This window comes from Hibiscus syriacus, unplaced genomic scaffold, assembly GCF_006381635.1.
Source record: "Hibiscus syriacus cultivar Baekdansim isolate YM2019G1 unplaced genomic scaffold, ASM638163v2 tig00110429_pilon, whole genome shotgun sequence".
Classification (NCBI taxonomy): domain Eukaryota; kingdom Viridiplantae; phylum Streptophyta; class Magnoliopsida; order Malvales; family Malvaceae; genus Hibiscus; species Hibiscus syriacus.
In genome coordinates, this window is record NW_024062733.1 from 7,417,351 (window position 1) to 7,489,439 (window position 72,089).

Consider the following 72,089-nt stretch of genomic DNA (forward strand, 5'->3'; position numbering starts at 1 on the left):
AAAATGCATGGACTTTTGTATGGATGATATGCACGCACCCTTTCATTAGTCGGACGCCTCACTCTGCCTAAATTAGTTATTGCCTCCATCCCAATATACTTCATGCAAATAGTCATGCTCCCGATTGGTGTCTGCAAGGAAATAGAAAAGCTGATAAGGCACTTCATTTAGGGCTTTTCATCCTGCCAATCCACTATCCCTCTGATAAACTGGTCTGTTATTTGTCAACTACTAATTTGTGGTGGTTTGGGTATTCGCTGAATTCATGAGCAAAATCAAGCATTGCTAATGAAGATCTATTTAGCCATGGTTACTACATCGAATGCTTTATGGATTCAAAATTTGCGCAAAAAATACAAGGTAATTAATATATTTCCCTACCAAATTGATTGATCCTCGTGCTCTCCTCTCTAATGCTAACTCTTCAATATGTGGTGTATGTTCCTCTCTAATATGACTTGGTCAATCCGAAATGGACCATTTATACAAGTGTGGGATGATATTTGGTTTCCCAGCATGGGCCCTCTTCACGACTTCAAACGCGACTCTGTCAACGTCCTCCCTTGCTATAACCTTGCTGATTTAGTAGGACCTGATGGCTAGTGGACTGTCTCTCTATTAAATTCTTTACTTGATACATAGGCATTTAACCACATTGTTGGGCTCTTGCCGTCATAATACTCGGATGGTAATAATGTTTGTATGTGGAAATAGGGGTCAAGAAATAAGTTTTTCGTCACTTCGACTTATGAGGCCATAACATCCTCCTCGTGGTCTAATCGAAACTCCCTTTGGGCATTCATATGGAAGCTCTTTCTCCCACAACGTATACGAATCTTTATAAGTCTCACACTCCATCAGCGAATCATGATTAATCTTGAATGATCAATAAGACACCTTACTTCGGACCCAACCTACCGTGTTTGTGGAGAAACTGAATTGATTTTCTATTTTTTCTTGATTACCGCGAAACTAAACAGCTCTGGCGACATATCGTTCTATTGAATTGGTATGTTTTTTTTCTACCAAGACCTTGAAAAATGGCTGTATAGCAACCTGACACGAACCATTATTTTGGATGATTTGAACTGCTCCTAGCATCATCTCTTCCCCACTATCCTTTGGCATCTTTGGAAAATGAGGAACTCATTTGTTTTTAATCATGATTGGAACTCAATGGATTCCATGTTCCATGCTGCTCTTTTTTGGGCAAGACATTTCGCAGCAGCTTTTACACTGAAACTGTCACGAACCCAAGCTTTTCCCCGACTCATTCAATGGGAGAGAACCCTCAGGTAGAATCTGTGTAAATTGTGATGGGGCAGTAGCTAAAGTAACATGAGATAACATTACCGGTGGGGTGTTGGGCCACAACTATGAATGATGGATCCTAGGCTACACTCGATTCAATGGCCGTTGTACGCCGCTTCAAGCCGAGCTTTGGGGCATTGCAGCTGGTTTGAATCTTGTCTGGAATCACCACTACAGCATGGCTATCATCCAGTCTGACACTCTCGAAGCTATCAAGATTATTGAGCATGCCGATATTAATGCGTTTAATGTCTATCCCTTGGTCCGTATAATTGTTCTCTGAAACTGTCACGAACCCAAGCTTTTCCCCGACTCATTCAATGGGAGAGAACCCTCAGGTAGAATCTGTGTAGTGGTTTGAATCTTGTCTGGAATCACCACTACAGCATGGCTATCATCCAGTCTGACACTCTCGAAGCTATCAAGATTATTGAGCATGCCGATATTAATGCGTTTAATGTCTATCCCTTGGTCCGTATAATTGTTCTTTTCCGACAAAGACAATGGGAAACACAACTCCAATGGATCCCCCGTGAAGCAAACCTAGTTGCGGACACACTCATAAAAGCTGTATATTCACATGTCGATGGCCTCGTTTTACACACAGTTCCTCCATCTTTTCTTAAGGATCAGCTGATTCGCGACTTACACGGTCCGTCATATCTGAGAGCTTAATGTAATTTGCTTCTTTTCAATTCAAAAAAATAATATTTTTATTAAAATAATTTTAAAATATTAAATAAATATTAAAAATAAAATAATATATTTTTTTGAATGTTTATACTCTGAAGTGAAAAGTCAGGAAAATATTTTACGAAAAATCAGATGATAAAACATTTTATAGAAAATACAAAGGAACTAGGAAAATGAATTACATTAGAAAAATCAATTATATCTATCAAACACTATAAAATGTTTTCCGTAAAACCAATTACACTATCAAACACCGAAAAACATTTTTTAAAAAATATTTTTCAGCTATCAAACACAAGAAAATGAGGAAAACATTTTCCAAAAAATGTGTTTCAGCTATCAAACACACCAATGTCACATACTGTTCTTATTTTAGAAATAAATGTCACGTATTAATACTATTAAGATTTCTCTTTATATGCTATTAATTTTATGAAATAAAATTTATAAATAATTACTGATTTATACCATAAATCAACTATTGAAATTTTAAAAATTACATAATAAATATTAATTTTTATTATAAAATAAATATTACACGATTAATTGTCATTAAAAATATCTCGTTTGACACTATTTTTAAAGTATCACACTTAATATTTTCCTCTATTCTCGAACTTATTGACTCTTGGAAAGAGTTAAGTTTCATACACTTTGTCTGTAATGCTTTTAATTATGAAAAAGTGATTTTTCGACGTATAAGCAATCTCGAACATCCAAAAATTAATGTAAATTATGGTTTATTAATTTTATTGTATTTTTTTAGATGAAATTATATTTTTATCGTCAATTATTTAAATTTAATTTACAACATAACATCTAAAATAAACATTTTATCTTTTTAAAATCATTTATAACAACACTCCAAAATAATTAAATTTTAAATTGTATTTTTCAAAATCACTTTTAAAAGTATTTTTTAAAAGGGTAAATTACACCATTCCTCACTAAACTTTACTCTCTCTCATATTTTGCTCATCGTAATTTTAATTTTTCTGTTTTGCTCATTGAACTTTACAGATTGAATCATTTTGCTAAATCTGTTGTTATCACTCTAACGATGTGATGATGTGTCATTTTTATTATCATTTAATATAAAATAATTTAAAATATAAAGATTAAATTATATTGTTCCTTACTAAACTTTACTTTATCTCATATTTTGCTCACCCAACTATAAATTAAAAACAGAAAGTGATTGGATGCCACCGCCGGCCATCACCGACCACCGTAGATGGTGACCATTCGGTCCCAAATCTTATGAGTTACTTCACCTCGACACCTTGAGTCTGAATCTGACATCCATTTTGTAGGAACGCTTCGAAGTCCATGAATCGGAGATTAAAAGTGAGGAAGCTGAAACATTTCAGTCGAGATTAAAGAATTTTAGGACATTTTCCGATGAAACAACCACCATATTCAAACTTAGGGGTCGAGACGAACCGACACATGAATTTTAGAACTGAACAACCACCATTCACGATGGTCGACAATGTGTGGAATAAAAAATGACGTGGTGACCGGCGATAAAAATAGGTGAAAGAAGAAGATTCGAAATGACTAGTGTATATTTGAGTTTTTCAAAACGATGTTGTAATGCCCCAAATCTCGAGTTAGTATTTCGGGTTGACCTGAGACCCATAAATAGAGCTCAAAGGACTTATTAGAATAGTGTGGATCTAATTAAGTTGGAATTGGGCTTGGTTTAGGCCCAAGTGTTAGGATTTGGGGTGAGTTTAATAAGAAATAAAAAGAAAGAGGACCTAGAGTGTAAATTTCCCATTTTTCAAATCAAAAGCTAAAACCCCCTTATTTTCTATGATATCAACATGAACCAATCCCAATTTCCTCACCAAACACTCTTCCCTTTTTCTTCATTTTCTCTCTTTATTTTTCTCTATTTCAAGTGGAATAAAGATTGAAGCTTTAAGGATTTCAACACTTAGTTGGTTTGTAACACCCCAACCCGTATCCGACCCGGATATTAGTCTGAGGTGTCATATTAACTTTTCAAATCATATATTTTTACAAAATAGTTAAAAAAATTAACTTATACTAAATAAAACAACATAAATTACATAATTTTAACCAAAGAATTTACAAACTCAATCAGAGCATGTCCGACTCAAGTCTTTAATTACATACCAACTACAATCAATATAATAAATATATACAATTCAATTCTTTTATTATATGATCTTTGGAAAGGAGAAGCTGACCTGACTTGACTTGTCTATCATTACACATTTTCTCTTAACCTACGTGTGAAACACTCACACGCTAAGTCGTTGACTTAGTGACGCATATAAAATATATAATGGAAACTTAAATACTTAATCATATAAGAACGTTTCATACCATCATATCATACCAAAATCATATAATATTTCACATAACCAAATGCATACATACACATATATCATCATCAACATTCTTATTGTTATCAATGTTTTTTATCATTAATTCCTTTTATCATATAATCTTGTACTTAACATTTATACACATCATATAATACATTTCACACAACAAAACTCATAACATAACATACAATTTATTTATGTTATCTCTTTTATTAGCCCATGATACACTTATTCATTAATTCCTTTTATCATATAATCTTGTACTTAACATTTATACACATCATATAATACATTTCACACAACAAAACTCATAACATACATACAATTTATTTATGTTATCTCTTTTATTAGCCCATGATACACTTATGAGAACTAAAGATATACGAGTACATTGAGGTTGTGTACAAATTCTGTCACCACAGCTCGTATAATTTGCACTGAGTGCCATATAGAATTGTCCCTAAGGACCACATATATATACCGAAGGTGTTTAAGACATGTTCTAAATCCCTTTCTAACACTTTAGATTTCTTATTTCAGCTCATGACAAGTCAAATTTAACTTCAAACTTCATTTACAAACTCTTTCTCAACAATTCACATTAAAACCCCTTATATTCAATCTATCATAATTTGTAATTCCTTTAGTTTCTACTTCTATTTTAGATTCCTTAAGATTTCTTAACACTCTAAGAATCAAAACCAATTCTAAAACTAAAGGAATATTAAATTGAGATCAACTTACCTTATTCATGTAGTCACAGGAAGAGAAGAAGATAGTTGAACCTCATTTCTCCATATTTTTCTCTCTTTTCCTCATTCTCCACATGATTTATATCCCATAAAAGGAAATATAAAAATCCTTCTTATGAAAAGACCATAATACCCTTCCACTAATCCAAATTTGATATCAAATCCTACACAAAATTCCATAATAAATCCCTAAACTTTTCAAGTTATTCCAATCAAACCACTAAGTTTTAAATTCATACATTTTGGTCACTGACCTGATTTTCAGGATGTTACATGGTTTATCTAAGGTAAGAAAGTTATTATCCTTTTTAACGCTTCATTTCAAGCCTCATATGTTAATTTTTAGACTTTGAAGAAAAAATTGGTTTAGAAGGGGTTTAAGGATATATGTGATTCTAACTTGTTTTTGGGGTAAGATGAAACTTATAAAGTGTGTTTAAACTTCTAAATGTCCCATAATAGGCTAGTAATACAATTTTTATGTTATGTTAGTGAAAGAGATTGAAGAAAGCTCCATAGTAAGTGGTAAGGAAAAGTTAACTCTTGGGTGATTTTGGACATTTTCCAACTACCAAGACCTTAAGGTAACACCCTTCTAACCTTCCTAAACCATTTGTAAGCCCTTTTTATGCATTGGTGTAGCTTGCATTATCTTTTGGAGGTTATAAGCATATTTATGGTAAATCATGGATTTATTTGTTTTTAATTGTTATAATGACTCCTTATGACTTTAATAAACTCAAATAAAATACTAATGGTGTTTGGGGAACTCCTTAGGGCCTCTAAGATGGCTTAGAGAGGATTTAATATGCCCAAACATGGCATTTTCGAATGCCAGTATCGACATTGGAGGAATAATATCAATATTGTTCTTATGTAATACATGAAATTAAGGGGTTTTGGGTAATGGTATCGATACTCATGCATAGAGTATCGATACCCAGGGTTTGGTTTTGATACTTGAAGGAGTGGTCTCAATACCAATTTTCCATAATGCCATTTTGGTACCGATACTTATGGGAGTATCGATACTCCACCTAGGGGTATCGATACTACCTCTTCTATAATTATTTTAAGCCGTTTGGTATCGATACTCCAAGGAAGGTATCGACACCCTTGAGCCAGTATCGATACTGATGGGTTCAGTATCGATACCCCTATTTTCTTTAAAATAAGAAATTTAGGGAATTAAAGACAAAGCTAAAGGACCCTAAAACATCCCAAAACTCACAAATAAGACATCAAATGAGAACAAAATAATAATAATATGCAATTTCACTTAGACATCATATAACTTAGGGAATTATAAGACTTGCCTTATATAATGTTCGGGAAACAAGACGGACACCCGAATCACTTTAGATCAGGGACACGATTGTATGTTAAGTATTAACCAACTTTAAAATAATGCTTTAGGCGTTTCTTTGCTAACTGGGCATAGATTCTCCAAGGCTCGATGGAGCAAGTTAGTCGGGGTTCGATGTAAAATTATGTATTCCACCCTAGGTAGGATAGAAGGGTGCGTGAGATATGACATGTAGTCCATCAACCGCATCATAACGCCTACCTTTGTATGTATGATTTAATTAGCATACTCGTATGCTAACCATTACGTTATAAACATGTAAATTAGAGGATGCAGGTCGTATAATTTGGTTATTAGTGTGACACTAAGCTTGTAAGCTCAACATTCAGAAATTTTTTTGTGCGCAGATTAGTAGGAAGAGCCATCGCCTAGACCTTATAGCAGCCAACCGCCAGCTTTTGAGTACGTCTCGGCTTATTATTTTTAGTGGGCATGTATTGTAAATGAAGTCGTGTTGGTGAGTCAAAACAATATGTTTAAATATTTTGTATTTTTAATTTAAAGTCATTTTGGGGGCTTCCGGATTTGTAAACAAGTATTATGTATTTATTTTGTTGTTTATGTCAATATATGGATTTATGTAAAAATAATATGTTGTTTTAAAAGAATTTTTTTTATTTAGCCACTCTTGTGGTCTGTGTGATGTCACATTCCGTTGATCTCTGGGTCGTATTGGATTAGGACATTACAGATGACATTTTGATGTTTGTGTTGTGTCATAACACTATTAAAAAGTTAATGTCATAGTAAGCAAAATGATTCAATATGTAAAGTACAGTGAGCAAAATTGAAAAATTGAAAGTACAATGAGCAAAATAGGAGAGAGGTTAAAGTTCATTTGGAACGGTGTAATTTACTCTTAATCATTTTTCCAAAAGAGTTAATTTCTCGTGTTTAAGTGTTTTACTTGCATTTTTAGTTTAATTTATTAATATCTCATAACATTTGATTCAACATCTTAGTTTACACTAAAATTGAATTAATTGTTACTTTAATTACTTATCGCAAAGATTATTATATTTGGTTAGTGTAGATTGGAGTAGATCGAGAAAGAAAGCAAAGGAGGGTGAAAGGGTATTTTTGCTAAAGAATTATAGCTAAAAAAAGTATAAAGCGCCCGGTCAGCACAAGAATATACATGTGAGTGTTAGAAAATGCCCGACCCGGTTAATCTATCTCGTCGATCGAAATATAAGAAAATCGGATAATTCTCTAAAAAAAAATTATCCAATCGGGTCAGGTACCCGACCCCAGATTTTTCCCAAGTGTTGGGCCAAATTTTTTTATAACCGGGTACCGACCTGACCTGATAGTTTTCATATATAGTTTAAATTATATTTTTAATTTATGCTACTTAATATTTTTATCTTGAAATTAAATTTAAATCCTAAACTTTTCTAAGGTTTGTATTATGTACTTTTAAGTTTTGATTTTTTCAAAAAAGTTTTTATTACTTTGTCAACATTAGATTCGAAAGAAAAATTCACGATCGATTTCAATATTTTAATGTTTTCTTTTAGAATTTGTTGGGATTTTCGTAGCTCTATTGATCGTCTGAAAAAGTGCCAAGAGGGAAGAAATTGGCCAAATAATTTTTTTAGGGATTTGGAGAGAAAAGATAGCAAATTGAGGCACAAAGATTTATAGTGGCTCGACTTCTCAACTAAGTCTATATCCACTACCTTAGCTTCACACTAAGGATTTTCTAACAAATTCACTAATTTGCTTTTTCTTTTTTAGGCTCAAAAGTAACATTTACAAATCTCTATCTTTCCAATGGCTAATATAGAACCACTTCCCTTTTACAAAGGATAAACATTGCGTAAACAAGAAATCTCTCAAAGGAAGGTGTTTACAATTTAAGCTCACTAAAACACACTATTTACAAGAGAAAATAAAGAATAAAGAATGAAAACCTTTCTCTTGATGATAAATGCTTGGATAATCGTTGTGTAACATTCTTTAAGTATCTTGAACTTCATTTTATATATTGGAATGTATTTGTGATCGTTTCTAGCCGTTTAGGATTAAATTTCTGCAAAAAACAATCTATTCAGACCAAGGAGTATCGATACTCTCTTTATGAGTATCGGTACTATATCTAAATAAAGTAGTCGTTTATGACCCTTGGACAGTGAGTATCGATACTGATGTCATGGTATCGATACTACTATATCAAGTAGTATCGACACTCTTTTGAGTATCAACACCAAATTTTGCATTCTGAAATATGAACACATTTGAAAACACAAGGCAATTTCGCTATTGCCATGAGAGTATTGATACCTCTCTTACCTTTGGTATTGATACTGCAAGAACAATATCGATATTGTTCATATGGTATCAATACTGTAAGTATAGTAATAGTACTATTTACCCAGAAAATTAATTTTGTGTTCAAATTCAAGTTTTATTGACTTTGAATTATTTTGAAAACTTTGAATAAATTCAATCAAGTCCAAAAACATTTTACCCTTAAATTTATTATATCAAAATAAGTTCAACAGAAATAAACTTTAACACACACACACTCACACTCACACACACATATATATATCCAAATATTTACCCTTAAAACTAACTTCAAATCACTAATTTTTATATATGGATTGTATGTTATGAACTTTTAAATTTTTATGTATATCCTATGTGCTTTTTTTTAAAAAATAAATTAAAAAGTACACACACACATATATATATATATATCCAAATATTTACCCTTAAAACTAACTTCAAATCACTAATTTTTATATATGGATTGTATGTTATGAACTTTTAAATTTTTATGTATATCCTATGTGATTTTTTTTAAAAATAAATTAAAAAGTATATATGAATCGGGTATTGTTGAAAATATTTTTGTGTTTCGATATAACAAATTAAGATTAAATGAATTTTAAGATTTTACAAATGATTTTCTAAGTATATTCGATTCAATTAATCGAATATCAAATTATTACTCCAAGTCTTTTAAGATCAATTTCAAACCTTACTAAATGTGTAAAATTGTGTTTTATACTTAATATATTTTTGAAACAATTTTCACAAAGTATTTTGAACCAAATCAAGCCTAAAATCAATTTTTCAGAGTGATGCACCGATGCACCAATCCATGCATCGATGCACCATGAATTAATTTGAACATCGAATGCATTTCATGCATCGATGCAATCTTAGTGCACCGATGCACTAAGGGTCCAACGGTCAAAATATTTGAATTTTACACTGATGCAACGATGCACCATGGGTATGCAACGATGCACCATGGGTATGCATCGATGCACTGACACTCCCAACTGATTTTATTAATTGTTTTCACACTTAAACGGCTATATTGACTCCACTAAGCATCCCTAACGTTCAGAATCATTTGAAGGTGTATTTAAACAAGCTTATAAGCCATTGATCAAAAATAAGAAACATCAAGCAATTAGAATCAAGAGAGAATCAAAGAGAAAGCATCAAACCTCAAGTTTGAGCATTTCAAGCCTATTTTTCATTCAATATTCATTTTGCTTTCAAGAACACTTATTGTGCTCAATTGTATTTATTCTTGAGTGTTCTTTCTTTGTTCTAGAATTGTGCAAACATATTTGCCTTGTGAGGTTTTTTCTTGTAAGTTTGCAAATTTGTAATCTTCTCTTTGAGAAAAGAGTGTTCTCAAGAATTGGGGTATATTCTTGAGGGAGTTGTAAGGTTATCTCTTTGGCCTCAAAAGAAAGAACAAATTAGTGAATTTATTGGAAAATCCTTAGTGTGGATAGCTAAGGTTGGACGTAGACTTTGGTTGATAAAGTCGAACCACTGTAAATCGCTGTGCAATTACTTTCAATTTTCTGCAAAAGCTTCCACCAAAATTTTTATCGCCAATTCACCCCCTCTTGGCTGATTCCATCGATCGATTAACTCAACAGGTACCCTTGACCCAAAAATACAGGTACTCGGATATTACGGGTACCCGATTACTAGGTGCTCGAATTTAACGGGCTGACAAATATACTACCCGGAGAACCAAATACTCGATACTTCGGGTATCCGAAAATGAGGGTACCCGATTTTGAACACATTTACATGTGATCACTTGGGTGAAGAGGATATCAAAATTTAAAATTATCATATATTTTAAATTTTTAATATTTTTTATGAAAAAACTGTTTTCTTCACCTTCCTAGAATTTTATAAATTAAATTTCATCATCTAAAATTTTATAAGTCCAAATTTACCCATCTAATATAAAAGTTTACATTCATCTCATATGATCTTCTTCTCCCCCTGCTTTCTTTCATCCTTGTATATGTTACTACTACACGCTCTTATTGCACCCCACAATTTTCTACTACTATATTCAACAGTTCCCAACCTAAAATATATAAGGGTAAACTATCGTTCTCTAATTATAACACTAACATAATTAGAAGAAAATTTAACTTTCTTCGCAAGGAAAAAGAAAAAAATAATAAAAATTATAACAAAAAGGTGGATTATATTTTTTAATAAATATAAAGTCATCCAAACATAAAGATTAGAGCGAAATAGAGAACGGTGGGGTTAAAGAGCGATAATCAAGAGATAGCTTTTTGTTTGAAGATTTTGGTTTTTGGGGTTTATAATTCGAATGCTAAAATTTTAAGAGTCAAATTAGAATGTTAACATACCATGTCATTGACATAACAATAATTAATATTTGAGTGATTATTTTATTATTAATCGACAACGTAAGTCAAAATAATATAACTTTCGATAATTGAGTGATTAAAACAATAAAAAAATGAAACAAAAGTGACCAAAGTTGTTATTTAACCATTTTTTTCATATCCTGTTACCTATTGTTTTCAACCAATTTGATGCACATGTACTACATTTATAAAAGTGATAAATTTATATATTAAAGATATAATATTGGATATATATGTATATATATTTATAAATAACAAACTAATTAAAAGAATATAAATATTACATTTATAAAAATTCACAAATTCAAATATAAAATGATATATTAAACCTGGATCTCTTGTACTAAAACGAAAATCAACTACGTAGAGCTGATATGGAAAATTCTAAGGATAAATTATACGTTTAGTATTCTAGTTATTATTTTTGTTTCGTTTTGATCATTTAATTATTTTTTAAAATCATACCCAATATTATATTTTAATTTTATTTTGGTCACATACCGTTAAAAAATTAATGAAATTATTGACGTAACACATTTTTTTATTTTTCGTTGATGATGTGTCACTATCGAATTGCGACATTTCAACATCATCATTGTTTTTTTAACGATGACTGATTAAAATAAAACCAAAACGTTTGGTACGATCTTAAAAAAAATTAATTGGTTAAAACATAACAAAAATGATAATTGATTACGTTTTGAAAAATCAACTAAGGTGACGTTTGTTCGCTGCAATGTTTTTGAGGGAATTAGAATCTGTGATGAAATTGAAATCTGTCAGGAATTGGAATCTGAATCTGAAACCTGTTTAGTTGGTAAGAAATTGAATTGGAATCCAATTCTATATTTTGTTTGGTTCGCAGATATGTTAGATGAATTTGATTTCAGTAATGTAAAATGACAGAATTGTCCTTCTTATTTTTTTGCTTAATTTTAGTTTGTTTTATAACTTACATATATCAATATATTATAAAAATTTTAAAAAATATTAAATTTTCATTTTATTGATTGATTATTCATTTCAATAAATTATAAAAATCATGCTAATAAACATCATAAGTTAAAATCATCCCAATCAAAATATGTTAATAAGTTACCAAAAGATAGAGCAATATTTCGATACATCCCAATCGAAGTATGTCAATTAGTTACCAAAAAATATACCAAAATGACTTATGGTCTGATTTTCCGTAAGTTATTTTCTGAACTTTTCACTTCAAAGAATAAATACTCAAAATAATTTTATTTTATAAATTTAATATTAATAAAATATTTTAATATCATTTTAATCAAAATATTAATTATTAAAATTTTTAAAATATATTTATTAATATTTCTAATAATATAACATAACACTATTACTTTAATAAATAATTAATATAATTTATAATATTTTTATGTCAATAAATTATATAATATTAATATTTTTATTAATGAGGATAGTATGGTCAAATTTCACATTCTCTCCTCAAAAGAATTTTAATTCCCTCGTGTTATGGATGAAATTTACTTTCGCCTTTGATGAAAAGTTGAAGTCATTTAAGATTCTAATTTCCTTTAAAAATTTAAATTAAACATGAAAAAAATGGTGAAATTAAATTCCAATTCTTTTAATTCGGGATTTACGAACGTCACCTCAGAATAGATATGGAGAAAGGACATTTTGGTAATTGGAGGTGGAATTTCTTGTCCGGAGGGAGAAGTAAAACAGTAGCAAAATGGTTGAAGTATGAAAATCTCGAGAGACACTCCACCAAATAGTCAACCGAAATTAAACGCATCTGAAAATCTGGTTCCCCTGTTGTCCCTCGAAGTCTACGATCATGGCTCTTCAAGGCAAGAAGCTCATCAACAATCCTAATGGCACGCTTCTTCCTCCTCCTTCCGCTCACTTTCTGAACAAAAAACCAACAAATATTCATTTACTTATCTTTTTACTCACTTGTATTCACAAAAAAGAAAAAAAATCAGGTTTGTATTCGCTTGCATTTCCTAATTTCATGTTTATTTGTGTTCGTATTGGGTGATTCTGGGAATTTTTAATGTTTTTGTGCTTTCCCCTCTAATTAGCGGTTAGAAAATGCTTTATATATGTAATTTATGTATTTTGTTTCAATAGCAGCTATTGTTTGTTTCTGTACTTTCCTTCATTTGGACTGACTAAATGAAACCTAGTAAAGAAGAAAGGCTATTGCTAAAATTTGGGAAAACAAAGAAGTCACTGTTTCGCTTCCTGGATTTTATGCATCAATTGCACTATGTTGGAGCTGTTTCAAGCTTTATTTCTCTTGTTTCTCGAATGCATTACTATGCTCTTTCCTCCAATGAATTGCCTGTTCTAGTTTTCTGCTTTATGAAAAGCCATTTTGAAGTTCTTTTGTTATGATGGTGGCAGATGTGGTTACTGAATTTGTTGAGGGTCTTGTGGAAACATATCCAGGACTCCAATACTTAGATGGTTTCCCGGAGGTGATTTTGTTTTCTGCTTTGCTGATGTTAAGTTGGTGAAATAGACTTTATAAACATCAATTTCTGACTTGTTCGTTTGCAGGTGAAAGTTGTAATTCGTGCTGATGCTTTAGGCACAACATACGACAAGGTTGCAGTCATATCAGGTTCTAACCCTGCAAATCTGCTAACACTTGATATCTATCTTCATGTGCTCAAATTTGAAATTTAAATTCTATACATTGTTATCTTGACACTCGCTTTAGGTACAACGATTTCTAGACAGCTTTTAAAGCTTCAGTCACCTTTTGACTTTTGTGTTTCTACTGAATTTTACTACCAAATATTTTGATATGCCCTTTGTTAGGCAATTTTGGGTGTCAAAGTTGTTGTTTCCCTTAGCATGCATGCTCAAAATGTTTCTCTTTGATCTTAACAAAATATATTAATTACTACCTTGACTGTCCAGGACCCACTATGGATTAACTTCTTTGCATCATTGGGCATAAACTTTGGGAGCATACATTATTTGTTTTTTTACTGGTCCCTACACTTCTCGTTGAAATTTGTTTTCTCCCATGTAGCCACTGTTGTTTTAGATTTATGGTTTGTGTTTATGTCTATTGGTCTTTATATCTGAACATGTTACATCTTGTTTACTTATAGGTTGTTTTTTTTTTTGATAAAAATATGGAAGGCCTCATTAAAAACCCTCTTCATACCCTTCAAACTACATCAGTAGCTTGACGGACACCGGAAGGAGGAAAAGAGTGCCTCAAATTTAATAATGGAATACTTAAAACAATACCAGTACAACACAACCAATATCCACAACAATACAATACCCGACCAAAACATAAACCACCCATACAACAACCACCATAAAAACAAAGACTACACAAAAATACCCCCCTACATGACAATATCAACCAATCCCAGCCTTAGCCAGCCCATCTGCCTCCCAATAAAAAAGGTCTATTGAGTTTTCTGCCTCAAGAAATGGTGGCCATTTCATATTGGGTCTCTCACTCTTTTGGAACCCTTTTTGGCATAAATAATTGTAACGATACATGGCTAATTTTATTTGATATAATTTGAAACACAGGAGGTGGAAGTGGGCATGAACCTGCACATGGTGGATAACTGGATATGTGGGAGAAGGTATGCTGACAGCTGCCATTTGTGGAGATGTTTTTGCTTCTCCTTCAGTCGATTCAATTTTAGCAGTATGCTTTCTATTTCCTACCTTTTTTTATGGTTTAGGAGGAGATGTACTATTCTGCTTATTATCATTAATGTTTCCTGTTTGTGACTGACATTATTTCATCAGGGCATTCGAGCTGTTACTGGTCCTATGGGATGCCTTCTGATCGTTACGGTATTTGTTTTCCTAATTATTCAAGTTATAGGTTTATATGATATTGATTGCAGTATTGGGGGATTTACTGCTATCATGATGTGTGCTTTAATTTTTTTCCTGCTTCAGAAGATATCTCCTTTTATTGTCCTTAACCCCACCAACCCAACCTAAATAAGAAGGTGAACAAGGGGTGGGTATGGTGGTGATTGAAAGAATAAAAGCAAAAATCCTTTGATAGACTCGTTAATGTAAAGGTTAAGATATGTTTAAGCATGAAGGTGCATATTACTGGTAATATTTCTTTGTTCTAATTCATGGTATAAACCTGGATGTGGACAGAATTATACTGATGATCGATTGAATTTTGGGTTGGCTGCTGAACAAGCAAGGTCTGAAGGTTATAAAATAGAAGTACGTTTTCAGGCTAGAATTTTTTTCAAAGGGACATTTTATCTTTTTGAACGATCAGAACATTTTGAGCGAGAATAAAATTAATATATGAATATGATTCCTTCCCTCTGCAGACCGTAATTGTTGGAGATGATCGTGCATTACCTCCACCTCGAGGCATTGCTGGACGAAGAGGTTTGGCAGGAACTATTCTTGTTAATAAGGTTCACTCTCTTTCTCTCTCTCTCTCTTCTGCCGTTTGATAGAAGGTTAACCATACTCTTATAGATTATTAGCTAAGTGCCTTTTTTGCCCTCTTAAAAATCTTTATTTTGACTAAAATTTTTGCAATTGTTCCTCTTCCCCTTTTCTGAATGCAGGTTGCCGGAGCTGCAGCTGCAGCTGGCCTTTCTCTTGCTGATGTTGCTTCTGAGGCACAACGTGCATCTGAGATGGTTGGAACCATGGGCGTCGAATTATCTGTTTGCTCGCTGCCTAGTCAGGTTACTTCTGACCGCTTGGGCCCAGGAAAGATGGAACTTGGTCTGGGAATTGTGAGTTATTTTATAGTTGTATTTCTGCAGGGCCAAGTCGAATTGGTTCACTTTTTACATTTATTGTTTTTTTTCACTTTTAGACTTTAGTTCTATTCTCTTGGCCTATGACTGATGTCTGGCACTGTGCTTCTCTATGTTATTGGATTTGCTTTCTACTTCGATACTTACGTTGAGCTAAAATTTGTTGTACTTTCAGCATGGGGAACCTGGCGCTGCTGTGGCAGACCTCCAGCCTGTAGATGTGGTGGTTTCTCATGTTCTTAATCAAATATTATCATTGGTATGTTCCAATTGGGGAGAACCAGCTTATCCTTTTTATCCCCTTTCTATCTTTCATTACCTTTGGTCTTTCTTGCACGCTGTTGGTCCAGGTCCTCCTCCACTTGCTGAGCTGAAAGCCATTGAGAAAGGCATTGACTTCTTTCTCTTGTCGGAATGGGCGATGAAAGGAAGGTTAATTATTGAGAGTGATTGTAAGTCAGTGGTGGATTGGATTTTGCTGCCGAAATCATCTCCTCGGTTTCTTAGGTCGTTGGTTCAAAAAATTGCTTCCCTAATCTTGGAGAGGGAGATCATTGTTAGACTTATTCCGGGGAGCAACAATTGTGAGGCTGACACTATAGCTAAACAGGGAATTGGATGAATATTTATAATTGCCTTAGAGGGTTTTCAGTAGGGTCTTGTTTTATAGAGGTTGTTGGAACTGTGATAGTTTTGCTATTGTTTATGAGAGGTCTGGTCGTATAGGGGGTTTGTTTAAGTGTTCTGTAAATTTTATGGTTTTGTTAGTTTGTCTTCTGGTTGTATTTTATGTTCTGTGCCATTGATCAATAAAATCCTAAGGCACTCTATTCCTATCAAAAAAAAAAAATCTTTCATTACCTTTATGGAAAACATAATATATGCTATCTGCTTCTCATTCAACTGATGGCTATGGTATCTGATATTTACTATTTTATTTTGTGAGGAAAATTGCCTTGAATTTTTCTCATTCAAGAGAGAGAGATAGATAGACATAGGTATACATTTAGATATATTCTGCTTCTACTTTGAAGGTCCAGACATACTGTGCCTAATATCACTAGAAACTACTTAAGATTATTTTGGATTGAATTGATATATATTTGCGTGTGTACTTACTTCTATTTGGTCTTATTGAGCCTTTCCCTTCCTAATTTAGCTCAATTAAGTCCAATTATTCGTGATACAAGGCTTACTGCTCAATCATGTTAATATGGTAAGATATAATGGCTTAGATCACCATAGAAGACTGTTAAAGAACTACTCATGACAATTTCTTCCTAATTGAATGGTGTAAATTGTGATGGTAATCCTATATTGAAAATACAATAAAAACCTTATTACGAATTGAAAAGAAAGAAAAACTCCATATTTCTCTCTCTGACCTGATTCTATTCGGTCCTTAGTATAGCAGCAATTCTTAGATTTCAAAAGCTATTCATTTTTGGGATTACATTAGGTTCAGAATGTTGTAATATGCTGCTTTATGAGGACCATTGGGCCGTATCTCATATATTTTGAAGAAAAACCTGTATGTTCTCAGGAGTCAAAGCTGTTGTTATTATTAGTTGTTATTTAAGGTTGGTTTCTGTGGCACATAATCTTTTTGCCTTTTCTATTTTGGTTGGAAATAAAAAGGACATCCCCATCAGCCCAACTTTGATAAAAGAAGCTTAGCAGGCCAAGATATTTCCATTAATGTTTGATCTTCCATGACCACAATCACCTGATGTGGGTAGCTCTTTTCTGCTTTGCTCATTGTATCAATCTAGCACTGCTACCTCTTTTCCCTCTTCAATAAATTATTTCTTCTCACAACTTTATTATCTAGATACATTACATTTTACTTATGTAATCTTTCAGGAGACAAACTATGTTCCAATTAAACGAGGCAATAGAGTGGTTCTTATGATTAATGGGTATGTTTGTGTATTAATTTTATTTTTTGCTGTTGATTTTTTCCTCAGCTTTCCTTTTGAAAGCCAGAGGGTGTTTTGTAATCGGTTTGGTTTTGGGGCTTGAAATCCGAGTCCAGTCTGGTTCTGATATTTCACGTTTCTACCTTCGACTAGGAAATAGACTAGAATATCGTAGCAAATAACTATATTCCTTGGTGTTGATACAAGAAGATGAGACTAAGATGTAGAGGAAAAAGATTAGAATTGAGTATGGCATTAAGCATGTTCACAATATATGTTGCGAATGCAAGTAGGTTTTAACCTTTAGCCTGGTAGGTGTTGCTTGTGCAATTTTCTAACCTTATATTTGGGGTCTTTTTGTTTTACTGGAAACAGTTTCCAGAAAATATTTTCAGCATTTATATGTCTTTGTTTTATAAAAAATGCTTGGTTAATGGAAAATTATTTTTTTTAGGAAAATATTGAAAGCTGAAGAAAAGAAAAAAGATTAATCTCCTACATTTAGGGATCAATCCCTTCTAAGCAAAACATAAAAGGATTGATCCCTACGAATGGAAGCTAAAGCCAAGCAAAGGGGTAGGGATAGACCCTTTGTATATCAATCCAGTTTTTTCAGATACAGCCAAACAATGAAAATATCTGACACACAATCTTCTAAACAAAATAAAATATAAACTTTTCTATAAAATGAGTCCATTTCTTTCAGAGATCATTTTCCAAAATTCATTTTCTGGGAAACATACTGATTCTTATCACATTTATCTTAAAATGCATGTTAGGTCTGAAGAATTAGAATAACAGAATATATGAACTGTTAGATTGGGTACACACTAGAAATGGGTATTTCATATCATAAAACAGTTTTTTCCATGACACAATATTGACATGTTTATTTGATTTTGGGGCTGTATTATTTGGTTAAATGGCATTTAGTTTTGGCTCTAATGACCTAAAGCCATTGGTTTTTTTTTTTTGCTTAATTTTAAATTCAGTTGTGGGGATTGCTTTCAAAGCTTGTAGACTGCAATATGTAGTTGAACCAAATTTTACCTCAGAATATATTGCCATTATCTATTTGACATATAATGACATATATATTGCCAGTATCTTCTTCATTCTTTCCACCACTCTGTTGCTTCAGTTCCTACCAGTCTCTCTCTCTCTCTCTCTCTGCTTTCACTTAGTGTTTGTTCTTCATGTTACCAACTTCCCTCGATATCCTGCAGAGGTTCATCAAAGTTGTAGATTGTACTAGCTGACAATGTTGGATGATCAATGATGTGTGGACTGGTGAGCAATGTTTTTAAAATCGGACCGGACATTGAACCGGTGAAGGTACTGGTTCACTGATTCAACCGCGGTTGAATCGGATTTTATATAATTTTTTTTTAATTTTACATAATATTCAAAGCAATATTAATATATATGTAACACTTTTTTTAAGTTTACAATATTAAAGGTATAAAAATATCACAACTCATAACATATAAATTAAAAACCATAAAATCAAGTGAAACAAAATGATTCAAATAAACTACAACATAATATTTAAGGTAAAAAAAATAATAATATAATTATATAACTATAATCAAAAAAATTAAATTGGGGCTTAAAAAAATCATAACAAATGATGTCATTCGATTTAATTTTAAAAAAAACAATCCCACATGACTAAGGAACATAGAAGAGCATCCCAAAAGTTTAAAGAGTAAAAATATGAGAACAAAACAATCCCACATGGCTAAGAAATATAGAAGAGCATCCCAACTTACTTCTATAAATAATAGAGGTAATTTGACATTCAAAATCATGAAGCCTTTTGGTGAGCACAGTGCGAACTATTATTTCGCTTCAATTGAGCTCAAATTTTAGGCTTCAATCGAACTTCTAATTTTTTTTGAGTTCGAGTCTTTTCGAGTTCAAGTTTTAATATTATATTTCAAGTTCGAGTTGAACTTGATAATTTTTAGCTCGTGAGTTTTTGAGTCGAGTTGAGCTTACTTTTAAAGTTTTCGAGTTCGGGTTGAGCTCAGCAATAATCAAATTTGACTTGGCTCGTTGAACAAACGACGTCGTTTGGTTTAATTTTTTTTTAAAAGAAAAAAGTGAACCGGTGGTTCAAACCGATTTTACCGATTTTCAGCTGGTTCACCTCGGTTTTCAGCCGGTTCATTGCCAGACCGGTTTTGTGAGGTAACCGGACCGGACAGGCCACCGGTTCACGGTTCAACCGGTTGAACCGGCCGGTCCGATTTTGATAACCAGGGAGTTTATATCTGAAATCATTATGGGTTATTTAATCCTATATCCTCACCTTGTATTTCCCAGATCCTTGCCATTCCTGGAGTCGATATATGTGTGGACAGGGGTTGTTGACTTATCCAAACTGATATTGCTGCTCTTCTTTGACTTAATGTTGTTCTCTTTTGTCTTTTTAAATAATATGCATCAACAGTGATTGAGATTGTTCCTTTTTAAGTAAACATTCAACTGTGACTGTCACAACGTTGTAGTTATTACATTTGTAGCATATCATGTACTTTGTGTGCTTTCTGGGAAAGTCAGTTAGAATTTCTAAGCTTCCAAAATCTCCGCTTTGATTGCCTAAGTTAATATCATTAATAATTGTTTATTATTATTTTAAAATCTTTTGAATTATTTTTTTTCCATAAGAAATGGAGGCCTCATTAAAATCCCCTTTCATAATCGCCAAAATACAGAAGTATCTCGACGGACATTGGAAGGAGGAAAAGAGTGCCTCAGAATTTTATTACCAATCCACAAAAATAAACAATACAATAGGTCTTACTCAGGCAAAACACCCTTCAACAGAACACAACCTCCTAAATAACCAAAAAACATAAAACAACCTTATCCAATTCCTGAATTAGCTAACTCATCCACCTCGCAATTCACAACTCTTTTAACATGCCTTACAATAACATTCCTATCTACTATAGTATTCACTATTTCCATCACTAAAGAATTAAATAAAGCAGAACAAGAACCCGAATTCTTAATCTATTCTTAAGCTTCGATGCAATCGCTCTCCAAAATAAGCCTACCCCTTGAGTTCCATGAATCCATAAAGAACACTAAACCCGCTTTAATTACCAAAAACTCCGCCAAAATAGGAGGGCCCTATCATATGCTTTTAGAAAAGGATCCCAACACATTACCGTCTTCATCCCTTAGTAAGCCACCTATTCCCCCTTTAATCCAAAGCTTGTCCATTACCCCATCCATATTCATTTTGAAGAACCCCTTAGGAGGAGGGCACCAAATCAAAGAACCAGAGGGGGATTTCTTATTTTTTGACCAAGAATCAGCCAAAGAAGGATTTCCAACAAGACAATCAAAAGGAATAGGGACATCTAGAAATTTTGCCGAGAACCAAGTAACCAACTTGTATCTTGTTAAGAAAAATATAAGGGTTTGATCTAGTTTCCTACCGTTAAAAATAATCTCATTTCTATATTTCCAAATCGACCATAATATCGCCCCTGGAATAAATAACCAAATTCTCGAACGAGGCACCAAAATTATCCAAACAGAAATGAGAGCTGCCAGATTTTCTGGAACAGCAAAAGAAACGTCCCATAACTTCAAGAAATAAGACCATAACCTCCAAACCACCGAACAAGACAAACAAAAGAGAGATAGTTTCCGGGGACACCACAAAGAGGGAAGAGATTATCCACAATCCCATGAACTCCACGCTTCAACAACTCAACTTTTACTCCCAGCTTCATATGAAAAACCCGCCAAACAAAAGTTTCCACCGGGGGGCATCCCGAGCCAAACAAGTTTGGACCAAGGAAGATCCACATTCTCATTCTCGTTCATTAACTTTAAGCATGACTTGACAGAATACATACCCTCTCCATTTCCTGTCCAAACATAACTATCTTTTATGTTTGAGCCATCGAGAAAGTTACAAAGAATATAATTTAATTCAAGCCAATGCTCCAACTCCCAATCCGCAAGATTTCTCCTCACCTGAATATCCTGAAACCAACTCGATTGACTTTTCTTTCTAAAATATGCGAGTCTCCCCCATTTGTTTACCGAAAGAACATACAACCTTGGAAACCGATCTTTCAAAGCCACACTCCCAACCCAAACATCATACCAAAACAATATAGCCTCTCCATTACCCACTTTTAAACGAATGCGATTCTTATAACAATCCCCAAAATAATCATTTGCCAAACAATTCTTTACCACCCCTTTCCAAATCCAAGAAGCTCTGGGAAAAGTCGAAGTCTCGACTGAAATGGACCTTGGATCAACATCATTCTTGCAACAAATCACCCTTTTCCACCACGAATCATATTCGGTTGCAAATCTCCACGACCATTTGCCCAATATCTCTCTATTCAACAAATTCAGATTTGTGACCCCTAAGCCTCCCAACTCATTCGACTTGCAAACTAACGACAAATTGACCCAATGTATCCCTCTCTTTTCATCCAAACCTCCCCATAAAAATTTTTCCATAATCGAGTTTAGCTTCGATAAAACGCAGGAGGGCAACCTAAAAATAGATAAGAAATAGATAGGCAATGAGCATAAAACCAACTTAACCAATACCACTCTCCCCGCAAGAGAAAGAGAAGCTGCTTTCCACCCCGAAAGCTTCTAATAGAACCTCTGAATTACCGGATCCCAAAGAGCAACTGAATTCTTCCTCGCACCAAGAGGTAACCCTAAGTATTCTGACGGAAAAACACCCACATAACATCCAATTGAGGCAGCCCACTCATTCAAAACAACAACATCAACATTTATGCCAAATATTCTACTTTTGGATAGGTTCAGTTGGAATCCTGACATCAATTCAAATAAGGAAAGAACCCTATAAACATTATGCAATTCCCCATTGGTTGCATTGCAAAAAATAATAAAGTCGTCAGTAAATTGTAAATGAGAAAGCATGAAAGAATTATTCGAGTTACCAATCTCAAATCCTCTAAACAACCCTACATTCACCGCCTTAACTAGCATTTGATTCAGTAACTCCCCACCAAATTAAATAGAAACGGAGACAATGAACAACCCTGATAAAGGCCTCTTGCAGAGACCCATTCACTAAAATAGAGATAGAGGCTGAAGACAAGCATATATATATCCAAGAGCGCTACCTTTGATCGAATCCCATGTATTCTATTATTTTCATCAAAATATTCCAATCCACAAAATTGTAAGCTCTTTTGAAATCAATCTTAAACACGATACCTTTACGACCTTTCTTCCTCCAATAGTCAATTCCCTCGTTAGCAATGAGCGAACAATCCATAATCTGCCTTCCCGGGATAAAAGAAAACTGAGAAGGTCCAATTAATGAGTCAATACACACCCTTAGCCTTTTCGAAAACACCTTGGATAAAATTTTATATAGCCCTCCAACCAAGCTAATAGGCCTGTAATCCTCCAAACTAACCGAGTTTGCCTTCTTAAGTATGAGGGTTATGAAAGAATGGTTAACCCCCTTTTCCCACTATTTCCTCTTGAAAAAGTTTTTAAAAAAGTTTAAGATTCCATCTTTCAGATGTGGCACAAACTTCTTAAAAAAACCCATATTCAGGCCATCGGGACCCAGAGCTTTGTAACTATCCGCAGAGGCAATAGCCTCCCAAATCTCCTCCTCTGTAAATTGACTTTCCAAAAATGAGCTTTGCTCCTCGGACAATTTAGAAAAATTGAAATCCATATTCTCCACTCCAAGCGTATATATCTGATTGTACGCCTCTTTGAAAAAATCCTCAACACTAGATTTTATTCTTCTTGGATCCGAAATCATCTCATCACCAACCTTTAAAGACTTAATATAATTCAGTCTCCCTCTATTCGCCGCACACTAATGTAAAAATCGGGAATTCCTAACACCCTCCAAATTCCACTTAACTCTGGACTTTTGAAACCAAATTTGCTCGTCCTTCCTAGACTACTTCCATAGTTCCTTTCTTTCCTTAGCCACCTCTTCGATGGAAATTATAAAAGTCCCCTACTGAAGAGCCACCTCCATATCGTGAATGAAACGCTCAAGGTTAGATAGCAAACCAGGCAGCTCAAGGTGTATACTTTTACACCACTTTTTTATGGTTGCTTTGGAGCCCTTTAAAACAATGAAAATTCCCAATTTTCTACCACCCTTTTGAAGCTCCTTCAGCTCCTTTTCCATCATTTCTTTGAATCCCTCTTCTTCCATCACATAATTAAATAACCTAAAAGGCTTAGGACCTCAATTCACCCCACTGTTCTCCAATAAAATTGCATTATGATTTGATATGGATCTCAAAAGAAGAGACTGACTAACCTTAGGACAAACTGCAAAAAACCGAGAATCAACCAGGAACCTGTCCAATCTGACAAAGGTTGAGAATTCCCTATTATAGTTCCAAGTAAACCGCCCTCTAGCTAAAGACAAATCATTCAAATTCGTTTGAAGAACAAAATCGCTGATCTGCCCAATTTCTCCTCCTGAGATAGGTACACGTTGAAGTCACCCCTAACAAATCGGACAATCTTGCTATTCTACAAACGAGAGAAGCTCCCTGGAAAAAAATTCCTTCTCAGAATCGACTGAAGGGCCATACACGTTAATAAAACAAACTTGTCCTGAGGAACCCTTTAAATTACCGATAATAGCAATAAACCTTTTGTGCATGTGCTTGGAATAAAGATAAAAAACCTTCTCATGCACCTTCTGCAGGAGACCAGACGCAACCCCTCAAAAAAATTCCCTCATAGTCTTCTAATAAGAGTGGGTTTCATTGATTCCAGTTTCGATTCTTGAATAAATAAGAAATATGGCTTCTTTTCAGAGATCAGATTCCTCACTGCACTTGACTTCTCCTTCCTACCAAGACTGTAACACCCCCAACCCGTATCCGATCCGGATCCGAGTCCGAGATGTCACATTGACTTTTCAAACTTTGACACTTAAAGAAAAACATGAAAATTTTAAACTTTCATTAAAATAAAAGATGTTAATCCACACAAGTTGGACCCAAAATAAACAAAATCAATCAGAGCATTAGTAATTCACAATTTCGTTACATGCCAACACACTATATACAACCAAATATCTACACTTAACTACAATTCTGATCTGATATGTGGAAAGGAGAGTCTGACCTGTCTTGCTCCTCTTCACTTCTCATCTCGCTTTTCAGAACCTACGTGTGAAACACTCACACGCTAAATCGATGACTTAGTGAGACAAATAAACATATAATGTAAACTATAACTTGTAATCATGCATGAATAGTTACTAATATTATATCATACCACTCATATTCTTATTTATGTAACAAATACACTACATACATACATACATACATATATATATATATATATATATATATATATCATTATCATTCATATCTCTTATTCTCTTATTTATATAATCTCTCATGTTCATATCATATCATATATCTTAGCAGGTACTCACTTATATCATATAACATATACAATCAAGTAACTATATTATCATCTTCATTTTTATCACTATCATAGATTCCTTTTATCATATGATCTTATAATTACCATTTGTACAATCATATATCACACATAACATTTCACAAGGAAACAAACACATCATCATATCAAGTTCATTTATATTATCTCTTTATTAGCCCATGTACACATGTGAGAACTAAAGATATGCGAGTATATAGAGGTTGTGCACTATGCTATCACCATAACTCGTATAATTCCCTCAAGGGGCACTGAATATTTGTCCCGAAGGACCACTATGTCCCGAAGGACAACTGATTGTTCCGAAGAACCACTATGTCCCGAAGGACCATTGTTTATCCCTCGACTCTTGGCATGCCAACTATACCCCTAGCTCTCATATTATATAACATGGGCATTATCTTTTATACCGTTACACATCTTCACATAGCCACATAGCTTTTCACATAACATTTCCATTTGCATATGTAATTACTTAACTTATTTTCACATAGCTCATGTTCCATATTCATATCTCATAAGCACGTAGTTCATATTACTTATATTCGCATATACATTTACATTACCAATTCACATAAGCTCATATATTCACATGGATTATTTCTCATAGCATATCACATAGCTTCTATTCTTTCTCATGTAGTCACATAGATCCATGGCATATAACATATATCCAAATTGCATATAATCACGTAGATCATTTCTTAGTTGTTCATGTAAACCTAAATATCATATCTTTTTCACATATAATCCTATATACTTCATATAGTACATAGAAACACCTAGAACACTTCCACGTAGCCTATATAAATTTTCAGAGTCCTTTCATATTACTTGATAACATATATCATATATGTATATAATAACTTATGTCATATCATCTACCTTATGCTTCATTTCTTTGTATTCCCTTAGATTACATAAACTATGTCGTATTTCTAAACATATACCGTTTAATAGTATTTTATTTATATATTAGTTTAATCTATTTACTTAATTCAATTTTATATATTCCTTATAACCTTTTTATATAGCTCCATAAATCTTTAGCATATAACTTATCTTATATATTCGTATCATCATTTTTATATTCAAGTTTCCTAATTGATATACTATTCCCATTTCATTTTATAATTCAATCTTATTTAGTTCCCTTAACACTCATTAAATCAAAAAGCTCTATTATACTAATTCTCATAATGGATCATACCACTATGTACTTGTCCAACTCATGTTTCTATTAAGCATATACTGTTACACATGTTTACCTAGTTCCTATCACTTCTCATGAACTCACTTTCATCATATTTTCCTATTATTACATATTTTATCTCATAACCATGTATTCACATAGTCTTATATTTCATTATCATATGAATTATATTTGTTCTCCTATTACTCTTTAAAGACATCTATTTCCATTTCCATATATTACTCGACTTATCTTCTATATTCCTATAATTTCATAACTTATTTTATATTCTCTCATTAACTCTTAATGGTGTTTTTACGTAAACCACATAGCACATACAAAAACATATCAATTCATATAATCAAACATACATACACTTCATGTTGTTAACATACTTATGATCAAGACTTAATGAGCTATTACTATAGAAAATAAACTTATCACAACTCCAATTTCCATATAATCTTATAAAAATAAAATGCACTCACCTTGGCCTCACTACATTCCAATCCACTTATGATTTCCTCTCTTTCGATCAAATCTTAACTTGATAATCATTCTGGAGCTTATTCATGTTGGATATCTACATAATCACACATTGATACATATCAATATCCAATTGATATACTCTAATCTATCATTTCTTAGACCAAAAGAAAGGTATATTTCTATTTCCCCTTTGAAGTGTATCGATACATTCTACAGTGCATCGATGTATTCTTTAATATGTGCATCAATGCACTACCCATGCATCGATACACAAATCACCTTCGATGTTTTCATTTTAAGGGGTGCATCGATGCACTCCTTATACATCGATGCACTAATTGCGTTCGATGTTCATTTATTTGAGAGTGCATCGATGCACTAATTGCATTCGATGTTCATTTATTTGAGAGTGCATCGATATACATTGAAGATGCATCGATGCAAATTACCCAGAATTACATTTTAAGCACGAACATGTCTTGTTTTGACCCCAAATTCTGCTTATTAATCCTTCCTTATACCTTAAAACTTACCTATACATATTTAAACCTTCTTACAATACTATAACACTTCACCATATCTCACAATTCACCATAATTCTTGAATCAAAGAATTTCATCAAATTTTCCATGTGTTCTAAATTCAATTCTATTACCCATGCATCGATACACAAATCACCTTCGATGTTTTCATTTTAAGGGGTGCATCGATGCACTCCTTATACATCGATGCACTAATTGCGTTCGATGTTCATTTATTTGAGAGTGCATCGATGCACTAATTGCATTCGATGTTCATTTATTTGAGAGTGCATCGATATACATTGAAGATGCATCGATGCAAATTACCCAGAATTACATTTTAAGCACGAACATGTCTTGTTTTGACCCCAAATTCTGCTTATTAATCCTTCCTTATACCTTAAAACTTACCTATACATATTTAAACCTTCTTACAATACTATAACACTTCACCATATCTCACAATTCACCATAATTCTTGAATCAAAGAATTTCATCAAATTTTCCATGTGTTCTAAATTCAATTCTATCACCTCTAACTTCTTAATTAACCCTTTGACAAGTCAAATCCATCTTTAGAACTTCAAAAATCTTTCTATAACAAAAGTTCATTTCTACACCCTTCATATAATTTCCTTTTTAATTCTCTATTCTTGATGTTTAAAGCTTATATAAGCTTTCCTTAAGCTTATATAATACTCAAAGAATCAAAATCAACTTATAAATCCAAGAATTAAACAACTAAAATTAAACTCACCTATAACTGAGACTTACGGGGAGAAGAAGAAGCTGGAGAAGAAGACTCTAGATAGATTTTCCTCATTTCCCACGTTTTTATATTCCTTAAAAAAGAGAATAAAATCTTCTCTTAGAAAAGACCATAATACCCTTATTACTTTCCAACTTTACTATTAAATCCAACATCAAATATCTTCAATTAAATCCATGAACTTTTAACTTATTTCAAAATCAAGCACATAGTTTTCAAAACTTGCAATTTAGTCACTAACCCTGAATTTTGGGATATTACAAAGACCCCTTACATTCCACGAAATAATAGCAAACTTTGACATTATAAATTGTATAAAAAACCTATCCTCTCTGGGACATTAATTCCCATCCCCGTTACACCTAGATTTCACTTTAGCAGAAGCTTTCTTGGTGAAGGCTCTTTTCCCTCCACGAAAAGTGATACCCTACAAATTACTAGTATTCCATATAGCATTCGCCTCTTCCATCTCCTTCGAGATTTGAGGGGAGACATGAGAAGGATCCTAAGATCTATCACCCTCGACACTTTTTCCTATGGATCTACAGTAAACCCTCCTGAAAAGCCTGCTCTCCCTCCTCCCTTATGAAATAGAACTCCCTGCATAACACCTTCAATTCAAGGTGGAAGGAGATTACTGAGAAGAAAACCTCTTTTGAGAACTGGCACGAGTCTCATCCAAAAGCGTATATGCCTCTAAATTTAATTCCAACTCTCTGCGATTTTTCTCATCCCTTCCAAGTGGGTCTAAAGAACTGTCTCCTTCCAAGCCTAGATTGTGAGCATCTTTTCCTAACCCGATCCATATCCTTCCGAACTGGCCCATCATCTAACTTAGGGATATTACCAGGCCCAATATTATTAATGACCTTGTTTCCACCCACCTCACAATCCAATAGTTCATTCCTCGACAGATCCTGTTGCATGGAGACTACGTAATTATTATGCTCTTCCCTCGACTCTCTCACATCCTGCCCCTTGAATCATTAATATCACCGACATTCCCTCCCTTGCCACCTGTCAGGTTCTACTGGAGCCAAGACTACACCTTTTCCCGAGACGACGCTTCTGATTGATGGGCTTCTCGACCTTTCTGTCTAGGGGAGACTTCAGTTTGAAAAGATTCCGTTGAACTTCCTTCCAAATTATCATTTGATTCCTCAATACCGCTCTTGTTTGACTCAGGAAAAAAGTTCACCATTTCAGCCTCAATTTTAATCACATACGATCTCCCTTTCGTATTGATTGTCACAGAAGTTGGAACATTATTTTTGATAAAAAGGAAGGCCTCGTTAAAAACCCCCTTCATAACCGTCAAGCAACAAAGACTCACCGAACATTGGAAGGAGGAAAAGAGTGCCTTAGAAATTTTATTGCATAAGAACCAAGTACAATAAGATCATACTACCACCCAAAAATGGTGGCAGCCCACTCAACCCATTGCTAAACAGCAATACCTATATGAATATGTTTATACCCTTCAAAGAAACTCCATCCAACCATACGACAGAGGTTGGAACATCAAAAGGACTTGCCACTCGAAGAAGTAGCTGAGCCACCCGAAGGTCATTCTTCTGAAGTTTCTCCTCCTTAATCTCCACCACTGATCCCCATCTTGAATCCAAACTGTTGAAGAACACTCCACTCTAGCAATTGAGGGGTACACCCATCAAGGAAACATAACAAAAAGCTAACAGCAGTCCCCCATCCAAAGAAATTGGAGTTAGCCAATCAAACCAAACTTTTAAATCTTTGGCTCTTTCTTCCATTGTTGCCTTTTTTTTCTTCTAATGAAAAAGTAATAATACACGCATTCTTGGAATAACCCCATCTAGCCACTTTTGAATCAAATCCATCGTTTTAAATATCTTCTTGAACTTGATCCACTCTGTAACACCCCCAACTCGTATCCGACCCAGATCCGAGTCCGAAGTGTCACATTGACTTTTCAAAAACCTTTACTTGTATAAAATAGTGAGTAATTTAAAATTTATTATTACATATAACTTATTCAAAACCTTTATCGAACTATTCAGAGCTTATACAATATATTATCTTGAATACATGCCAACTAGAACTTTATGTATTAAAATACATATTATTCACCTTTCTTCTGATCTGACATTTGGTAAGGAGAACTGGCATGTCTTTCTCCACATTGCTCTTTATTCTTTTCACTTCGGTAACCTACGTGTGAAATAATCACACGCTAAGTCGATGACTTAGTGAGGCATTAAACACATTAAAGTAACTCTAACTACTTAATCATGCATGAACATATCATATCATGCTATCTGATCAAAACAATATAACATTTCATGTAATCAAATGTACACATATACACATCATCATATCAATTATATAATACAATTCATATCACAAAAGCATATACTTTACATGTAATATATATGTTTATTATTATCTCTTTGTTAGCCCATGTACATCTGTAAGAACTGTAGATATGTGAGTCTATTGAGGTTGTGCACTATGCTGTCACCACAGCTCGTATAAATGCACCGAAGTGCCACGTAGAATTGCACCGTAGTGCCGCGTAGAAATGCACCGAAGTGCCATATAAGGTTGTCCCTAAGGACCACATATCATTGCTTAAGAATCATATACATATGCCAAGGATCAAGTATGTGTCTCAAAAGACCTCATACATGTTCCAAAGAATACATATGTCCCGAAGGACCGCGTAGACCCTCGACTCTTGGCATGCCAACTATACCCTAGCTCTCATGACACATAACATGGGCATCATCATTTATGTCATTTCACATTTTCACACAAACGCGTAGTTCACTTTCACATAGCACGTAGATTATGTCACATAAGTTGAATCACATATATGTATAAACACGTAAATCACTTTCACATATCACGTAGCTCATATCCATTTTTCATACTATTTCACATTTCTTGTCACATTGCTTATATCTTATTTTTATATCTTATCCTATATATATATAGATAGTCACATGTTCATATAATCCATCATTTCCTCATCTAAATGTGTATTCATATAATTCATCTTCCTATATATATATATATATATATATCATTTTTCCTATACTTGTATTCACATCATTTATATTCTTCTTCTCATAATCTCATATGTCCTGATTAATAGCTTATATCATATATGTATAAAATAACTTATCTCATATCATATAGCTTATACCTCATTCTATGATATTCACCTAGATCATATCACATCTGTCATATTCATAAACATATGTCACTGCTATTATTTCATTTATATACTAATCTAATCTATTTACCTAGTTCAATTCATATAGTACCTATAACTTTCTAATATGACTACGTAGATTTCCATCATACAACCCATATATCATAATTTTATTTAAGCATATGTATCTTTCCCATCTAACTCATCTTATATGTTCCTATTATCACTTATGTTCAAGTCTCATATCATCAAATAGGTCAATATTATCTATCTTGTTTCAATTCTCATTCAATGATATAATTCTATTTTACTATTTCACATAAATGTTCATACCACTATTCACTTACCCAACTCACATTCTTATTGTTTATATAACCTTTACACTTGAGTACTTCATTCCCATCATTTCTTCTAAACTCGCTTTTTACCATATTCCCATATTATTACTTAATTTATCTCATATCATGTATTCGCATAATCTTATATTCCATTTCTATATATCTCAACGATCTTATCACATAACTTATCTTTTATATTCGTATGATTTCTTATCATATCATCATAACATAGCATATATTCACATCAACCATGAAATACATATATAATAACATGTCAACACATACCATAACATATAGCTCAGACACTCGTAACAAACACATGTTCATGTTCATGCGTCATGCACAATATTATAGAAATTAGACTTGTCGCAAGTCTTATTTCCCATTAAACATCATATATAAAATAATACGCACTCACTTTGGCCTCACTAAGTTCCAATCCATTTTTATAATTTCCTCTCTTGCGATCGAATCATAACTTGATAATTGTTCCGGGACTTGTTCGTGCTCGATATATATATAATCATACATTGATACATATTAGTATCCAATTGATATACTCCAATCTATCATTTCTTAGACCAAAAGAAAGGTATAATTCTATTTCCCTTGAAGTGCATCGATGCATTCTACAGTGTATCGATGCATCCCTTTAACATGTGCATCGATGCACTCCTTATGCATCGATGCATTAATTGCATTCGATGTTTCCATTTTTAATGCATCGATACTCAATGAACAATTTCTGGAAATTTACCCTTGATGCATCGGTGCACCTTGAATGTGCATCGATGCACATAGCCCAGAAATCCAATTTATGCCCGAAAATCCCCTCTTTTTAACTTAATTACTTCATATATCATTCCATTTCGTATTCTTAACTTACTCCTATTCAAACTCATTTATATTCATTTATCTCGTCTTGAACCTTAATATCATCTCCTCTTTATTAACTTCAAGAATTATACCAGATTTTCAACATGTTTTAAAACTCATTTTATCACTTCATATCTCTTAATTTAACCATTGACAAGTCAAATTTATCTTCCAATTTGAGTAATGAACTCTATTCCAAGATTTCATTTGTAAACTCTAAATCTTTAATCTCTCCTAACTCCACCATCCTTTGATTTTAAGATGATTTAAGCTTTCTTTAAGCTTAATTATCATCTAATAATCAAAACTCAAATCTTAAATTTAACCAAGAACTCAATAATCAGAAAACTCACCTTTGTCTCTTGGCTTTCACGCGTGAAGGAAGAAGAAAGATAAAGAGAATTCTGGAAACCACTTTGTTTCCTCTTCCCTTCCACGTGTTTAATATATAACCATATTTAAATATTTTCCTTGCAAATGACCCTTTTGCCCTTCAATTCACCTTATAATTACTAACATCTTTCAAGTAATATTTCAAAATAAATCATTGAACTATTTCATTCTTCTACTTTAGTCACCAAATTCTGAAACTTTACAATCTGATCACTAACCCGATATTGAGGATGTTACACACTCTCTCCCTTCTAAAGGTATGAAAACGTTTCAACTGACTATTCAAATTCCCACCTCACCCCCCCAATTATTACCTTGACAACCCACTGGCAATCTTCTAACACCAATCAGAGAGTCCCTATATGACCTCCCATGGTGAAACCTGTTGAACATCGCCTCTTTGTCTTCCATACTCCTTTGAAGAAACCTCTTCCGGTCTCTTCGACCTTGCATTGACAACTTTTATTGGATCTTTCTTGAACTTGGACTTTTGGTATTTTACCACTCCGACCGAAATTTTTCTCCCGTCAATCATCGCATTATTCATCTTCGGGATAGCATTTAGAAGATCCTCTTGCCTATCGAAATGAACAAAGGCAAAAGTGGAGTTTCTATACCTTGGTCTTCTGTTAACGAGGGGAATATACACCTTACTAACCTTCCCATGGTGATTAAATCGTTCCCTTAGAGGGTGTTTGGTTCAAGAATTGTGGGATTCCCATGTTTGGTTGGCCGAGAATCTCATTCCCGGTAATGTTTTGTTACCAATAGTAGATTTTTTGGGGTATATTACCGTTAATGTCATTACCTCCCTTCCCTTAGGTATTGTAACATTATCGGAGTTTTGGACTAAAATGCCCTTAAATTTTTATTTTTTTTTCAAAAATATCCTTCTTCTGTCATTGAATAATAAAAATTCTACGAATGTTAAATTACAAATTTATCCTTAAATTATTTTATATTTACAAAAAAAAATCTATAATTAAAATTTTATATAAAGTTCAGGGGTTAATTTTTTTTTTTACCTTTTCATTAAACATTTTTTATATTTTTAATTTTGTAAAAAAATTATATAAATATTATGAATTTAATTTTTTAAAGAAAATATATAAATATTTTACAACAACAACAACAACAAAACCCAATTCCCATATGTAATGGGGTAAGGGGGAGGTAGGGTAGTAGGCTGCCCCCAACGCCAGGTTGAGAGTAGCTTCCGTGGAAGACCTCCGGCATTCAGAAAATTAAAAATATAGATAAAATGCAAAGCATGTATAAATAAATACATAAATACATAGTTGAACAGTATTCATATGCAGTCATAAATATCATTAATATCATATGCGTGTTTGAAATTGGAAGTAATCCCTGCAAATAAATCCCTGCGAAAAAATCTATGCATATAGACAGAAACGTAAGACCCGACTAAATTTAAAAGTGAAGAGAATATTACACATAAGTCCACGATAGCAAGCCCAGTTCTAAGCCTTCATAAATACCAATAACAGAAACGTATAAAAAGTAGAATTCATGGAAATTACTACAAAGGCATTAAAAGAAGACAGAGATGATACACCCTAGAGATGTGACCCACACTACTCGACTACCCTAGTCTTTAGTCTCCATACTTTCCTATCAGAGGTCATGTCCTCGGTAAGGGCTAAATCCATCAAATCAGATCTCAAGCAGTCTTCCCACTTTCGCCTTGGTCGTCCTCTCCTTCTGGTACCGTCGACTGTAATCGACTCTACCCTCCTGACCGCATCCGACGGTAGTCGTCTAAGGACATGCCCAAACCACCGTAGTCTTCCCTCCCTCAATTTTTCAGAAACAGGCACCGCCCCCAAGGATATCCTAATAGTAGAGTTTGTTGTCATATCCCACAGAGTCCTACCGCATGTCCATCGAAGCATTATCATTTCTGCAGCCTCTATACTCCTTACATGATCCTTCTTGTTTGCCCAACATTCTGATCCATACAACAACGCTGGTCTTATTGCCATTCTATAAAATTTTCCCTTAAGTTTTAGAGGTACCTTCTTGTCACACAAAACTCCAGTAGCAGCCCTCCACTTTAGCCATCCCGCCTTTATACGGTGTGTTACATCATCATCTACACCCCCATCTTTATGTATCATAGACCCTAGGTACTTGAAACAATCCTTTGAGGGGAGAACGTGTTTTTCTATGCATACTTCTACATCTTCATCGTTTTGGTCCCCACTGAAGTTTGAACATAAATACTCTGTCTTTTCAATATTGATCCTTAGACCTTTTTCTTCCAAAGCAGTCTTCCAGGTAGTCAGTCTATTATTCAACTTAGATTTTGTTTCAGAAACTAGGACAATGTCGTCAGCGAAAAGCATACACCATGGTACACCGTCTGGTGTCGAACAATAGATGTCGTCCATAATCAAGGCGAAGATGTAAGGACTAAGAGCCGACCCCTGGTGGAGTTCGATTTCCACTGGGAATGCCTCGGTGTCGCCAACTGTAGTCCTGATGTTTATAGTAGATCTACAATACATATCACGAATCGCCCGGATATAAGCAGTTGGGATCCGTCTCGTTTCCAAAGTCTTCCAAATCATATCTCGGGGAACGCTATCATAAGCCTTCTCAAGGTCAATGAACGCCATGTGAAGATCTCTAGACTTTTCCCTATATTTCTCCATAAGTCGTCGAAGTAGATGAATCACCTCCGTGGTAGACCTGCCTGGCATAAATCCAAATTGGTTTTCCGAAACCCTAGTAACTTGTCTCAACCTAGTCTCTATCACTCTTTCCCATAGCTTCATAGTATGACTGAGTAGTTTAATACCTCCGTAGTTACCACAACATTGGGGATCTCCTTTATTCTTATAGATTGGTATCACCGTGGACTCTCTCCACTCCTCTGGCATCTTGGCAGTCTCTAAAATAATATTAAAGATGTTGGTCAACCACTTAACTCCCTCTTCTCCTAGGGCCAACCACACAATGATAGGAATTTGATCAGGACCGACAACTTTGTCCATTCCCATCTTTCTAAGAGCCATTTTGACTTCCTCAAACCCAATCCTACTTGTAGGGCAGTCATTGGCCGTAGTATGATGGTCGGCTGACCCATCAACGGTACTATCTCTACAGGGAGAGGCACCCTCATTAAATAAGTCAAAGAAGTAACTACCCCAAACCCTCTTAATATCATGATCTTTCGCTAGAAGAACACCATTGTTGTCCTTAATAAACCTAATGCTACCTAGATCCTTTTTCCTATTCTCCCTAGATTTTGCAAGCCTGAAGATGCCGTTTTGTCCTTCCTTGGTGTCTAATCTCTTGTACATTTCCTCGTATGCCTTATCCTTTGCTTTAGCCACCGTTTTCTTGGCTTCCCGCTTTGCCTCCTTGTATCTTTGTTTAGCTCTCGACCTTTCTTCGTCGTCATTGCATTGTAGAAACTCCTTGAAACAAGTTTGCTTTGTCTTCATCTTAGTTTGGACTTCGTCGTTCCACCACCACGATTCTTTATGTTCCTTGGCCTTCCCCGTCGACAACCCCAGGGTGTTTTTGCCCATCTCTCTGATGGAATTTGCCATATTTTTCCATAACAAATCTGCATTATTTGAGATTGTAGTTCCAAAACCTGTATTAGACAAAACCTTACTCTTAAAGTCATCAGCTGTCGCTCCATGTAACTTCTTCCAAAGGATCCTAGGTTTACCCAGTTTAGGTCTCCTATGAGTGCTTCTCCCGTGCGGTACGCGGAACACCAAAACCAACAATTTGTGTTGTGATGCACATGCCTCTTCAGGGTATACCTTACAGTCAATGCAAGCCCATCGATCCCGATTTCCCTGGTAATCTTTTATTCCCACTAGTAATCTTACATTCCGTGAACCAAACGCACCCTTAATGCTCTCCTAGAAACTCTTTTGCTAAGGTTATCAATGAAGGCTGACCAGATCAGTCCATTGGGGAATGAACCGTCTCTAAGATTCTCTCTCATTTTTTTAACCTTAGACTTATTAGAAAGATGAAGTACATAAAATATCTTTCAATAAGATCTTACAAGGACAACTACATTATTGAAGATCTGACATTACAGAGATTAGGAAAGTGCACAGAAAACATTAAGCTGTTAATGACTTTTGTAGAGGCTATTGAATTATAGATTAGATTATTTAAAAAATCTCAGAAATGTACTCAATTAATAGGTCAAATTCGGCTCATTTGTTTTGGCGAATTGATTTCAAATTCGGCAAGAACATTAACTAAGGGCACAATCACTGAAGTTTATGCTAATATGAAAGCTTCAGCTTGATGAATGCCTGGTTATGTTCCTAATTAAGCTCAGTTTGCTGCATTTATTCACCTCTTCGTTATTTTTGTCCTAGTCTATTCTATATTTTTATTTTGTTGTTGTTATTATAATGATAAAGATCTATTGACTTGCAGCTTAGGTGCCACTCCTTTGATGGAACTTATGATTGCAGCTGGAAAGACTGTCCCTCAGCTACAACTGGAATTTGGACTAGCTGTTGAAAGAGTGTATACTGGGTCATTTATGACCTCTCTTGATATGGCAGGTTAGTTTTTGATATAAGAAAGTTTTCTTTTTGTTGCAACTTGCAAGTATTGCTCATTATCAGTACAATGTTTCTTTCAGGATTTTCAATCTCTATAATGAAGGCAGATCAAACTCTGTTGCTACGCCTGGATGCTCCCACGAAGGCTCCACATTGGCCTGTTGGTTCTGCTGGTCTGTCAATGTGTTAGAATATTGATACTTCTTTATGTTTCATCTTTTCACTTGTCTATAAGATGCTTTAGGACGAAATGTCTGGAATTTAACATCATATATTGCATCACATAATGATGGTCTAAATTGAACTATTATGAAGAATATAAACTCAACAGTTAATTATAGTGGCTACAGCAGTTAACCATTTTATATTGAAAATTCAAAATAAATTTCAGGTGATTTTGGGTTTATTAAGCCTATGTTTCCTGTTTTCTTTTAGGTAATCGTCCACCTGCCAAGATTCCTGTTCCGTTGCCACCGTCTCGTTCGACAAAGAGTGAGGATGTAAGTTCCAGAAATTAATACTTTAGAAGACTATATTAGGAATGGACCTGTTGCTTGTTATAAAAAAGTAACCTAATTAAGTGTTACATTTAAAGTAAATAAAAATATCTTTCATGCAGAATGTAGATATTAGGTTTTTAGTTGCTGTCACTGAATTTTGAGTCTTTGATGTTACCATTGATAGATATAGATGATGGCTAATCAAATGAACAATTTGGACTATATTTTAGGGTTTTAGCAGTACTGCTATCAATGGAAGAGTATGTAATGACATCATATTTAAGCACTCATGTAAAAAAAATAATGTAAAGTTTAATTACTAATTTTTGTGTTGATCGATGTTACAAATTGGTCAAAGGTGCCCCTCTTGTTCCCATTGCCCCAGAGTAACAAAAAGTAATATGGGTTACATAAATTGTTTAAGGTCTTATTGCTGACGTTAGGCATTTTTCGCTTGAAAAATAAAATAATTTCACAAATGGCATCAGATGTTTTGTTGTCCAAAGGAGAACTAAAATAAAATAAGAATATATATATATATATATATATATATAGAGAGAGAGAGAGAGAGGGAGAATAACACAAATGTATATATATATATATATATATATATATATATATAGAGAGAGAGAGAGAGAGAGAGAGTAACACAAATGTACATTTTTTTATATATTGATAGATGAAATTCAATTCCTTGGAAATAGATCCTTAAATTATATCCTTTTCGGTAATGTGAATAGCTGGTAGGGGTTGTTAATATTGTTAAATGAGTTTTTGGGTACATGACATTGTTCATACCTTGTTGGGTTTGAGGAAAAGACAGTTTCTTGTTGTGGTTGACCGGCATCTTCATTCATGTTTGTTCTTGGTAGTCATTAAGTCGACCAAAGAAGCTTAGCGAACACGGCCGCATTCTTGAAACTGCTATTGAAGCAGCAGTAAATGCAGTAATTGATATGAGGGACAGTTTGAATGACTGGGATAGCAAAGTTGGTGATGGTGACTGTGGGTCAACAGTAAGTTGTGTACTCAAACTGTCTTAATTATCATTTATGCCTTTTGATTCACAATTTACTGTATGATATACATGATTAACTTGCATTTGCAGATGTATAAAGGTGCTACAGCAATCCTTGATGATATGAAAAAATTGTATGCACTTTGTCCATTATTTTCTTTTGTAATTTAGTTAGGGAGATTCTTCTAGAATAGTAGTTTTGGCAATCCCCAGCCAGATTTACTAAGACATATATTTACTTATGCAAGCTGTTTGCCACCATTGTAATTGGTTTTATGTTTTCTGGATATCTGTAGCTTTTTGATGAAGTGTCATAGGTTTTGATGAGTCATTATCTTTAGACAGGGAAGGGGTATATTTATCTTGTTTATAACGCTTTCCTGTAGTACCATGTATAATATATTATTTTAAGATTCCTCTTCTGATATGGTGCTTGCCAAGGTGTGCTTATAGATATTTTTCTTGGTCATAGAGATACTTGATTTCATTTTATTATACATTTTGTATTAGTGTCATTGCAAGAAGAATCCCATCGATGCTTGAGAGACTTGAATTCCCATAATTCTGCTAAGGATATTTCTGATGGGAGATATTTTAATGTATAAAACTGTTCTAGTCAAACAGACCACTGGTGTTTGGAGCATGATGTTATAGCTTTGTTTGTTAGCTCCGGTGTAACTCGTTTTTCCTCCATTATCATTTCTGCAGCGATTTGCTAGTGTAATGTATTGACTGATGGCTCGTGGCTGTCAGCTTTGGTTATGTGGTTTTACAATTTTTATAACAATGTTCTTTTACCTCGGTGATTGTCATTATAATATGTATTTTTGTTGTATATTTGAATCTTACTTGATGAATCATCTTCATCTGTCCCAGTTATCCTCTGAATGATGCTGCAGAAACAGTGAATGAAATCGGATCATCTGTCAGAAGAGCTATGGGAGGAACAAGTGGAATCTTGTAATTTATTTGCCCGTTCTCTGCTTGATTTTTACTTACAGATATAACTAGAAATATAACACACTCTACATTTTTCTCTGAACAGATACAATATATTTTGTAAGGCAGCATATGCAAAGTTGAAAGCTAACTCAGATTCAGATGTCACAGCAAAGCAATGTGAGATAACGATCTTCTGAAACATTTTTTACTTGGACACCTCGTCTTACTGACATTTTATTTCAGGGGCTGAAGCACTCGAAGCTGCCATTGCTGCAGTCAGTAAATATGGTGGGGCTAATGCTGGTTATCGTACATTATTAGACGCACTTATTCCTGCATCGTCAGTTCTGAAGGAGGTTAGATCAATTGCCATTTTGCTCCTTTTTGTTGATCCGGTCCTAAGATTTCACGCTAAGAATTTTGTTTTGCAAGCAGAGATTAACTGCTGGTGATGATTCTTCTACTGCATTTGTTCTTTCATCCGAAGCAGCATTGTCGGGAGCTGAATCAACTAAAGACATGCAGGCGCAGGTTCTGTATCATCTTACCTTCACCTTGTTTAGTATTTAGGATTTTGATTTGATTGCACTGGACTATTTCTTTTGGTTGGATGATGTTGGCTAGAAAACTTCATTGAAGTAGGAAGCTGTTGTTGGGATATTGCAGGCAGGGTGGTCAAGCTATGTGTCAGCGGCTATCCTTGCGACAGTTCCGGATCCGGGGGCGATGGCAGCAGCTGCTTTGGCTGTGAAGGCTAAATATGAAAAAGCTTCTTGAACTCCCATCTTTCATCTTGAGCTCCCATCTTTCATCTTGAGCACTCATTCTACCTTGGCCGAGTTTTGTTTAGTAATTGGCTTTCCGCTTTTGCTTTTTTCCTCTCTTTTTCCGGATGCATCAAGCTGAGAGAGCCAGTTTCATACGCATACATACACACAATACTTCATTGAGTTTTAAAGCAATTCCCAAATGTATGGTGGTAAATATACTGTTACAAAACAAACAAATTAGTTATTAAATCAGTCTTTCCTGGATAATCAATGACGTAATAATAATCTTTATATGTCTATATTGCCTCAAGTTTAGTTCTTTCTGTGTAAACAGATAGCGTAAGAATTTTATGATCGGTATAGATATAGGACTTCTTTTTATATAGGTAATGTCTTCAAATCTTCAATGTAAAGATTACTAATGCTAACTCTAAATAGGTGTGATAATTACGTTTATTCGACTTTAGCTGTCTAGATGCATAAGCAATCACTTTACCCTCGTGCATGAGTACACGCTCGAGTTCATTCAATGATAATCCCACACAGTCCTTCCCCAACAAACCCAAGAAAAATGTGAACCTCAATAACATTCCTTGACAGTTTCTAATCTATTACTGTTTGAATCTTATGTGGGCCAACTTTGACACCATCTAATGCAACTATGCGACCTACAAAGGTCACCTTAGTTAGTCAAAACTCACACTTATTGAATTTGGCGAGAAGTTTGAAGCATAACTCGTAGATGATGATCATGCTCATCTTCTGATTGTGATTATACCAATATATCATCAATAAAGACCACACAAATTGATCTAAATAATGCTGAAAGATTCTATTCATAAAGTACATGAATGCTTTTGGCACATTAGTGAGATCAAACATCACCAAGAACTTTTAATGGCCATATATAATCCGAAAGACTGTTTTTGAAATATCTATTTCCTTAACTTTCAATAGATAGTATCTCGATCTTAAGTCAATCTTAGAAAACAAATAAGTATCCTTTAACTAATCGAACAAATTGCGTATAATCGAAAGGCGATACTTGTTCTTTATTGTTGTCTTATTAAACTGACGATAGTCGACACATTATTGAACAACTTAATTATTTTTAATAATTAATAATTTGATGTTTATGTATTTACTTTATTAAAGAAATATAATATATTAAATAATTTGATATATATATTAGGAAAATGGGAAGTGCGAATTGAATAATGGTTGGTGTGCCAGCCTTTAAATGGAGTAAATGGCACAACTACCTGCACTTCACTAACCATTAATGACATTCAAAGTTGACTTCCCCAATTTCCATTCATTCCTTAATCCTTATCGTCCAAGCATCACCTAAACATTGGCTTTATTTATATTTTATTTATTCTTATATAAATATTAGGGTAAACTATGTATTTAGTACCTAAACTATTAGTTTTGATCTATTTCAGTACCTAAACTTTCAATTTTTTTCAAAACCATACCTAACATTAGTTTTTGTTTCATTTTAGTACCAGCTGTTAACAACTTAACGTGTTTATTACATAAACTATCAAGTTTGGTCGTTTTAGTACCTAAACTTCCAATTTTTTCCAAAACTTAATGTTAAATTTTGAATAGATGTACCAAAATGAAATAAAAAGTAAACGTTATGTATGATTTTGAAAAAATTAAAAGTTTAAGTGGTAAAACGGATTAAAATTGATAATTTAAATACTAAACATGTGATCTACCCTAAATATTATTGCCAGTAGAGATCACACTAATGTCAAACACTTTATCAATTTAGTCCTCATTAACTATATAATAAATGCCATTTGTAACCTCTTTTCCCTTCACAATTTTAATTTAACAAATATCAACAATAAAGCATTCTACAATAACATCTATTTTTTTCTGTCGTCTAAAATAATTTCAATTTTTATAGAACTGTCCACGGAAAAAATTCATTTTCATTTTTGATTTTCAGAGTTTTGTACTTTTGTACGTGCCAAGGATCAATTTTTTATAGAAAATAACTTCAGTGACCGAAAATGCCTTATAATATACGATTTTAACTAACTTTTTTTGGATTTGCGAAAATAACCAACAAATTCGCAATGCGAACTCCAATTTCGTAACTCAGTTTCCAAATTCGCAACTCCATTTCTGAAATCGCAACGCGATTTTCCAAATTCGCAACACGAAATTTCAAATTCGCAACTCGATTTCTGAATTCACAACGCGAATTTCTTTTCGCAACACAAGTTTCCTTTTCGCAACAAGATTTTGTTTTCGTAATTCGATTTTCAAATTCACAACACGAATTTTAATTTCGCAACAACTTTTATTTTCACAACACAAATGTTTTGGGTATATAAACTACGCAGCAGCAATAATTCATAACCTAAATCCCTAAATCGCAACTCATTTCATCTCCATCTCTCACTCTCTCCGGCGACATCCGTTCCTATATCCAATGACATCCTTCCCCATCTCTAATCTTTTTTACATAATTTTATTTCTATATAATTTTTCAATGATTCCTCTCCCAAATTATCAACTATCAACTTAATAAAGGTATGTTTTTCTCTAAGTTAGTGATGATATCTAGTTTATAGCTCGTTTGTTTAGTAAATTAATTTACAATTTGTAGAATGAAATCATCTAATGTTGATCATGTTTGGATAGATTTGTGTTTTGGAGGGTCATGGGAGAATGTTAATGGTTTTTTACAATATATAAAGCATTTACCCATGAATCTTCAACTAAAACTGTCATTAAAAAAGTTAACTTATGAAACTCTAATGTTATGTGTTTCAAAGAAATTGAATTTAGAGCCTCTAAGTGGATTTAGGCTATCTTATCAGAGAAAATGTAAAGTTTATTTGTTAACCGACAATGAAGATGTTGAACGATTCATTGCTTACATTAGTGTTTCGCAAGATGATGTTACATTGTATGTTGTTGAACCTAGAAGTAGTGAAATTGGGTCAGTAGCTGGTAGTAATAAACTAATTTCTTCAGCCCCAGTTTATGGTGCTCACAATGTACAACGTTGTTATCAACCTCAAAATTTAATGGTTCTACCACAATTTCATCACCAAGAAAATTTTGTTTCACCACATTTCCAATACCAAACACAATATCAAACACAATCTCAAAACCCACAACCTTTCCCTAATCCAAATCCCAATCAAGTTTCAACACCAAATTCTGGTTTTGGTATTGACCAGATAGACGATAATGAGCCAACAGAAAAAAATGCGAGTACTAGTCAGTATTCGAAATTTGATCTTGGTCAATACCTGAACTTTGATCTTGGTCAATAATCGGATTTTGATGACATTTCAGAAGAAGAAACAGACCCTGTGTGTAATGATTTTGATATTGGTCAATACCCGAATTTTGATGATGAAACAACCACTACCGAGGAATATGTTGTTGATGATAATGAGGAGGAAGTTACGGCTATGAATGAACATGTTAAACATCCATTCTGTAATTTATATAACCCTAAAGAAGAAAAACAAGAAAAACAAGAATGAGAAGTCCCCAAAGAAAAGAAAAAGAAGAAAATACCACGGGAGTATAACAGGAATATGCCAGAATTACTTCAGATACCGGAAGAAGTGTTGGTAAAGATAGCAGTTGATTGTTACACAAAAGTTATTCGTATCAAGAAAGATGATTGTTTTGATACAAAGGAAGACTTGAAGATAGCTTTGTATACGAAATGTGTGGAAGATGGCTATCAACTAAAAGTTAACAAATCAACCAAAGATCGTTTCGAAACAAAGTGTATGATTGGCAAAAACTGTACGTGGCGTATGATTGTAAAGAGGATAAAAGATTGCGAAATGTTTCAAGTTAGGACTTTTATTGATAAACATACATGTTCAAGAACTCAAGTTTTTCCTCACCATAGACAGACAAACAAAAAGGTGTTGGGTGGTTTTCTGGCTGAGTTATTGTTTTTGAATGGCAGAGTATATCGTGGACATGAAATTATGACTGACATGAATGCTCGGTTCAAAATTAGTATCTCATATTCTCAAGCTTGGAGAGCCAAATGTTATTCCTTGGAATTGTTGAGGGGTCGCCAGAAGCATCGTTTCCCCAACTGCCGACTTATTGTCACAATTTAAAGCTGAAGAATCCTAGGTTGGTAACTCATATCAAAATAGATAGAGATGAACATTTTGAGTTGCTGTTTATCGCCATTGGTGCTGCGGTTAGTAAATCAATATAATTTTGTTGACTCATTTTTGTTAGTTACATGTATTTCACATTTAAATGATTATATTTATTGTGTATATTATTTTGTAGATTCGTTCGTTTATTACTTGCATGCGCCCATTTATTATAGTTGACGGAGCACATTTGAAAGGTCGATACCTTGGAGTAAACTTATTAGCAGTAGCCATGGATGCTAACAATGGGATACTGCCAATAGCTTACGGGGTTTGCAAATCAGAAACCTTTGATTCATTGACATGGTTTATGGGTCATCTTAGGGATTGCATAGGTCCTATTAGCAATCTGACAATCATATCCGATAGGACAAACTCAATTGACAACGCTATTAGAAGGTGTTTCCCAGATGCTTTTCATGGACTTTGTGGTGTTCATTTGTATAGAATTCTAAAATCAAGGTCTGCTGGTATAAAAAATCACAAATGGACATACTGGAAGGCTGTAAAAGCTTATCGGGAAGTGATTTTTAATAAGCATATAAATTGTTTAAGACGTGTTTTGCCTCAATGTGCTCAAACACTAGAAGATGTCGGGTTTGAAAGATGGTCAAGAGTACATCAACTTGGAGCAAGATATGGTTTCATGACGTCTAATAGTGCAGAATCAATCAACGCTCTAAGTCGTCATTCCCGAAAATTACCCATTACTATGTTAATGGAGTTTTTTTGAGCCTCTATTCAACAGTGGTACTACAAGAAAAGAAACCATGCATATATTATTTCTTTAAATTCGTAACTTATCATATTTAATAGATTTTACTAAGTATTATTTATTTAAATTTACAGGAATATTAGAACGTCGTGTTACACCATGGACTGAAAAAAAAGATAACGAAACGTGTTGTGAAGTCAACGTCATGGAGAGTTGAACCATGTTCAAACACTTTGTTTGAAGTATTGGATAATAACTTAAATGGGCTTGTCGATCTAAATACAAAGACGTGTAGTTGTATGAAATGACAAACATCTGGTTATCCATGTGGCCATGTTATAAAAGTTGCTCTTCATCTAAACCAAGATGATTTAAGCGCATACGCTATGGATTGCTACACTACAGAAATATATCGACAGACTTATGCCGAGATTGTCTACCCTATTCCACATCCTTCTGAGTGGGACATACCAGATGACTTACAAACAGTTTTTCCACCAGTCATGGACAGAAGGCTACCTGCCCGACCAAAAAATCACGATCGTATACCGTCTAAGGGTGAAGAGAAGAAGATATCGACATGTAGTTGGTGCAAGGAAAGTGGTCATACAAGGTTGACCTGTGGATCACCAGTGCCATCACAATCATCTTTTCCTCTACCAAAATATGGATCCTCATCAAAAATCCAAAGCTCATATGGTGCCAAGCAAAAGGAAATCAAAATCACAATCAAAATCAAAATCCCAATCACAACCGGCTTCACCTTTTGGGACTATTAACTTAGGTGATTTTTAAATGCAAAAGTTATATTATGTGTATTTTATGTGTGAATGCATACATTTTTAGTTAGGCATGCATTAGTAACTTGAGTTTGAACATTGCTATGATCTGTTCAGTTGTTATCACTTATCATATTGTTGTCTGTTATCTTTTTGAAGGTGTTTACCTTGAATTGAATTGAAAGTTAAATTCGCAACACGAAAGTTAAATTCGCGTTGCAATTGTTGTGAAAGTCAAATTCGCAACGCAAAAATAAAATTCACAACACGAAAATCGAATTCGACAAATAAAAATCGCAATGCGAATTTGACTTTCGCATTGCGAATTCGATTTTCTTAAAGGTAGTGTACCTTCAACAGGTCTTTTTTGCCTTCAACATAATGCAGATTGAAATTAAACAACAAATCAATTAAAAAAAAAAATAATTCTTATTTACACTTGACACATCAATTTGCCCCAGACAGTACATCCAAATGCTCCTAACAATAGGGAGCTTACATCCAAATACATCAATTTCACGTAGCTCACTTGAAGGATTAACCTGCAGAAACATTATGGCCATGAGATTTTCTACACATCTAAAACCAACAAATATGAGCTGAAATTATTGAATTCTAGGTACTTAACAAAACATTTTCAAACTACTTTTGATCAATATTTCATCTAAAACAAAGAGTATATATGTTAACAACACTTGCTCAAACTTACCAATAACAAATGGTTGTTTATGCACACTTTCAGCACCCGGATGCAAGTAGGCAACGTCTCGCATATATCTCTCTAGCCATAAAATACCCAAACCACAACCCTACTGCACCTCTATCTCTATCTGTCAGAGGTAGAAACGATTTACCTCCTCTCGTCATACGTTCCAAGCACATGCATACAAGAGGACCACAATTCCCTCTGGCTCCCGACGTTTGTTGTGGCGTTGTCTCGTCTCTCATTTTTGTAACTTTTAACTTATTTGGCTTCTTGTTTCCTGAATTAGTCCAATAATCAATCGCATCCAAGTATTTAGCCAAATGATCGCACCATCCCCTACAAATAATATTTTTCAAATCAGACAATGGTATGTAATTCAACATGATGTCATATACTATCATCTTTAGGGATGGGAGCTGAAGCTCGACGAGAATCCAATGACGATATTCCATAACAGGGATAAACACCTATAATATATTAAATAATAATTCAACTGCGAACATCAAATAAATTTTATGAACACCTTTAAATATGCAAAAATAAATACTAACCTTATCGACATCCCACCACACAGGATAAAGGATAGCTTTGCCATTACCCAACGCATATGAAGCGTCTCTTTGATCCTGCAAGTGAGCTGCGTGAAAAGACGAAGGCATAATAGTCCATCGTGTCTTTTTGATTTTCTTCAATTTCCTTATAACCAGAAGACGTGACACATATGCATCAATATGTTGTTTTATAAAAAAAATACATATATTAGTGAATTTAATAAATTTTAAAAAAAAATAATCAAAATAAATATAAGAAGAATATAATACTTACCCCCCATTTGAAATAGCCATTCTCTTCAACCGCTAATAAAACACCCCAACAAGACTGCTCAAGAAACAAATGTATATTGTCAATATTGCATATGTTAGTGTAGCACCCCTGGCTCCGCTCATGTAGATAAAAATCAACTGCGGTCTTAGCGCAAAGGGTATTATCCATAATTGTGTCCGGTAGTGTGCTCATCTCGTGTTGAGGAATGGAACTAGAGCCAACTCTGATCCATCATACTGGGCAAAAGAGGGGGTTTACCAATATGTCGACATAGTATGCCATGTGGATCCTGAACGGTGGGAGGTGGATCCTGAACGATGGAAGAGGCCTCTTGAACGATGGGAGGGGCCTCTTGAATGATGACAGGTGAATCTTGAACAATGGGAGGTGGATCCTGAACAATGGTAGGTGTATCCGGCTTCTTCTTACGCAGTCTTGGAACTATTGGGGTGAAAGGAGACATAATGACACGTCCAAAACGTCTGATGCGTGAACCCCGTTGTGCAAGAAAAACCCAACGTAAAACACCTACCTTATTGGACCGCTAAAAATAAATTAATACATAAATAAATAAATAAATAATGCCGAAAAAAGGTTATTTGCATTTTTAGTATAGTATTTCTTATAAAATTAAACAAACTTACCTCATTGCGTAGAGTATGAACCTCATTCTGCAACGATGAAACAATCTCACGTAGAGCGGCTACCTCATCACGTAACGTAGATACCTCACCACGTAAAGCACCATTGTCATCGAGTAAAACAACTACCTCATCACATAAAGATCGTACCTCATCACGACATGCACCATTGTCATCACGTAAAGTACCGACCTCATCACGCAAAGCACTAACCTCATGAGGTGGAGAATGGGGAGATAAATATCGTGGCATCTTTGTCGGTCGCCTATCATGAGGTGATGGTGGAGAAGAGGCTCAATGATGTGATGAAATAGGTGATGGCTTTCGGTGTCTATGTGTATAATCGACTCGATCAGGTGATGATTCTCGGTGTCGAGCTATAGAATCGGCTTGATCAGGTGATGGCTCTCGAAGTGGGGGGTGCTCATCATCCGTCCCGTAAAAAAATACCTACTAGCTTGCCACAAATCAGTGGCAAGCTCAGCCTCTGTGGGTGTCAGCCTCTGTAATGAATAGTTTACCTCTTAACAATATAAAAGCCCAAACAAAGTCAAACGTCTACTAGTAATAACTTGTTTATATATGGTAGTATTTGTGTTAACTTACATCATTCATCGTCGTATATGGTAGTAAATCTTTCCAATCCAACAACCGGATGCTCCTCCAGGTAATAGCCCTAGGAATATCATTTGAATTTTTGATGGCATATGTACGCATGCTGGGAAAAGCCTCAAATATCCAAATCTACAAACAATATAATACACAAACATTAATTTTAGTAATTATTAAATAATTAATTATAATTTTAGAAATATTATATAGAAATTCTTACTTTAAAGGCCCAAATAAAGTCTACCAAAGTATATTTAGAACCATGGCCATGCAAACTATGACGGTCCTCAAAGGCATACGACAATTTTTTCTAAGTAGTTTTCCATATATATGAACCCTACGGAAACACATTTCATGCATCTAGGTCATCTACCAATAATATTAAATCCTGATAAATAGGTTGCCTACCCTCTTTGGCTAAAAAACCGGCATTCAAAAGTAATAAAAGGCATACTCGGACAACATCAATGTCATCTATCCGAGTAAAACCATCTTTAAGAAGTAATCTTCTCAAATCGTCGACGTGTAAACTGAGCTTCACCTTTGCTAGCTCAGGAAAAACCCGAAATAACCATGATGTGCGAGCGATATGACTAGTATACGGACCTACTTCATCGTGTCGTCCGAAACGTAGACCAGTGACTAAACAAAACTCTTCCCACCCAAAACGAGTATACGCCAGTGGAAAATAAAACCATATCTCTTCATTACCACGTTGTATCCCCTTGGGTAGATCGTTAGTCATGGTCTGAAGAAAAAAATGAGTCAACATAGCATCTCCACCTGTATGTTGTACTTTCAACCATGGCCCGAAATAAGTATTCTCAAACAAATTTCTTTGTACAGGTGTAAATGTCGACGCAATTGTAGTGGCTAGGCTTAATTTATTCCTTAAAGTTAATGCAGTCGAAAAAAATTCCTAACAAAAACAATAAACATACCAAGTTAGATATACCAAAAACTACAAATTATACACAATAAATAGACATGATATTAAACAGGGAAAATATAGCCAAATATGTTTCAAACTAGCCCAGTATTCACGTAAGTCATTATTCTATCATAGTTCACAAAATGCATCAAATAACATTCCAGAAGTAAGCACTTATATAAACATTTAAAAGGACAACATATAGGTTTAGTGCAGGTTCAAGGATAACATAAAGAGTAGTAGTTTATTCTTGAAACTTAAATTCGCAACACTGTGAAGTTAGTATTTGTCTTTGTTTTTTGGTTGAAGTAATGCAATTCATTCAAGTTTCAATTTGCAGAAGAAGAGTAGTTTTTAAAACTTAAATTCGCAACACGAAAATGAAATTCGCAACGCGAAAATAAAATTCGCATCGCGAAAATGAAATTCGCAACGCGAAAACTAAAACCGCGTTGCTATTTTCGTGTTGCGATTTTCGTGTTGCGAATTTCATTTTTGTGTTGCGAATTTAAGTTTCAAAAACTACTCTTCTTCTGCAAATTGCAACTTGAATGAATTGCATTACTTCAACCAAAAGACAAATACTAACTTCACAGGGTTAAAGACTAAACAGTTTAGCAGTATTGGCACCAACCGAATGAATTTACTAAGCAATCTAAGTGAAATGGTTAATATATATATTGAAATTACGAGTAAATTTATCATCAATTTAAATATGAAAAATCTAATAATAATACAAAAATTTCAAAATGAAAATAATTAAAAAAACTAACCCTCGGTGGTTGATTTTCCATTTTTGGCCGTGAATGGTTGTGAGATGGTGGCTTTGAGAGATGGAGATAGAGGGGGGTCGTCGGATATGGGATATAATGTTTACATTTGTGTTGCGAAATTAATATTCGTGTTTCAAATTCGAAAATAAAATTCGCGTTGCGAAAATAAACGCGCTTTGTGAATTTGAGTTTTGTGTTACGAATTACAAATTCGCGTTGCGATTTCAGAAACTGAGTTGCGAATTTGGGAAATTCGCATTGCGAATTTGGAAACTGTGTTGCGAAATTGGAGTCCGCGTTGCGAATTTGTTGGTTATTTTCGTAAATCCAAAAAAAGTTGGTTAAAATCGTATATTATAAGGCATTTTTAGTCACTGAAGTTATTTTCTCTTTTTTATAAAGAGCTTCAATTCAACCTCCCCTATTTCCTCTCAAAGAACAATTACAAGTTTGTTTACTAGGCCAAAATTTGACCAACTAATTGAGAAACTAAAAAAAAATACATTAAATGCGAAAATTAAGCGGATTTATTAGTTAGAGAGGTGATTATTATTTTTATAGGTTTTAGGTTTGAGCACCAGCGGTTGTAAGGTATTTAAGGGTTCATTGTTAAATGATTAAGTCTTTAGAACAAATACAACCACATGTAGTCACTCTAAATTAATAAGGGTAAAGTACACAAAGGGTCCCCCGATTGTAGAGTATTGCTTTGTTAAATCCTTCGACTATTAAAAGTTACAAAATGATAGTCCGACTATAGAGTGTTGCTTTGTTGAGTCTCTCGACTATCAAAGGCTACAAAATGGTCACCTGACTATTCATTATGTCCAAACTCTTCCTTTTCCGGTAAAAAATTGGCGGTTGTTTAATCTGGACGTTAACATGATGATGAGATGTGATAGTCGTTTGAGATCAGATTTTATCATATTACATTCAGCCAATTAACGTTCAACCTGTCATATTTTTTAACGGAAAATGATGAGTTTAGAACATATCGAATAGTCGGGTGACCACTTTTGATAGTCGAAGTACTCAACAAAGCAACACTCTATAGTTAAATGATCATTTTGTAACTTTTAATAGTCAATGGACTTAATAAAGCAGTGCCCTATAGTTAGGGGACCATTTGTATTTTACCCAATTTACAAAGAAAATACTTCAAATACTAATGCCCTCATTAAGAACTTCATCTCATGGCTTCACAGTAACCAACTCGTCCTTATTCTTGATTCACCTCAAACAATTTTATGTAGTCCACTAATTGTAATTACAAGAACTCAAGAAATCGATTAAAAAAAATCAAGAACAAGTACAAAAAAATGGGTCAAAATCAATAAAATTTGAAGAAATGAGTAATGAGATTTTGGTCGAGTAATATACCTACTATCTCGCACATAGAGCATTTCTTAAATGCATTTTTAACTTAATTTTATATAGATTATAAACCTTTAGTTTAGTCAAAATCCACCCTTTAACTTTTGTTATTAATAAATTAAATTACCTATACTAACATCGTTACACAATTTTGACAAAAAAAATTAAATTCACACTTCTATTTTTCTTACATATCATCACCAAATAATATTTAGATAAATAATAATAATTTTTTAAACCTCCCTATAAATAAGTTAAACAATTTTTTTAGTTTAAATGGAGAATTCAAAGAAAATTATAATTTTTTTATTGACGGATCTTCTGAACGAGTTCTCTTGTTGCTGGCAGATGTTAAGAGGAAAAGACACTCTAGATATGTAAACTATAGGCCGTAGTTAATCTCCTTGATTTGTAATTCTAGCTCATTTAAGTTTCTATTCATTCACATCGAAAAAACGAGAGGAAAATAGTATAAAATATATTATTGTAAATTACAACTTTATTAACTAACAAGATTAGTTCGATGATAAGCGGTTCGATATTATTTAAATAGATTTCGAGTTCGAGTTATTGTGTATACAAAATGTCCATAATGAAAAACTGGTCTACTACAATCAAATGTATGACACAGATCGATTTAGATTAATTAGAGTGAAATTTTGTAATTGTTATAAAAACTGCGCACTTATTAATCTAAAAATAATATAGAAAATAATAATGAATATTTATTATTATAAAATATCAAAAGTATAATGTGATAAAAAAGAATGAACGAGTTTATTCTTTTTCTTTTAAACTTCTTAGAAGATAAGATAAAAATAAATGGAAATAAAATACTCATTTTATTTTGGTCTATCGAATGAAATTAGTTGATGCCTGTGACCACTCCTTTGGTGCTCAAGTTCGTTGGTCGTTTGTCTCCCATGATACAACAACTAGTGATCAGTTATAGTAGCACATCTGCACAAATCACGAACGATCATTGCCTTCGACTATCACCGAAAAAAATAAGGAAGAAAAAACATTTTCAATAGTTCTTGAAAATCTGAGTTATGACATCTGTTAAGATGTGAAAAACCTAACATGTTTAATCACTATTTATAGAGATTTTCAAGAGAAATTTAATCGAACCAAATATCTTTTAATATTCAACATTAAACAGATAACAATATCTTTTAATTTGAAATATTCAAAAGATAAAACTCCTTTTACCATTCAAACTTAAATAGATATTATTTTAATTTAAAATATACAAAAAATATATAATTATCTTTAATATTCAAAATTAAAAAAAAGTAACAAATACATTTTAAAATTTATATATTCAAAGAGTGATTATCCTACTAATATTTAAATTAAATAATATATTTAATTTACAATGGTGAAAAGGTAAACTCTTTTTACTATTAAAACTTAAACATATAAAAGTATATAATTATTTTTTAATATTCAAAATTGAAAAAATAACAAATACCTTTTATAAATTGACTTATTAAAATAGTAAGGCTTAAATATATAAAAGGTGCCCAACGTATGTCTATTTTTTCAGTTTAGTGCCAATTTTTTTTTTCGTTCAAGTTTGGTGTCTAACGTTTCATTCCGTTACTCAAAATGGGTCACGCCATGACGGACCATTAGTTTTCTCCGTTAAGTGACATGTGTCACAATAGGGTAATTTTAAAAAAATATTTAATTTAAAAAAAAAAGAAAAATTATATATATTTTTTTAAAAAAAAAATTAGAAATAACCCCAAAACATTGAAAACCTTTATTTGAACCCATTAACCTTTAACCCCGTCATCAAACCACCCTTCTCCGACCAGTGGTGGTGTACACTGTCGCTCCCACCGAACTCAGTAGCAACCGGCGATCTCAACTTGGCCCTCAGATCACCCGAAAATCGGTCACCGTTGAGCTTAACCGCAAGGAAACTATTCGGTCGCCCACCGCTCGTCGGTAGTCATCACCACCTAGCCCAATGGAAGCACCGCCCCAAACCAGTCATAGTCCAGTCATCCATTGGCCTCCAGTCGTCGCCGTTCGTGGTGGAGTGGAGTTTGAAAGTCTGACGAAAAGCCCCTATCACCGTTCGGTTTTTGCGATTTTCGATCGAAACCGCTGCCTTTCTGACTCACCACCACCGAAGCTGAGCTCGCCAGTCCTTTCCGACCAAAACCCAACCGGTTTGGCAAGCCACCTTTGCGGAGCGGGCGAGCTTGGAAGAGTAATGGGTGAACGGTTTAGGGGTTAGGGGTTAAAATGAAGGTTTTCAAAGTTTTGGAGTTATTTCAAAAAAATTAAAAATAATATAAATTGTAACATGTCTTATATAATTTTTTTAATTTAAATAATTTTTTTTAAAATTACCAGACATTTTTATTAGTAAGACATGTTACAATTTATATTATTTTTAATTGTTTTTTTGATAATTTAGAATTAAAGCTTCAAAAAAAGCTTCAAATAAAAATGTCCAATTTCATAAGTAAGAAGCTTTTGATAAAGCTTAAAATAAAGCTAATTAAGTTATTATTTTTAAAATAAAGCTTCAAATTAGTCCTTATGTAATTGATAATTTATAATTAAATCCATAAGAGTATAATTTGAATAAGATATGTAATTGATACTCTATGTTTGTTCGATGTATAATTTACTTTTGTGCTTTCATGAATTTGGTACTTTGTAATTAAATTAATTTAATTATGCTATGTTCCTCTCAAAAATTTAAAATTTTCAACTATTATAAAGATAACTATTTTGCTCCTTTTCAAAAATTAATAAGACATGTTACAATTTACATTATTTTTAATTTTTTTGAAATAACCCAAAAACTTTAAAAACCTTCATTTCAACCTCTAACCCCTAAACTGTCTGATTGCCCCTCTTCCAAGCTCGCCCGCTCGACGAAGGTGGCCTACCAAACCGGTTGGGTTTTGGTCGGACAGGACTGTCGAGCTAAGCTTCGGTGGCGGTGAGGCGGAAAAGCGGCGGTTTCGATCGAAAATCGCAAAAATCGAACGGTGATGGGGGCTTTTCGTCGGACTTTCAAACGCCACTCCACCATGAACGACGACGACTGGAGACGAGTGGATGACTGGGCTATGATCGGTCTGGGACGGCGCTTCCACTGGGTTAGCTGGTGATAACTCCCGAAAAGTGCTGGCTGAGGTTGGAGGTGGGCGACCGAATGGTTTCCTTGCAATTAAGCTCGACGGTGACCGATTTCGGGTGATTTGAGGGTTGGGTTAAGGTCGTTGGTTGTTGCTAAGTTCGGTGGGAGAGGCGGTGTACACCACCACTGGTCAGAGAAGGGTGGTTCGATAACAGGGTTAAAGGTAATGGGTTAAAATAAAGGTTTTCAAAGTTTTGGGGTTATTTCAAAATTTTTGTGTTTTCTTTTTTAAAAATATATATAATTTTATTTTTAAATTTTAAATAAAATTTTGAAATTATCATATTATGACACGTGTCACTTAACGTGGAAAACTAACGGTCCGTCACGACTTGACCCATTTTGAGTAACGAAATGAAACGTTAGACACCAAATTAGAAAGAAAAAACGTTAGGCACTAAACTGGAAAAACGGACATATGTTGGGCACCTTTTGTATATTTAAGCTCAAAGAGTAATTATCCTACTAAAATAAAAAATTATCTTTTAATTTGTAAATAGTATAAAAGACTATTAATTTAATATAAATATTAAATCCATCAATTAAATTCACCATTTTTCCAACAATCCCCCACATGAATGAAATTGATGATTTAATAAAAAAACATTTCGACATGATGTGGTGATAGCCTCTACGATTGATAGTTGCATAGGATAGGTAGATGCCATCCTTTGAACATTCCCTTGTGAAGGTATATTTACTTTACTGGTTAAATAGTAGACATGATATATTTGAACTGTTCTACCGTTTGTGTAAACGATGTCATGCTTCAGACAACTACCCCTCTGACAAGAATTTAGTTCTCATGGGTATGTCCTTAAATCCATGGACATCTGTCTGGTTCTACAAGAGTTTGAAATAACTATGCCCAATAGTCTCATTGAAGCGACCCCACTTCACTCTCACATACGTGACTTTTGTTGCTTGGCTCACCAAAACACACAATGATAATTAAAAGCTTTTTTCTTAGCCTATACCACTTTGATCACTGTTTACATCATAGGAATGGACTTGGGATAAGAAACCCCCACAATGAACGTACACGAGTTATGCAATTAGGTTGTCCCTTTGAACTTAGATCTTGGGATCTCCAGTCAACAAGGTAGGTTTTCCTTCACATAACACCTTTAAATTTCATGGGCTTTAGTCACATTCCTTTAGATGTTTCTCAACTTGATCTCGATTTAACCATGAGGTTAGCATATCCATAATGTTATCATTTGATCTTACAAAATCAACATAGATAACTCAATTTTAGATCAGTTGTCTATGGTATTATGTAGACGACACATATGTCTCGACTTACCATTATACTTGCTAGTCACAGTATAAACATATTGTGGGCACATGTTTAATCCATTTAAGAATATCCTCCAAAGAAATTCCAAAGCAATTCAGCTTATTCTCCAGACTTATCTAGAGCTTCAAACTCAAATTTCACTATGAATCTGGTTATAACTATTTTTCTTAAAGATTTCCATAACACGATTTTTCTTTCCAGTATGAAACATATTCACTTGTGTTGTTGATATTTTAAATATAATTCCAACTATCATCGGTCTATCCTTCTAAGAATATGATAGTCAAATAAAATACAATACATCATTTAAGATTTATTTTCGTTTATTTTGGTACTATGACAATTACCTTTTCAAGACACCCCTACATTTTCAAGTGTTTGTATGACACATGTTTTCACCTTTTCATAACTCATGTGGTGTCTTATTCTTTTTCTTTCCTAGAACCTTATTTAAAAGGTAATTAGTTGACAGAACAACTTCTCTCTAAGCCATTTAAGAATATCCTCCAAGAAATTCCAAAGCAATTCAGCTTATTCTCCAGACTTATCTAGAGCTTCAAACTCAGATTTCACTATGAATCTGGTTAACACTATTTTTCTTAAAGATTTCCATAACACGACTTTTCTTTCCAGTATGAAACATATTCACTTGTGTTGTTGATATTTTTAATATAATTCCAACCATCATCGGTCTATCCTTCTAAGATTATGATATTCAAAGAAAATACATTCCATCATTTAAGATTTATTTTCGTTTATTTTGGTACTATGATAATTACCTTCTCAAGACACCCCTACATTTTCAAGTGTTTTTATGACACATGTTTTCACCTTTTCATAACTCATGTGGTGTCTTATTCTTTTTCTTTCCTGGGAACCTTATTTAAAAGGTAATTAGTTGACAGAACAACTTTTCTCCACCCACATTTTCTGTGGCAACTCTTAGCATTGCGTTCATTGTTCAATTATTCCTCTTTGCTACTCCATTTATTTAAGGAGAATATAATGATGTCACTTCAAGAGTAATATCATGTTGTGCACGCTTCTTACGATCTTAATTTATTTATTAAGTTGGTTTTCAACTTCATGTTTATAGAAAACATTTTTTTTTATATAACTTCGTTTTGCTCTTTTAGCAAGTACACATAACAATACTTTTACTATCATCAATGGAGGTAATAAAGCATTTATTCTCCATCGTCTATGCCATTATTATGAAGTTTAAGAACTTGGTCACTAATAATTTATTAGTACCATCATCTTCTGTTTCGTATCTATGGTTCAATTGTACATCTTATATTGTGTATCTGATAATACATTAAAGATATATTTCCAACATAGGAAGTCATAATACTTCCAAAATTCGGTAACAACATTTACCCCAACCTTTCTAATAATAGAAGGATCATCTCACATTTAGTCAAATTCACCATGACCAAATAAAATAACATCTTACTTTATCACATCTTGAAATTATATTCATAGAATTTTACAAGTTTCTCATCGTGGCTCACGATCACCGACAATCACGATTTCGTTTAACACACAAAACTAGAATTAATAATAATTCCAATAGTAAACCAAAATTATAAATTTTTGATTTATTCTATAAACAAAATTTAGTCATGAACTAAAATTCTGAAACATATCAGTAACACGGTTGTTACTTTCTAACGATTTCTATAGAAATCAAATAATTTTGTTACACGACAGAATTAAAATCCCAATTGATTTCAAACATGAAATCAAAGATTCCAATAAATAGAAAATTAATTTTTGTTTATTTTCGATTTTGTTATCAGACATAATCAAATATTCTGAAACAAAATCAGTAACCAAAGTAACTTCCAATACAATTTATGTTATACAAATTTGTCCACTTTAAGATTTTAGCAAACCCGTTAAGACAACATGATAAATCTCGAAATAAATTTATTTGCTATCTCATTTTTCCCATGATATCTAAGTATTTTCAGATTTAAAGAAAGGTAGAAAAAAAAATTCTGAATCATTTTAGATTAAAAATAATATTCAAATTTCACCTACCTAATTAACTTCATCGTTATAAATAAAAAAACTTCAACTATCATGATTCACGCTCTTCAGAATCATACACCAAATTTATTGAAGGTGCAACATGTCCTGCTCTTTGTCACACTTATAGTATCATAAGTGGGGTCCCAGCTTGCATTCAACAGTATTAACAGACTGTTGAGCTCACAACCTATGCACCAAATCTAACAAATTGTTAAAAAACCAGACATGCAATGTTTAAAGTAATTTAAAAATTAACATGAAAACCATAAACATAATTATAGTCTGCGATATCATTATAAAATATCAAAAGTACAAAGTGATAAAGAGTATAAACGAGTTTATTCTTATATTGAGATTGTTATTCGAAATAACAATTTGAGATGAAATCAATCCTGAGAAAATAAACAAAAAATGTTAAACTTCTTAGAGGATAAGATGAAAATAAATGGAAATAAAATACTCATTTTATTTTGATATATCAATCTGAATCAGTTGAGGTATGTCGCTACACAGATTCCTTAAGAAAAATTTTCGGCCACTCCTTTAGTGCTCGAGTTCATTGATCATCTGTCTTCTAGGATACAACAACTAATGATCAGCTACAGTAGCACATCTGAACAGATCACGAGCAATCATTGCCTTCGACTATCACCGGAAAAACTAAAGAAGAGAAAAAAAATTTCAAGATAAGAGAAATTCTTGAAAACCCGAGTTGTGAGATATGTTCAGATGTGAAAAACCTAATAAATTTACTCACTATTTATAGGAAATTTTCAAGAGATATTTAATCCAACCAAATATCTTTTAATATTCAATATTAAATATATAAAAATATCTTTTAATTTGAAATATTCAAAAGGTAAAACTCATTTTACTATTCAAACTTAAATATGTATTATTTTAATTTGAAATATACAAAAATATATAATTATATTTAATATTCAAAGTTAAAAAGGGTAACAAATACCTTTTTTAAGTTGACATATTCGAAGAGTAATTATCCTACTAATATTTAAATTAAATAATATATTTAATTTACAATGGTCAAAAGGTAAATTCCTTTTACTATTCATACTTAAACATATATTATTTTAATTTGAAATATATAAAAGTATATAATTATCCTTTACTATTTAAAATTGAAAAAATAATAAATACCTTCTTAAATTGACTTATTAAAAAAGTAATTATCCTATTAATATTTAAAATTAAAAATTATCCTTTAATTTACAATAATAAAAAACTATAAATTGAATATAAATATTAAATTTATTAATTAAATTCATAATTTTTCCAACCGTAATCGAACCGAAAACTCAGAAAGAAAGAGTAATTGGCACCGTTAACGTGTGCAAGTTAGGGTGAACTCCCATCTAATTATGGGTAGGCATCATAACTTAGTCGGTTCTCCTATTTAATGCAACAACGACCCCCCGACCTCAATTTAATGATTTCATCTTTATGAAATTAAAGTACCCTCCAATCCGGACAATATTCTTACTTGCTCACGTTTAAATTTTATTACATAAAAAATTAAAGGTAAATTACGCATTGAGTGTCTACATTATCAGTCCTGATCTATTTCAGTACTTAAATATTTAATTTTTTTAAAACCAATACTTAAAGTTTAGTTTTTATTTCATTTTAGTACTCCACTGTTAAAAAATTTAGTTTTCGTTTCATTTTAGTTTCTCCGTTCAAATTTTAATGTTAAGTTATGAAAAAATTGAAAGTTTAGGTACTAAAATAGAGTGAAACTGATAGTTTAGGTGTTAAATTTTTAACGGTGGAGTACTAAAATGAAATGTAAATTAAACGTTAGGTATGATTTTGAAAAATTAAAATTTTAGATAATAAAACGGACCAAAACTGATAGTTTAGATATTAAATGTGTAGTTTATCCTTAAATTAATAATACAATATTAAGTGGAATAAATATTCGATCGAGTCAAGTTAAAATTTTTTGAGTTAATCAAATTGACGAATCTTATTTTATAACTCAAATTTTACTTAAAATTATTTTAAAGTCGAGTCGAGTTGTTCGAGATTCTGATTAAATTTAAATGTAAATATTTATAACGTTGTTATATTATTTGACTCTAATTTAAAATTTTTCTATAACTATATTATATGCATATATATATATATATATTCATAATTTTCATATACGATATACATATATTTGTAGTAAAAATTCAACTTAAACTTAAAAATCAATTTACTCATTATTAAAAGTTAAAAATTAAATATAATTTATAAATTATTAATCAAAACAAATAAAATTGAATTTTTAACTTCAAATTGAATAAAAAATTCAAAATTTTCAACCCAAGTATAAGTAATAGTGTTTGATAGTGGTGGTTTTTTGTCAGCTGCGTCACGCACCCACAAAGCATAAAAAGAAGATATGAAAAAGAAATCATCTGCTCAAATTTGATGAATGGGAAGACGCGGCTCATTTTGCATGGGATAACTCTTAACCTACCAACTAATCATCTCTTCATACCAATCCCATTTTTATTCTTCTTTTTCCAATAATCTCCGCAAAGAGTTCCGCTTCATATTCTGTAATGATGCAGATACAGGCTAATAAACCGGCGGTGAACTGTACGGTGGCCGGAGGTTTGAGTCCACTGAGTGAAAAATTGTGGAGAGAGAAAACCAAAGCCGAGTTCGTCGGAGACGTATCCGCTAGGCTTACATGGAAGGACCTGACGGTAATGGTGACTCTCAGCAACGGGAACACCCAGAAGGTTTTGGAAGGGCTCACCGGCTACGCCGAGCCAGGCACTCTCACCGCCTTAATGGGACCTTCCGGCTCCGGGAAGTCCACGCTTCTCGATGCCCTCTCCGGTCGTCTGGCCGCCAACGCTTTTCTCTCCGGGACCATTCTTCTCAATGGTCGTAAAACCAAGCTTTCTTTCGGAACAGCCGCCTACGTGACTCAAGATGACAACTTGATCGGCACGCTTACTGTTCGTGAAACGATTTCCTACTCCGCTCGACTCCGGCTCCCTGATAACATGCCTTGGTCGGAGAAACGGGTGCTCGTCGAAAGCACGATCATCGAGATGGGGCTCCAAGATTGCGCTGATACTGTTGTGGGGAACTGGCATTTGCGTGGTATCAGCGGAGGAGAAAAGAGGAGAGTCAGCATTGCTCTTGAAATCTTGATGAGGCCCAGATTGCTCTTCCTTGATGAACCAACCAGTGGACTTGACAGGTTATCATCACATCCATGCCTTTGTTTTCTTATTGATCATTTTTTTTCGTATGTTAGGATCTTATAAATTCGTTCTTTTAACATAAAATTATGAGTCCGTTCTTGGTTTTAGTAACGGTTTCTGACTTGATATTGCATATGGGCAGTGCTTCTGCATTTTTTGTAACCCAGACTTTACGTGGCCTGTCAAGAGACGGTAGAACCGTGATAGCCTCGGTTCATCAGCCCAGCAGTGAAGTGTTCGAGCTATTTGATCAGTTATACTTGCTCTATGATGGCAAAACCATTTATTTCGGCAAGGCTTCTGAAGCATACGAGGTAAGTGCCTGCCTTCTCAGCCTTTTCTTTTATTACACTTAATTTTCATATTCAATTCTATATATGCATGTATGTATGCATGTATAGTATGTATATAATGTTTCTTGGATTGTGAATGCAGTTCTTTGCACAAGCTGGATTTCCATGCCCTGCATTGAGAAATCCATCAGATCATTTTCTCAGATGCATCAACTCTGACTTCGATAAAGTTAAGTCTACTCTAAAAGGATCAATGAAATTAAGGGTATCCACTTCGTTTCCCTTTTAATCTTCCTTCATACTTTGGTACACTGCATTTGTATATGAATGAAAACACGTTGCTTCCATTGTAATCAGTTTGAGGCAAGTGATGATCCGCTGGAGAAGATAACGACCGCTGAAGCTATCCGATCTCTTATTAGTTTCTATCGCACATCGCAGCAATGTTATGCAGCAAAAGAAAAGGTCGACGAGATATCCAAAGTTGTAAGTGCTTTCACCAGCTGATCTTCTGTCTTGTAAACTTAATCCTCATCAACTGAATTGCATTTACCACCACTTTCCGTATGTTGCAGAAAGGAACCGTGCTAGATTCCGGGGGCAGTCAAGCTAGTTTCTTGATGCAGTCTTATATGTTAACCAAGCGTTCGCTCGTGAACATGTCTCGGGACTTCGGGTATTATTGGCTAAGGCTGCTGATATATTTTGTAGTCACCATTTGCATTGGAACCATTTATTTCAATGTTGGAACTAGCTACAATGCCATCTTGGTATTCCTGCTATTTATCTCTCAGAAAAACACTAGTTCAAAAGTTTTATTTGGAAGTATCATGTTTAAGATTGTATATCTTGTGGAACAGGCAAGGGGATCATGTGCTTCTTTCGTGTTCGGATTTGTCACGTTCATGTCGATCGGTGGGTTCCCTTCCTTTGTAGAGGACATGAAGGTAAGATAAGGACTCAACTTACCGGCAACGGAGGTGCCGACATATTTTGACTGTTTGCTTTTTGCAGGTTTTCCAGAGGGAGAGGTTAAATGGGCACTATGGTGTAACTGCATTTGTAATAGGGAACACACTCTCTGCTATGCCATTCCTCGTTATGATAACCTTCATCTCTGGGACTATTTGTTACTTCATGGTCCATCTTCACCCAGGATTTCAGCATTATTTGTTCTTCGTGTTGTGCCTTTACGCAAGTGTTACGGTGGTCGAGAGCTTGATGATGGCGATTGCCAGTATCGTCCCCAATTTCCTCATGGGGATCATCATAGGAGCAGGGATTCAGGTTTCTTTCTCTGCAACCATAATCTGCATTATTCCTATAGTATGCATAGTCTTTGCTGCTCCCTCGACTCTTCATTTTTCTTGAAATCCGACACATATCTATGTCGTCCGACACATACATATGTTCAACCTAGCTAGTTCGACTCCCTTTTGATGAATTAGATATCGCTAACTGGTTTTCTTTGTCCCAGGGAATATTCATGCTTGTTTCTGGCTTCTTCAGGCTCCCAAATGACATCCCAAAACCAGTGTGGCGTTACCCAATGTCATACATCAGCTTCCATTTCTGGGCTTTACAGGTGATGAAACATGACAAATTAAAAACATTCGCAGAACGATGCCATATCGGCTCATCATCGAGGACTAAAACACGAGACGGTGCATTTTTTTTTGTTCTGTTCAGGGACAATACCAAAATGATCTGAGGGGCTTGTTGTTTGATAACCAATCACCAGATCTTCCCAAGATTCCTGGGGAATACATCCTGGAAAACGTGTTCCAAATCAACGTGGGACGGTCGAAATGGATCAATCTGAGCGTGATATTCAGCATGATCGTAATCTACCGCATCGTGTTCTTCTTGATGATAAAGATCAGCGAGGATATTACCCCTTGGATCAGGGGTTTTGTGGCTAGGAGAAGGTTGCAACAGAAGAATGCAACTCTAAATATGATGGTCGCGCCTTACCGTCTCTCGCAATCTCCTTCGTTGAGGACTTACGTCGGAAATCGAGCGAATGGAACAGCTAGAAGGTAGAGACATGGTGTTGATGTGAATGCAATGCAAGAAATCTCGATTTTTCGATGCACTATGTTTGAGTCCTGTGAGACACAACGACCTCAGTTTTTAACATTTAAAGCTTATGCTTTAGTTACTTGATCTAGCTATAAAGCATTTTCTTTCAGAAAATGTAATACATATATACATGCATCAATCTGTATTATGCTTTTGAAGTTAATATATATACATATATATATAAATATATGTTACACAAGTGAACCATGGAAAGATACAAGCATCGTGATAAACTGCCACCACGCAGAAATTTATGTCGAGGATGTGAACTAAAAAAATTATATAAAATAAATTTAAGTGTACGAAGTTATAAAATTTTAAGGAGTGCGAAATTAGATAATCAATACAAAATACAAAAATAAAATCTAAAATATAAGGGAATTTAAAAATTCTAAGGAATACGACCGTATCCCCAAGCACTTCTCGATCTATCTCTGACCATCACTCATTGCTTTCACGCTGCTGAAATCATATTTCAGTTTTGATGCAAATGGTAGGGGAGAGTGTCAAGAGACCCATCACCATTTCATATGCTCCTGCCTAGTCGAATCGGGGTCGTGATTCCATATTGACGGGAGATAGATATTATAAATTAAAGTGGTTTTAAATATTTGGTTGAATTTCTCGAATTTTAAAAGTAATTTTAAAAATTTTAAACTAATAAAATGATAGAAGATAATGAGTTAAATTCGTCGGTGTCTTGGACGTTTTCCCAATAAATCATCGGTGATCGGTATATTTACCGATCTAACACCGGTCAGATTATATTTTCCGATTAAACACCCGTAGCAGTAAAGTGTGCCCCTGAACCACACTATACGCTTATTTGGCGCCATGTGGGTATAGCGCGCCCCTTGTCCCGCGATATACAGTGATTTGACGTCACGTGGGTATAGCGCGTCCCCTGATCTGCGCTAGACCTGGGTATCTGACACGTGGGGTATAGCGCAGTGCAAGGGATGCGCTAAACCCCTAAATGCCTTCCCCTCCACATCCAAATCCTCCTTATAAATACCACCATCCTCAATCATTTTTATCACACAAAATTCTCTCAAATTCTCTAAATTTCTCTCAAATACTCTCTCTTTTTAAGGTATATTTTATAATATTTTTACTATTATGTATTTAATTTATTTAAGTATTTTACTTTATTTAATATTTTACTAATATAATTCTTTTGCAAATATATAATGGAAGACAGTCTACTTCGTTCGGATGAAAATCATATATCTCTACACTTTGCTGATACGGTAACATTTTAACGTTTTAATTTAATTTAAATTATTAGTAATATTTAGTTGATTTATTTAATGCATGATTATTAGATTAAGAATTAAATATCTCGACACTTTGCTGATACAGTAACATTTTAACGTTTTAATTTAATTTAAATTATTAATAATAATTAGTTGATTTATTTAATGCATGATTATTAGATTGAGAATTAAATATCTCGACACTTTGCTAATACGGTAACATTTTAACGTTTTAATTTAATTTAAATTATTAGTAATAATTAGTTGATTTATTTAATGCATGATTATTAGATTAAGAATTAATTTTTGTAATTATTTATTTTTAGGAGAAGGACCGTGTATTAGATCATTTTATTAGGAATCTTAAGTTAGTGATACCCAGCCGTGTCTTGCCGTATTTAGTAGTGGCTAGATTCAGTTACATAGGTAGATATCAAGGTTACTGTAAGATAGAGCCATACATGATTTCTGCCTTAGTAGAGCGGTGGAGGCCGGAGACCCACACATTCCATCTTCCGTGCGGAGAGTGCACGATCACGCTTGAGGATGTTTCTATGCACCTGGGGCTTTCGGTGGATGGAGATGTGATATCGGGGATACCTTCCGATTCTTGGACTACTTTGTGTCGGGATAGTCTAGGACGTGTCCCGGAAAATTTTATCGGAGGTAGGATACCGTTAAATTGGTTAGATGTCAATTTTCGGGAGTTGAGCGCAGACGCCTTTGAGGATGAGGTTAAGATGTATGAACGAGCATGCATACTGCAGCTGATAGGAGGGTTGCTGATGCTGGACAAATCGCGCAACCTAGTTCACTGTATGTGGTTGCGACATCTTAGCGACTTTCGTCTCGCCGGATCATTCAGTTGGGGCTCGGGAGTTTTGGCTTTGTTGTACAGGGAGATGTATGGAGCCACTGACTACAGGTGTAATGCTATCGGCGGATGTCTCCTCCTGCTGCAGTCTTGGGCATGTTATCGATTGCCCTTTTTATGTCCCGTTGTGAAGAACCCATTCGTATTTCCACTACTTCTGAGGTAATTATAAAACTGATTTTGTATATTAATAATTTTATACAGCGTATAACAAATTTTTTTCCTTGAATAGGTGGTCTACTGATAGGAAAAATCATCAGGAGCTACCTGATGATTTAGAAAAAATTAGGGTGCTAATCGATCAGAAGGATGGCACACATGTATGAATTTTAATGTTTAAAAATCGATTTTAGATTATAGTTATATAATTAGATTATTATTTTGATAAAAATTATATATTATTTGTTTTAGTTTGAATGGGTGTCATATTCTACTGATGATGTGAGTGCGGTGATCCCACCTGAGTTGAGGGGTCCATCAGATGTTTGGATGGAGATAGTCCCTCTGATCTGTTATGCGACCGTCGAGTGGCACTCCACTGATCGCGTGCTTCGGCAGTTTGGTTGTTTTCAACCAATTCTGGAAGTACCTCACAATATGGATGAGTTGCATAGCTTAGATAGACGCGGCAAGACATATACAGATTGGTTGGTGAGGCATCATGGGTGGGTCGTGTTGTGGGAGGATCGACATCGGCGCCTTCCCCGTAGAGAGTCCATTTTTTATGACCTCTTGATGTATGCTGAGGATTATTATGAGTGGTTCAATAGTAACAGGAAACCGTTTATACTTCCCGAGGATGCACGAGGGCAGACTTTTCCACGACGTCGACAGAGATGTTCACCGACACAGCACCATCGTCCCTCGACTCGTGGACGGAGAGCAAGTGCTTCCGGTTCATCCTCAGCTGCACCAGCAGGACCTTCCCAGCAGCCACCACAGCCATATATGATGCCGCCATCGCCTTTTCATTACCAGATGCCGCCATCGCCTTGTTTTATGACCACGCCACCGCCACCGTCATAGATGACCCCTCCTGGAGGCTATTATGGGTCTATGTATGTAGATCTGACTTGGGGTTCATATACTGGATATTTGGCAGATTCAGCCTCATCACCCATGGCCGTAGCATAGACACCTCATGTACAGTTTTCACACTCAGCGATGTCTGGGTTTTCCCAATTTTCGCAGGCCAGTGGGATAGTCAGTCATATACCTCCAGGGTCCTTATTCTATGGAGGTGCTTCATCGTCATCAGCTCCTCGTCAACCTAATGTACCTGCTCAGGACGATGATGACGACGATGACAGTGGTGACGACGACGACGATGATGAAAGCGAGGAGTCAGAACCAGTGATACGAAGAAATCCTCCTCGAGACCGACAGCCACCGCCCTGCGGAACACATTCGCGACGCAGACATCGATAGATTTTTTTTATTATATTTGTATTTACTTTATTTTGTTTAATTGTAATTTTTTATTATTTCTCATTTAATACTTACTTTATTTTGTTAAATTTGTTGGACTTTTTTTAATATATTTCAGTTAATTTTATTTATTACCATTTAATATCAGTTATTGTAATTTGGTTATCATTTACCATTGAATTCTTATTGTAAGTTTGTTGTATTTAAATACCAAATTATTATTAGTTTGATAAAATTTAATGATTGTGTTCATTTTTTTAATCTTCATCAATGATTATCGAATGACATTAACTTGAAGTAAATGCAAATTAAAATACAAAAATTATTATTTGATAAAAAATACATCATTTCCTCATCAATTGTTACTTGATGACAACAGAAGTGGACATGTTTTTCTAGTGTGTCCTGGGTTTCTACAATGGCCACATCTTCTGTCTTGTCTAGATCTTTCTCGAATATCCATATCGCAATGAATTCGATTGGATTTTGGACGACCACGCTCCCTCAATAAACTCAGATTTGGTATAATCGGAAGCCAATCTTGAACCTCATCAGGGTCTTTGTCATTACCTATGGGGGAAACTCAAATTCGTATACCTTAAAAACTTCAGATAGTAGGTATACAAGATCTAAAAATGGTTATAGTCTTGACGTGTATGCAAGCAAGCTGTTATCACATGAGAGCATGGATACTTCAGAACTTGAAAAAACCCGCAGTCGCATGTTCTGTCCCTTAGATTTACTCTTAACGACACAACTTCAATCCCTTGAAGAGGTCGCGACAACTCTGTGACACGAAATATTTCATGCCTTTTAGAGGAGCTTGTTACAGACATTCCATTTGATGCAACAATTTTTTTCTGTAGATCTGCAACTAATCTAGGGTGATAGACATGACAGCCTTGCATCCAGGTTTGAGCTTGTCCTCCGAGCTTCGCAAAAAGCGCCCCCAAACAAAAATATGTAGTTTTTACCAAAGTCGCTACAGGTAAGTGACGTGCACCCTTTAAGGTTGAATTGATTGCCTCAACCAAGTTGGTCGTCATGTGTCCATATCGATATCCACCATCATATGCGTTCATCCACATTTCTTTATCGATGAGGCTGATGTAATCGTATCCTTCCTCGTTCTTCGCCCGTAAATCTTGAAGAATTGATTCAAACGTTCGAGGAAGTAGTTCGTAACCTGATCAAAAAATGTATAACTTACAAACTTGCTTTCTTTGCAAAATTAAAATGATCAAAAAATTTATAACTTACTAACTTGCTTTCACTTACCCATGCGCACAATTAATTGACGCTCATCATTCTTCTTGTACCTTCCATGATAGTTCGCAGCAACGTGTCGGAGACAATACCTATGTTGGACAAAGGGTGGTTGCCACATTGGACCCAAAGACTCCATTGCTGCTTTGATCCCAGCTCTGCGATCTGAAATGACACAGATTTTTTTCCCTCGTGATAACATGTACACGTAAATTTCGAAGGAAAAAAACTCAAGAATCTGTATCTTCTCCTTCGACAAGAGCAAAAACAACTGGAAGAATGTTGTGATTGGCATCTTGGACAACTGCCAATAATAAAACTTGCTTGTATTTTCCATACAAGAAAGTCCCGTCGATCTGGACCACAAGCTTGCAGTATTTGGCAGCATTAATGCACTGTGGGTAACTCCAAAAAACTCGATAGAATTGGCATCGATCGCGAAGAACTCGATTATTATGGTATGCATAGGAGGTTTCAAAGTCCACAATTATCCCAGGATTCAACGTCCGCACCAGTCTAAACTAACCTGGAAGTTCGTTGTAAGATGTATCCCATTCGCCATGAAGTTTGACAATGACATTTTATTTTGCCAACCAAGATTTTTTATAGGAGACAGAGTACCCATACTACGATTGTATAGCTGAAATCAACACTGCAACAGCTATATGAGAGCTTGCTTTTACCATGTGCATGATGGCTTAGCATATCACTTTAGAGTCCAAGTTGGGATGATCTTGGTTGACCCCTCCAGCACAACATGTGTGAGGACCGTTGTATACTGTTAGTTCTCATATGTTGTTATTCCTCTTTATTTTCGATACGCGAACCATCCAATTGCATCCGTTTTCGCGTCGGGCACAGTAGCAAACATATTTTTTGGTCGTCGATCGGTTGACTCTGGACTTAACAGAATTACGAATATTGTAATTTTTGATAGCCATCATCGCTTCTTCTTTGCTTGAAAACTCCATGCCTAAAGATAACTCACCATTATTTATTGATGGGTAATATCCATAGTCACCGAGATGAGGCATATCCGCAAATTCTGGCTCATACATTGCACCATAATCAGCTTCATACATGTGTGCAGGAGGGTTAGTTTGTGCCACATTTCATGGAACTTCATCATCATCGGAGTTGAATTGTGGTGATTCTGGGTGAATGAATAGTCCAGTCTCAGCACCAGGCTCTCGAAGCGGTTCTTCTGGTGGAGATGATGGTTCCTCCATGCTCTCCACATTTAGGTCGAAGAACCTACTACTTGCACGCCTTCCCCTTGAACTGGAAGGCATATCGACAATCAGATCGAAAAAGCTCGCAGTCGAATACCTCCCTATGGAGCTTGAAGCCATCGTGTCAAATGGAAACTGCACAGATTGTTGCGTCGATGGTATCTCCATATTACGGTCAAAGGGATTTGCAGATGAATGTCTTCCCCTTGAACTGGACGCGATGTTGCCATACGGATTGTTCGTTGACCCACCTCGGTACATATCGTAAGGAGTTGCAGATGAATGTCTCTCCATTATGGCATTAAAATCATTACACATTACTGTAGTCGAGCTGTCAACTTGATCAACTTGTTCAGCCAGCCCATAGTGTGAGCTTAAAGATTGACCCCGAACAGTACGCACTTGAACAAAATATGCATACATCTCAATAGCGGCGTCTGAATAATTACTTTGAGCTTTAACCATCATTTGAACATCATCATTGTTCGAAAGTTTGAACGTTGTATAAGTTAATGGTAACAATGATGTTGGGAATCTGTACTGTAATGACAACATTCTTCTACTACTTCCAACATGAATCTTCCTCAAAATCTTCGTTATCAGCTCCTCAAGAGTTATATTTCTCTTGAATGATATTTTAACACGCTCATTTGATACGAAAACAACGTCGATTTCATCTTCTCGAATTTCACCATCATAATAAACAATAGCTGAAAGTCGCGCCATTATTTGAGTTTAAAAGTGCGGTAATATTATATCTGCAAAAAAAATAACTGAAACAAACCTGATTAAATAAATTATATATGAACTAAAATATAGCACAAAATTTTTTTTTACATATCAACGTAAATAATTTAAATAATATAATTTTATATTATTACCTGCACCGCAAAACTATTTCGATGTATGCTCCCGCTTTTTAATTTTACAAACATAAAAATTAATTGAAAATAATTAGTATAATATTTTTTCAAATAACGATAATAAACAATAAGTATAATTAAAAAATTATAACAAAATTACCTTATAACGAAAAATCGCACGAACTTCTAAATCAAATATGAGAAGATTTCTAGAATTATTACTCGTTGACGGAATTGTTGTATTAATTTATAAGAGAGGAGAGATGCGAGGAGATGTGAGAACTGGTGGAGTGTATTTATAAACATATAAGGCGCGATACCTGCATCGCATTATATGTAATTATTATATAGCGTGGACCAGGGACCACGTTAAATATAATTTTGGTATGGCGTATAGCGTGCCCCCTGATCCGCGCTATACCCCTACGTGGCGTATAGCGCGGAGCAGGGGACGCGCTATACCCCACGTGTAACCCAGTCAGCGTATAACGCTGTACAGGGGGCGCGCTATACTCCACGTGGCGCCAAATCAGCATATAGCGTGGTTCAGGGGGCACGCTTTACTGCTACGAGTGTTAGATCAGGAAATATAAGCTGACTGGTGTTAGATCGATAAATATACCGATCACCGGTA

The 72,089-nt window shown here is 34.3% G+C and overlaps 2 protein-coding genes and 1 long non-coding RNA gene across 3 annotated transcripts; 2 read left to right on the top strand and 1 right to left on the bottom strand.

The window, feature by feature from the left end:
• The first annotated feature begins 12,983 nt into the window (after positions 1-12,983).
• Positions 12,984-40,928, top strand: LOC120124710 (putative 3,4-dihydroxy-2-butanone kinase). Its single transcript, XM_039143311.1, is given in 21 exon segments — positions 12,984-13,023; positions 13,556-13,629; positions 13,712-13,775; positions 14,714-14,742; positions 14,745-14,834; positions 14,939-14,986; positions 15,308-15,379; positions 15,493-15,582; positions 15,739-15,912; positions 16,112-16,195; positions 17,800-17,855; positions 37,546-37,676; positions 37,757-37,849; positions 38,112-38,176; positions 39,049-39,192; positions 39,285-39,328; positions 40,071-40,154; positions 40,240-40,313; positions 40,380-40,492; positions 40,572-40,667; positions 40,803-40,928. Coding segments are annotated over 21 exon segments (1,776 nt in total). The 3' UTR covers positions 40,914-40,928.
• LOC120124711 lies at positions 26,623-41,024 on the bottom strand. Its single transcript, XR_005516299.1, has 3 exons — positions 40,958-41,024; positions 35,304-35,311; positions 26,623-26,633 (listed from the first exon to the last, which is right to left on the bottom strand). It is a non-coding gene; the product is annotated as an uncharacterized LOC120124711 (long non-coding RNA).
• Positions 41,025-61,492: 20,468 nt separating this feature from the next.
• On the top strand, positions 61,493-64,512 carry LOC120124909 (ABC transporter G family member 11-like). The gene is made up of 8 exons (XM_039143466.1): positions 61,493-62,157; positions 62,304-62,475; positions 62,597-62,719; positions 62,812-62,940; positions 63,030-63,401; positions 63,469-63,741; positions 63,932-64,039; positions 64,144-64,512. The coding sequence occupies exons 1-8, from the start codon at positions 61,505-61,507 to the stop codon at positions 64,495-64,497; spliced, it is 2,184 nt and encodes a 727-aa protein (XP_038999397.1). The 5' UTR covers positions 61,493-61,504; the 3' UTR covers positions 64,498-64,512.
• Positions 64,513-72,089: the final 7,577 nt, after the last annotated feature.

What these genes read in the sequence shown, in the direction of transcription:
- LOC120124909 (XM_039143466.1), top strand. Translation starts at nt 61,505, where the DNA reads ATGATGCAGATACAGGCTAATAAACCGGCGGTGAACTGTACGGTGGCC. An exon ending in CCTTTGTAGAGGACATGAAG is followed by an intron (nt 63,402 to 63,468) that starts GTAAGATAAGGA and finishes TGCTTTTTGCAG; the next exon opens with GTTTTCCAGAGGGAGAGGTT. An exon ending in TCCATTTCTGGGCTTTACAG is followed by an intron (nt 64,040 to 64,143) that starts GTGATGAAACAT and finishes TGTTCTGTTCAG; the next exon opens with GGACAATACCAAAATGATCT.